At 56.8% G+C, this 68884-nt stretch overlaps 3 long non-coding RNA genes across 3 annotated transcripts; all 3 read left to right on the top strand.

The window, feature by feature from the left end:
* The first annotated feature begins 33403 nt into the window (after positions 1 to 33403).
* Positions 33404 to 42047, top strand: LOC142077305 (uncharacterized). The gene is made up of 3 exons (XR_012671712.1): positions 33404 to 33670; positions 33789 to 33904; positions 41562 to 42047. It is a non-coding gene; the product is annotated as an uncharacterized LOC142077305 (long non-coding RNA).
* A 10972-nt stretch (positions 42048 to 53019) lies between these two features.
* Positions 53020 to 55278, top strand: LOC142077304 (uncharacterized). The gene is made up of 4 exons (XR_012671711.1): positions 53020 to 53746; positions 54203 to 54306; positions 55105 to 55160; positions 55245 to 55278. It is a non-coding gene; the product is annotated as an uncharacterized LOC142077304 (long non-coding RNA).
* An 11374-nt stretch (positions 55279 to 66652) lies between these two features.
* Positions 66653 to 68336, top strand: LOC142077303 (uncharacterized). The gene is made up of 3 exons (XR_012671710.1): positions 66653 to 66897; positions 67709 to 67824; positions 67941 to 68336. It is a non-coding gene; the product is annotated as an uncharacterized LOC142077303 (long non-coding RNA).
* Positions 68337 to 68884: the final 548 nt, after the last annotated feature.

Here is a 68884-nt window from a genome sequence, read left to right as displayed (position 1 = left end):
TGGCGGTGTGGGGTGGTGGGGGTGCTGTGTGCTGGGCATGTCCGGGAGGTGGGTGTTGGGCAGTGGGAGTGTTGGGTGCTAGGTACTGGGGTGCTGGGGCCGGTATTGCTAGGTACTCTGCATAACTGAGTGCAGGGTATGTCTTGGTGCTGGATGCCTCTGCTGGAGCTACTGGGTGCTGGGTTGTGGGCATATGCGGTGCTTCATGGTGGGCATATGCGGTGCTTCATGCTGGGCATATGCGGTGCTGGGTGGCTGTGCTGGGGTTGCTGGGTGCTGTGCTCTGGGGATGCTGGATTCCTGGCACGTGCGTGGGCTGTGTGCTGGGCCCTGGTTGTGCCGGGTATGTGTGGGTGCTGGGTGTTGGGCAGTGTGGGTGCTGTGTGGTGGGCCCTGGACACGACCGGATGCAGGGTGCTGAGCACCGGGGTGTTGGGTGCTTGGCAGGACTGGGTGCTGAGTGCTAGGCACTGGGGTTGATGGCTGCTGGGAGCTAGAGGTGCTGGCTGTGGGCATTTCCAGTTGCTGGTCATGACCGGGTGCTGGGTCTTGTGGGTGCTGGGTGTGCCCGGTGCTGGGCATGTCCGGATGCTGTGTGCTCGGCACTTGTTGTTCTGGGTGGTGGGCAGTGAGGGTGCTGGGCGCTGGGGATGCTGGGCAATGCGGTGCTGGGCAGTGGGGCTGCCGGGTGCTGGGCATGTCCAGGGGCTGTGTGTTGGCGGTGGGTGTGCTAGGTTGTGCGCATGTCTGGGAATGAGTGCTGGGCCCTGGGGGTGCTGGGTGGAGGGTACGATGGGTGCATGTCGTGGTTTAACCCCAGCCTACAAAAAAACCCCACGCAGCCGCTTGCTCTCCCCCCCCCCACCCCGTGGGATGGGGGAGAGAATCGGGAGGGCACAAGTAGGAAAACTCCCGGGTTGAGATAAAAACAGTTTAATGGTTGAAATAAAACGAAGTAGAACAGTAATAATAACAATGAGAACAACAACAACAACAGGCGATACAAAGCAGGCAATGCACAATGCAACTGCTCACCGCTGCCGACCGCGTGTCATGGACTGGGGCGGGGGGGGGGGGGGGGGGAGAGTCGTTTCCCTCCCCCGCCCCCTCCCATGTTTTATACTGAGCAGGATGTCACATGCTATAGAATACCCCATTGGCCAGCTAGGTCAACTACCCCGGCTGTACTCCCCCCCCCCCGCCACCCCCCACCCCCCCCCGAGCTTCCTGTGGGAGGCCGAAAAGAGAGAACAAAAGTCTCCCGGTGCAAGCACCGCCCAGCAACAGCCAAAGCATTAAGGGGCCATCAACGCTCCTCTCACACCAAACCCAAAAGCCAGCACACCCCCCAAGCTACTGGGAAGAAAGTTAACTCTGTCCCAGCCGGAAGCAGGACAGTGCTGAGTGCTGTGTATGTCCGGGTGCTGGGCATGTCTGGGTGTGGGGTACTGCGCACTGGGGGTGCTGGGTGTGAGACGTGTGGGGGTGCTGGATGGTGGGTGTTTGGTGTGCTGAGTACAGAGCACTGGGGGTCATGGGTGTGAGACGTGTGGGGGTGATGGATGGTGGGTGTTGGGTATGCTGGTTGCTGGGCACTGGGGATGCTGGGTGTGAGACGTGTGGGCGTGCTGGATGGTAGGTGTTTGGTGTGCTGAGTACAGAGCACTGGGGGTGGTGGATGCTGAGCGCTGCGGGTGCTGGGTGCTGGGCATGTCCGGGTGCTATGTGCTGATCACTGGAGATGTTGGGGGCTGGTTTGCTGGGATCTGGGCAGTGGTATGTTGAGTGCTGGGCATGTTTGGGTGCTGGCCATGTCTGGGTGCTGGGTACTGGGCGCTGGCTGTGTGGGGCAGTGGGGGTGCTGTGTGCTGGGCACGTCCGGGAGGTGGGTGTTGGGCAGTGGGAGTGTTGGGTGCTAGGTACTGGGGTGCTGGGCCCGGTATTGCTAGGTACTCTGCATAACTGAGTGCAGGGTATGTCTTGGTGCTGGATGCTGGGTACTGGAGGTACTGGGTGCTGGGTGTTGGGCATATGCGGTGCTAGGTGCTGGGCATATGCGGTGCTGGGTGGCTGTGCTGGGGTTGCTGGGTGCTGTGCTGTGAGGGTGCTGGATTCCTGACATGTGCGTATGCTGTGTGCTGGGCCCTGGTTGTGCCGGGTATGTGTGAGTGCTGGGTGTTGGGCAGTGTGGGTGCTGTGTGGCAGGGCCTGGGCATGTCTGGGCGCTGGGCGGTCGGGATGCTGGGCGGTGGGCAGCAGAGAAGCTGCCTGCTGGGCATGTCTGAGTGCTGGGCATGTGTGGGTGCTGGGTACTGGGCAGTGGGGGTGGTGGGCGGTGCTGGTGCTGTGTGCTGGGCATGTCTGGGTGCTGGGCATGTGTGGGTGCTGGGTACTGGGCAGTGGGGGTGGTGGCGGTGGTGGTGCTGTGTGCTGGGCATGTTGGGCTGCTGGGTTTTGGGCGGTGGGTGTGCTGGGTGTGTGCGTGTGTTGGTTTCTGGGCGCTGGGGGTGCTGGGTGTTGTGCACTGGGGTTGCTGGGTGCTGGGCATGTCCGGGTGGCGGGCACGGCTGGGTGCTGGGCCCTGAGGTTGCTGCGTGCTGGGCACTGGGCTTGCTGGTGCTGCTGGTGCGGGTGCTGGGGGCTAGGTGTTGTCCGAAAAGCGGATTCGTGCCCGGCGTGGAAGGAACTGTTGGAGTGACCATGGGTCGGAATAGGAGCGCGTTCCCGGAGTAATGAGGAGTCCCAATGTGGGTATGGTCATTCTCCTTTATTTCAAGATATTGTGCTACTTTTATAAGCTAGCCACAGTAACACGCGCACCTCCGAATCCTCTATTGGTTTACAGTCAGCAAGCACACGAATCTTAACATACACAGATTGGTCAAAAGCAGGTGTCCACGCGAACGCTTCCTGCGCCTGCATTCCATTACATAATCTACTGATATTTACATTCCTTAGCCTGTTTTTCCTACTCTACTATCACTTCAGAGACTCTAAAACTACAATTGCTCTTTAGCAGCCTTCTACTATTACTAACAAATCCTCAGTGCTTGGAATGTTCATAGGATGACCGTTATTTAATAAAAATCCCTCCACAAGGAACCAATTCCACACGCTCAGGAGAGAGATTGTTTTATTCAGGCCTGGGTGCTCGGTGGACTTGCCACAAATGAAGCACACCAGGTCTAATCACCTTTCTGTTTGTATCCATGCTTCTCATACATATTTTCAGTTTCTCTTTTACATATTCCTTACATTTCCGAGAACCGATTATAATATTACATCATCCTAGACACATGCGCACTAAAACCTTTAGGGTCTCCTTGAGGGTCTCGGGTGGTCTGTGGTGGTCGGCGGGGTCGTGAACTCTTTGTGAACCTGTTCCTTTCTTTCCTTATAAGGTCGAGGTTTGTCTCCGAGCCACATCTGGACTACCTTTGTTTACGGTTCTCGTTTCCAAGGTTACTCTTCACTAGAGTCTAACACTGCTTCCAGGAGACACGATTTAGACTACAATTCTACACACTTGCAAACACCACACCTGCTAGTTCCCTAACTTCTAAGCCACAAGTCTTCATTGTGTAGAATTACAGAAGCGAGCCGAGGTACTGGGGCTACTGGTTGCTGGGCCCTGGGAGTGCTGGATACCATGCATAATTGGGTGCAGGGTATGTCTTGCTGGTGGATGCTGGGCACTGGGGCTGCTGGGCATGTCTCGATGCTGTGTGTTGGCGGTGGGTGTGCTGGGTTGTGCGCATGTCCGGGAATTCGTGCTGGGCCCTGGGAGTGCTGGGTGTGGGGAGCTAGGGGTGCTGGCTGTGGGCATTTCCAGGTACTGGTCATGACCAGTGCTGGTTGTTGGGTCTTGTGGGTGCTGGGCGTGTGCAGGTGCTGGGCACGTCCGGATGCTGTGTGCTCGGCACTTGGGGTTCTGGGTGGTGGGCAGTGAGGGTGCACACCAAACACCCACCATCCAGCACGCCCACAAGTCTCACACCCAGCACCCGCAGTGGCAGGAACCAGCATACCCAACACCCAGCTTCCAGCACACCCACTGCCCAGGACCTGCATACGCTGCATTGAACCCAGCACCCCCAGCACCCGGTAACCGATAGCCCCAGCGCCCAGCACGCCAGGGTCCAGCAACCAACACACGCACACGCCCAGCACCTAGCACCCCCACCGCCCAAAACCCAGCACCCCGACGTGCCCAGCACACAGCAGCCCCAGGGACCACCACCCCCAGCGCCAAGCACCCAGCACCACCATTGCTCAGCACCTGGACATGCCCAGCACCTAGCACCACCCTCCCCCAGTGCCCAACACCCAGCACCCACACATACCCAGCACAACCAGGGCCCAGCACACAGTACACGCACATGCCAGGAATCCAGCACCCTCACAGCACAGCACCCAGCAACCCCAGCACAGCCACCCAGCACCGCATATGCCCAACACCCAGCACTGCATATGCCCAGCACCCGGTACCTCCAGCACCAAGCATCCAGCACCAAGACATACCCTGCACTCAGTTATGTATAGTAGCCAGCAATGCCAAGGCCCAGCACCCCCAGTACCTAGCACCCAGCACTCCCACTGCCCAGCACCCCGACATGCCCAGCACACAGCACCCGCACCGCCCCGCACTGCCAGTTCCCAGTACCCAGCACCCAGACATGCCCAGCACCCAGACAAACATGCCCAGCGCCCAACACACCAGAACACAGCAAACCAGCCCCCAAGAACCCCAGTGATCAGCACATAGCACCTGGACATGCCCAGCACCTGCAGCACTCAGCACCCCAAACACCCACCATACAACACCCCCACAGGTCTCACACACTTCCGCCCAGTGCCCGGAAACCAGCATACCCAACACTCAGCATCCAGCACCCCCACCCCCCAGCACCCAGTGCCCAGCACGCTGCACTTAGACATGGCCAGCACCCGGACATGCTCAGCACCCAGCAACACAGGGGCACAGAACCCAGCAGCCCCAGCGCCCAGAAACCAACCACCCCAGCGTCCAGCACCCAGTACACCCAGGGCCCGGCAACCAACACCCGCACATGCCCAGCACCCCCACCACCCAGCACAGGGACATGCCCAGCACCCAGCACACCCAAAGACCATCACCCCCAGCGCCAAGCACCCAGCACCGCCATTGCCTAGCACCCGGACATGCCCAGCACCCAGCACCACCACCGCCCACCACTGCCAGCGCACAGTACCCAGCACCCAGACATGCCCAGCACTCAGACATGCCTAGCAGGCAGCTTCCCTGCTCCCCATCGCCCAGAACCTCCAGTGCCCATCACCCAGCACCCAGACATGCCCAGCGCCCACCACACAGCACCCACACTGCCCAACACCCACACATACCCAGCACAACCAGGGAAGAGCACACAGCACACGCACGTGCCAAGAAACAAGCACCCCCAGAGCACAGAACCCAGCAACTCCAGAGCACAGGCCCAGCACCGGATATGCCCAGCACCCATTACCTCCAGCACCAAGAGATACCCTGCACTCAGTTATGCATAGTACCCAGCAACACCAGGGCCCCGCAACCGCACCAGCCAGCACCCAGCAACCCGAGTGCCCAGCCCCCATCAACCTCAGGGCCCAGCCCCCAGCACCCGCACATTCCCAGCACCCAGCAACCCCACTGCCCAACCCACCCCCCGGACATGCCCAGCACACAGCACCCCCAGGGACCACCACCCCCAGCGCCCAGTACCCAGCACCTGGACATGCCCAGCACCCAAACATGCCCAGCACGCTACACACCAGAACACAGCAAACCAGCCCCCAACATCCCCAGTGATCAGCACGTAGCACCCGGACATGCCCAGCACGCCCAGCGCCCTGCACCCAGTACACCAAACACCCACCACCATACAGGTCTCGCAGCCAGCACCTCCCCAGTGCCCAGAAACCAGCATACCCAACACCCCCACAGCCCAAGAACCCGTTTACCCAGCATCCAGACATGCCCGGCACTCGGACATACACAGCACCCCCAGGGCCCAGCACTAACTCCTGGACAGGCGCACAACCCAGCACCCCAACCGCCAACAAACAGCACCTGGACATGCCCACCACTCAGCAGCCCCAGTGCCCAGCACCCAGCACCGCAACAGCCAGCATCCCCAGCGTCCAGCACCCTCACCGCCGACCACCCAGAACCCCAAGTGCCGAGCACACAGCATCCGCACATGCCCAGCACCTGGAGAAGCCCAGCACCTGGTCATGTCCAGCAACTGAAATGCCCAAAGCCAGCACCCCTAGCTCCCAGCAGCCAGTACCCCCAGTGCCCAGCATCAGTCATGCCAAGGACGAGGACATGCCCAGCACCCAACACCCCAGTGGCCAACACCCAATACCCCCAGCACCCAGCAGCAAGACATACCCTGCACCCGCTTATGCATAGTACCCAGCACTCCCAGGGCCCAGCAACCAGCACCCACAGGACTTAGCACCCAGCAACCCCAGTGCCCAGCACCCAATACCCCCAGCTCCCAGTAGCCCCAGAACCCACCATCCAGCAGCAAGACATACCCTGCACCCGCTTATGCATAGTACCCAGCACTCCCAGCCCCCAGCAGTCGCGCTGCCCAGCACCCAGCAACCCCAGTGCCCAGCACCCACTAACCCCAGTGCCCAGCATCCCCAGCGCACAGCATCCGGCATATGGACATACCCAGCACACGGACATACCCACTAGCCAGCACCCCTAGTGCCCAGCACCCAAAACTCCCTCCATCCATCACCCAGACATGCCCAGTGCTCAGCGCCCCCAACAGCCAGGATCAGAAAATGCCCAGCAACAAGCACTCCCATGCCTACCACCGCCAGTGCCCAATAACCAGCACACAGACAATGCCCACCAGCCAGCATCCAGAACCCAGCGCCAAGCACTCAGTACACAGGCATGCCCAGCACCCTGATATGCATAGTCCCCAGCACCCCCACTGCCCAGCAGTCCCAGTGCCCCGGACCCATCACTTGGACATGCTCAGCACCCAGAGATGTCCAGCACCCCGCATGCCCAGTGCCTAGAACCCAGTACCCCCAATGACCAGCACCCAGCGCAGCCAGTGCCCAGCACTGCCTGTAGCCCGCATCCACCACCCGGGCACGATCATCGCCTGTCCATTCCCAGCACCAAATCCTCCCAGTGCCCAGCACAGGGACATGGCGAGCACCCAGATATGCCCAACACCCAGCAACCGCAGCACCCAGACCTGTCCAGAACCCACTACACTCAGGGCCTAGCACACAGTACCCCCACGACCCAGCACCGACACATGCCCAGCACCAAGCACTGCCAAAGATCCCAAGGGGTGCTAGGTGTGCTGGATGTTGCGCATTTGCGGTGCTGGAGATGGCTGGGTGCTGGGCAGCTGAGAAGGGGCTGTAAAGGGAAGGTGAGCACTGCGAACATATTTCAGTCCTGGCAAAACGTGTGTGGGAGCTCGACGGGGCGCTTGTCTGCTTTGCAGTTGGGCTGCGGCAAGGTTGACGGTTGAGTGCTACGGCAAGCGCCTAGCCCCGGTGGTGGTGGGGACCTCAAAGGGCTGCCGGGGCAGGCGAGTGCAACGAACGCCAGTCATCTTGGTTCCCTCTGTGTTGGAGCGCCATCTGGTGGGTAGACGTTTCAGAGCCTGGCTCTGCTGAAGGTAAGATGTAGGTTGATGTTTAGGTGGGAGACCAAAGAGAAGGGAGCAGGGGTTGGTGGGGCTGAGGAGGGGCTGACAAGAGATCGTGAGGGCCAGCATCAGCCTTCATTCCTGGCCACGTCTGCCCCAGAGCCCCATGTGGTGGATGGCCGCTTCGGAGCTTGGCCCTGATGAGGAGAAGGGATATGTCGAGGATAACTGGGGGAACAGACACAGAGCGCCGGTGTTGGTGGGGCTGCCTAGGGACTGCAAAAGGAAGGCGAGGTCCGGCATCAGGCTTGATTCCTGGCTATCTCAATGCCAAGCCCCATGTGGAGTGTGGCCGCTTCGAAGCTTTGCCCTGATGAGGGTCAGGGCTAGGTTGAGGTTAGGTGGGAGAACAGGCACAGAGCCCCGGTGTTGGTGGGGCTGAGAAGGAGCTGCCAAGAGATCGTGAGGGCCAGCATCAACCTTGGTTCCAGGCTACTTCAGTAGCTAAGCCCCACGTGGGGAGTGGTCGCTTCGGAGCTTGGCTCCGATGAGGGTAAGGGATAGGTCGATGTAACGTGAAGCAGAGACACAGAGCCCCGGTGTTGGTGAGCCTGAGAAGGAGCTGCCAAGAGCCCGTGAGGGCCAGCATCAGCCTTGGTTCTTGGCTACTTCAGTGCCTAGCTCCATGTGGCCGGTGGCCACTTCGGAGCTTGGCCCTGATGAGGGTCTCGGCTAGGTTGAGGTTAGGAGGGAGAACAGGCACAGAGCCCCGGTGTGGTGGACTTGCCTAGGGACTGCAAATGGAAGGTGAGGGCCAGCACCACCCTTGATTCCTGGCTATCTCAGTGCCAAGCCCCATGTGGAGTGTGGCCGCTGCGGCGCTTTGCCCTGATGAGGGTAAGGGATCTGTCGAGGCTAAGTGGGAGAACAGCTACAGAGCCCCGGTATTGGTGGGACTGAGAAGGGGCTGCAAAGAGATCGTGAGGGCCAGCATCAACCTTGATTCCAGGCTACTTCAGTACCTGAGCCCCATGTTGAGGGTGGCCTCTTCGGAGCTTGGCTCCGATGAGGGTAAGGGATAGGTCGCTGTTAGGTGCGAGCAGAGACACAGAGCCCCGGTATTGGTGGGGCTGAGACGGGGCTGCCCTTCAGTGCCTGAGCCCCATGTTGAGGGTGGCCTCTTCGGAGCTTGGCTCCGATGAGGGGAAGGGATATGTCGAGGATAAGGTGGAGAACAGAGACAGAGCCCCGGTTTTGGTGGGGCTACCAAGGGAAGGTGAGGGCCAGCATCAAGCTGGATTTCTGGTTACCTTAGTGCCAAGCTCCACGTGGAGGGTGGCGCTTCGGAGCTTGGCCCTGATGAGGGTCAGGGCTCGGTTGAGGTTAGGTGGGAGAACAGGCACAGAGCCCCGGTGTTGGTGGGGCTGAGAAGGGGCTGCCAAGGGACCGTGAGGGCCAGCATCAGCCTTGATTCCTGGCTACTTCAGTGCCAAGCCCCATGTGGCCGGTGGCCGCTGCGGCGCTTTGCCCTGATGTGAGTAAGGGATCTGTCGAGGCTAAGTGGGAGAACAGATACAGAGCCCTGGTATTGGTGGGGCTGAGAAGGGGCTGCAAAGAGATCGTGAGGGCCAGCATCAACCTTGATTCCAGGCTACTTCAGTACCTAAGCCCCACGTGGGGAGTGGTCTCTTCGGAGCTTGGCTCCGATGAGGGGAAGGGATAGGTCGCTGTTAGGTGCGAGCAGAGACACAGAGCCCCGGTATTGGTGGGGCTGAGACGGGGCTGCCCTTCAGTGCCTGAGCCCCATGTTGAGGGTGGCCTCTTCGGAGCTTGGCTCCGATGAGGGGAAGGGATATGTCGAGGATAAGGTGGAGAACAGAGACAGAGCCCCGGTTTTGGTGGGGCTACCAAGGGAAGGTGAGGGCCAGCATCAAGCTGGATTTCTGGTTACCTCAGTGCCAAGCTCCACGTGGAGGGTGGCGCTTCGGAGCTTGGCCCTGATGAGGGTCAGGGCTCGGTTGAGGTTAGGTGGGAGAACAGGCACAGAGCCCCGGTGTTGGTGGGGCTGAGAAGGGCCTGCCAAGGGACCGTGAGAGCCAGCACCAGCCTTTCTTCCTGGCTACTTCAGTGCCTAGCTCCATGTGGCCGGTGGCCACTTCGGAGCTTGGCCCTGATGAGGGTCTCGGCTAGGTTGAGGTTAGGAGGGAGAACAGGCACAGAGCCCCGGTGTTGGTGGGGCTGAGAAGGGGCTGCCAAGGGACCGTGAGGGCCAGCATCAACCTTGATTCCAGGCTACTTCAGTACCTAAGCCCCGCGTGGGGAGTGGTCTCTTCGGAGCTTGGCTCCGATGAGGGTAAGGGAGAGGTCGCTCTTAGGTGCGAGCAGAGACACAGAGCCCCGAATTGGTGGGGCTGAGACGGGGCTGCCCTTCAGTGCCTGAGCCCCATGTTGAGGGTGGCCTCTTCGGAGCTTGGCTCCGATGAGGGGAAGGGATATGTCGAGGATAAGGTGGAGAACAGAGACAGAGCCCCGGTTTTGGTGGGGCTACCAAGGGAAGGTGAGGGCCAGCATCAAGCTGGATTTCTGGTTACTTTAGTGCCAAGCTCCACGTGGAGGGTGGCGCTTCGGAGCTTGGCCCTGATGAGGGTCAGGGCTCGGTTGAGGTTAGGTGGGAGAACAGGCACAGAGCCCCGGTGTTGGTGGGGCTGAGAAGGGGCTGCCAAGGGACCGTGAGGGCCAGCATCAGCCTTGATTCCTGGCTACTTCAGTGCCAAGCCCCATGTGGCCGGTGGCCGCTGCGGCGCTTTGCCCTGATGTGAGTAAGGGATCTGTCGAGGCTAAGTGGGAGAACAGCTACAGAGCCCTGGTATTGGTGGGGCTGAGAAGGGGCTGCAAAGAGATCGTGAGGGCCAGCATCAACCTTGATTCCAGGCTACTTCAGTACCTAAGCCCCACGTGGGGAGTGGTCTCTTCGGAGCTTGGCTCCGATGAGGGTAAGGGATAGGTCGCTGTTAGGTGCGAGCAGAGACACAGAGCCCCGAATTGGTGGGGCTGAGACGGGGCTGCCCTTCAGTGCCTGAGCCCCATGTTGAGGGTGGCCTCTTCGGAGCTTGGCTCCGATGAGGGGAAGGGATATGTCGAGGATAAGGTGGAGAACAGAGACAGAGCCCCGGTTTTGGTGGGGCTACCAAGGGAAGGTGAGGGCCAGCATCAAGCTGGATTTCTGCTTACCTTAGTGCCAAGCTCCACGTGGAGGGTGGCCGCTTCGGAGCTTGGCCCTGATGAGGGTCAGGGCTCGGTTGAGGTTAGGTGGGAGAACAGGCACAGATCCCCGGTGTTGGTGGGGCTGAGAAGGGCCTGCCAAGGGACCGTGAGAGCCAGCATCAGCCTTTCTTCCTGGCTACTTCAGTGCCTAGCTCCATGTGGCCGGTGGCCACTTCGGAGCTTGGCCCTGATGAGGGTCTCGGCTAGGTTGAGGTTAGGAGGGAGAACAGGCACAGAGCCCCGGTGTTGGTGGGGCTGAGAAGGGGCTGCCAAGGGACCGTGAGGGCCAGCATCAGCCTTGATTCCTGGCTACTTCAGTGCCAAGCCCCATGTGGCCGGTGGCCGCTGCGGCGCTTTGCCCTGATGTGAGTAAGGGATCTGTCGAGGCTAAGTGGGAGAACAGATACAGAGCCCCGGTATTGGTGGGGCTGAGAAGGGGCTGCAAAGAGATCGTGAGGGCCAGCATCAACCTTGATTCCAGGCTACTTCAGTACCTAAGCCCCACGTGGGGAGTGGTCACTTCGGAGCTTGGCTCCGATGAGGGTAAGGGATAGGTCGCTGTTAGGTGCGAGCAGAGACACAGAGCCCCGAATTGGTGGGGCTGAGACGGGGCTGCCCTTCAGTGCCTGAGCCCCATGTTGAGGGTGGCCTCTTCGGAGCTTGGCTCCGATGAGGGGAAGGGATATGTCGAGGATAAGGTGGAGAACAGAGACAGAGCCCCGGTTTTGGTGGGGCTACCAAGGGAAGGTGAGGGCCAGCATCAAGCTGGATTTCTGGTTACCTTAGTGCCAAGCTCCACGTGGAGGGTGGCGCTTCGGAGCTTGGCCCTGATGAGGGTCAGGGCTCGGTTGAGGTTAGGTGGGAGAACAGGCACAGATCCCCGGTGTTGGTGGGGCTGAGAAGGGCCTGCCAAGGGACCGTGAGGGCCAGCATCAGCCTTGATTCCTGGCTACTTCAGTGCCAAGCCCTATGTGGCCGGTGGCCACTTCGGAGCTTGGCCCTGATGAGGGTCTCGGCTAGGTTGAGGTTAGGAGGGAGAACAGGCACAGAGCCCCGGTGTTGGTGGGGCTGAGAAGGGGCTGCCAAGGGACCGTGAGGGCCAGCATCAGCCTTGATTCCTGGCTACTTCAGTGCCAAGCCCCATGTGGCCGGTGGCCGCTGCGGCGCTTTGCCCTGATGTGAGTAAGGGATCTGTCGAGGCTAAGTGGGAGAACAGCTACAGAGCCCTGGTATTGGTGGGGCTGAGAAGGGGCTGCAAAGAGATCGTGAGGGCCAGCATCAACCTTGATTCCAGGCTACTTCAGTACCTAAGCCCCACGTGGGGAGTGGTCTCTTCGGAGCTTGGCTCCGATGAGGGTAAGGGATAGGTCGCTGTTAGGTGCGAGCAGAGACACAGAGCCCCGAATTGGTGGGGCTGAGACGGGGCTGCCCTTCAGTGCCTGAGCCCCATGTTGAGGGTGGCCTCTTCGGAGCTTGGCTCCGATGAGGGGAAGGGATATGTCGAGGATAAGGTGGAGAACAGAGACAGAGCCCCGGTTTTGGTGGGGCTACCAAGGGAAGGTGAGGGCCAGCATCAAGCTGGATTTCTGGTTACCTTAGTGCCAAGCTCCACGTGGAGGGTGGCACTTCGGAGCTTGGCCCTGATGAGGGTCAGGGCTCGGTTGAGGTTAGGTGGGAGAACAGGCACAGAGCCCCGGTGTTGGTGGGGCTGAGAAGGGCCTGCCAAGGGACCGTGAGGGCCAGCATCAGCCTTGATTCCTGGCTACTTCAGTGCCAAGCCCCATGTGGCCGGTGGCCGCTGCGGCGCTTTGCCCTGATGTGAGTAAGGGATCTGTCGAGGCTAAGTGGGAGAACAGATACAGAGCCCCGGTATTGGTGGGGCTGAGAAGGGGCTGCAAAGAGATCGTGAGGGCCAGCATCAACCTTGATTCCAGGCTACTTCAGTACCTAAGCCCCACGTGGGGAGTGGTCGCTTCGGAGCTTGGCTCCGATGAGGGTAAGGGATAGGTCGCTGTTAGGTGCAAGCAGAGACACAGAGCCCCGAATTGGTGGGGCTGAGACGGGGCTGCCCTTCAGTGCCTGAGCCCCATGTTGAGGGTGGCCTCTTCGGAGCTTGGCTCCGATGAGGGGAAGGGATATGTCGAGGATAAGGTGGAGAACAGAGACAGAGCCCCGGTTTTGGTGGGGCTACCAAGGGAAGGTGAGGGCCAGCATCAAGCTGGATTTCTGCTTACCTTAGTGCCAAGCTCCACGTGGAGGGTGGCCGCTTCGGAGCTTGGCCCTGATGAGGGTCAGGGCTCGGTTGAGGTTAGGTGGGAGAACAGGCACAGAGCCCCGGTGTTGGTGGGGCTGAGAAGGGCCTGCCAAGGGACCGTGAGAGCCAGCATCAGCCTTTCTTCCTGGCTACTTCAGTGCCTAGCTCCATGTGGCCGGTGGCCACTTCGGAGCTTGGCCCTGATGAGGGTCTCGGCTAGGTTGAGGTTAGGAGGGAGAACAGGCACAGAGCCCCGGTGTTGGTGGGGCTGAGAAGGGGCTGCCAAGGGACCGTGAGGGCCAGCATCAGCCTTGATTCCTGGCTACTTCAGTGCCAAGCCCCATGTGGCCGGTGGCCGCTGCGGCGCTTTGCCCTGATGTGAGTAAGGGATCTGTCGAGGCTAAGTGGGAGAACAGATACAGAGCCCCGGTATTGGTGGGGCTGAGAAGGGGCTGCAAAGAGATCGTGAGGGCCAGCATCAACCTTGATTCCAGGCTACTTCAGTACCTAAGCCCCACGTGGGGAGTGGTCACTTCGGAGCTTGGCTCCGATGAGGGTAAGGGATAGGTCGCTGTTAGGTGCGAGCAGAGACACAGAGCCCCGAATTGGTGGGGCTGAGACGGGGCTGCCCTTCAGTGCCTGAGCCCCATGTTGAGGGTGGCCTCTTCGGAGCTTGGCTCCGATGAGGGGAAGGGATATGTCGAGGATAAGGTGGAGAACAGAGACAGAGCCCCGGTTTTGGTGGGGCTACCAAGGGAAGGTGAGGGCCAGCATCAAGCTGGATTTCTGGTTACCTTAGTGCCAAGCTCCACGTGGAGGGTGGCGCTTCGGAGCTTGGCCCTGATGAGGGTCAGGGCTCGGTTGAGGTTAGGTGGGAGAACAGGCACAGATCCCCGGTGTTGGTGGGGCTGAGAAGGGCCTGCCAAGGGACCGTGAGGGCCAGCATCAGCCTTGATTCCTGGCTACTTCAGTGCCAAGCCCTATGTGGCCGGTGGCCACTTCGGAGCTTGGCCCTGATGAGGGTCTCGGCTAGGTTGAGGTTAGGAGGGAGAACAGGCACAGAGCCCCGGTGTTGGTGGGGCTGAGAAGGGGCTGCCAAGGGACCGTGAGGGCCAGCATCAGCCTTGATTCCTGGCTACTTCAGTGCCAAGCCCCATGTGGCCGGTGGCCGCTGCGGCGCTTTGCCCTGATGTGAGTAAGGGATCTGTCGAGGCTAAGTGGGAGAACAGCTACAGAGCCCTGGTATTGGTGGGGCTGAGAAGGGGCTGCAAAGAGATCGTGAGGGCCAGCATCAACCTTGATTCCAGGCTACTTCAGTACCTAAGCCCCACGTGGGGAGTGGTCTCTTCGGAGCTTGGCTCCGATGAGGGTAAGGGATAGGTCGCTGTTAGGTGCGAGCAGAGACACAGAGCCCCGAATTGGTGGGGCTGAGACGGGGCTGCCCTTCAGTGCCTGAGCCCCATGTTGAGGGTGGCCTCTTCGGAGCTTGGCTCCGATGAGGGGAAGGGATATGTCGAGGATAAGGTGGAGAACAGAGACAGAGCCCCGGTTTTGGTGGGGCTACCAAGGGAAGGTGAGGGCCAGCATCAAGCTGGATTTCTGCTTACCTTAGTGCCAAGCTCCATGTGGAGGGTGGCACTTCGGAGCTTGGCCCTGATGAGGGTCAGGGCTCGGTTGAGGTTAGGTGGGAGAACAGGCACAGAGCCCCGGTGTTGGTGGGGCTGAGAAGGGCCTGCCAAGGGACCGTGAGGGCCAGCATCAGCCTTGATTCCTGGCTACTTCAGTGCCAAGCCCCATGTGGCCGGTGGCCGCTGCGGCGCTTTGCCCTGATGTGAGTAAGGGATCTGTCGAGGCTAAGTGGGAGAACAGATACAGAGCCCCGGTATTGGTGGGGCTGAGAAGGGGCTGCAAAGAGATCGTGAGGGCCAGCATCAACCTTGATTCCAGGCTACTTCAGTACCTAAGCCCCACGTGGGGAGTGGTCGCTTCGGAGCTTGGCTCCGATGAGGGTAAGGGATAGGTCGCTGTTAGGTGCAAGCAGAGACACAGAGCCCCGAATTGGTGGGGCTGAGACGGGGCTGCCCTTCAGTGCCTGAGCCCCATGTTGAGGGTGGCCTCTTCGGAGCTTGGCTCCGATGAGGGGAAGGGATATGTCGAGGATAAGGTGGAGAACAGAGACAGAGCCCCGGTTTTGGTGGGGCTACCAAGGGAAGGTGAGGGCCAGCATCAAGCTGGATTTCTGCTTACCTTAGTGCCAAGCTCCATGTGGAGGGTGGCCGCTTCGGAGCTTGGCCCTGATGAGGGTCAGGGCTCGGTTGAGGTTAGGTGGGAGAACAGGCACAGAGCCCCGGTGTTGGTGGGGCTGAGAAGGGCCTGCCAAGGGACCGTGAGAGCCAGCATCAGCCTTTGTTCCTGGCTACTTTAGTGCCTAGCTCCATGTGGCCGGTGGCCACTTCGGAGCTTGGCCCTGATGAGGGTCTCGGCTAGGTTGAGGTTAGGAGGGAGAACAGGCACAGAGCCCCGGTGTTGGTGGGCTTGCCTAGGGACTGCAAATGGAAGGTGAGGCCCAGCACCACCCTTGATTCCTGGCTATCTCAGTGCCAAGCCCCATGTGGAGTGTGGCCGCTGCGGCGCTTTGCCCTGATGTGAGTAAGGGATCTGTCGAGGCTAAGTGGGAGAACAGATAGAGAGCCCCGGTATTGGTGGGGCTGAGAAGGGGCTGCAAAGAGATCGTGAGGGCCAGCATCAACCTTGATTCCAGGCTTCTTCAGTACCTAAGCCCCACGTGGGGAGTGGTCGCTTCGGAGCTTGGCTCCGATGAGGGTAAGGGATAGGTCGCTGTTAGGTGCGAGCAGAGACACAGAGCCCCGGTATTGGTGGGGCTGAGACGGGGCTGCCCTTCAGTGCCTGAGCCCTGTGTTGAAGGTGGCCTCTTCGGGGCTTGGCTCCGATGAGGGTCTGGACTATGTTGAGGTAAGGTGGGAGAACAGGCACAGAGCCCCGGTGTTGGTGGGGCTGAGAAGGGGCTGCATAGTGATCGTGAGGACAAGCAGCTACCTTGGTTCTTGGCTGCCTCAGTGCCTAAGCACCACATGAAGAGTGGTCGCTTCGGAGCTTGGCTCCGATGAGGCTAAGGGATAGGTCGCTGTTAGGTGCGAGCACAGACACAGAGTCCCGGTATTGGTGGGGCCGACAAGAGACCGTGAGGGCCAGCATCAACCTTTGTTCCTGGCTACTTCTGTGCCAAGCCCCATGGGGAGGGTGGCCGCTTCGGAGGTGGCCCTGATGAGGGTCAGGGCTAGGTTGATGTTAGGCGGGATAACAGACAGAGAGCCACGGTATTGGTGGGGCTGCCAAGGAAGGTGAGGGCCAGCATCAACCTTGATTCTTGGCTACCTCAGTGCCAAGATCCACGTGGAGAGTGGTCGCTTCGGAGCTTGGCTCCGATGAGGGTCAGGGATAGGTCGATGTTAGGTGCGAGCGGAGACACAGAGCCCTGGTGTTGGTGGGCCTGAGAAGGAGCTGCCAAGAGCCCGTGAGGGCCAGCCTCAGCCTTGCTTCCTGCCTACTTCAGTGCCAAGCCCCATGTGGTCGGTGGCCACTTCGGAGCTTGGCCCTGATGAGGGTCAGGGCTAGGTTGAGGTTAGGTGGGAGAACAGGCCATGGTGTTGGTGGGGCTGACTTGGGATTACAAATGGAAGGTGAGGGCCACCACCAACCTTGGTTCCTGGCTATCTCACTGCCTGAGCCCCATGTGGAGGGTGGCCTCTTCGGAGCTTGGCTCCAATGAGGGTAAGGGATATGTCGAGGATAAGGTGGAGAACAGAGACAGAGCCCCGGTTTTGGTGGGGCTACCAAGGGAAGGTGGGGGCCAGCATCAAGATGCATTTCTGGTTACCTTAGTGCCAAGCTCCACGTGGAGGGTGGCCGCTTCGGAGCTTGGCCCTGATGAGGGTCTGGGCTAGGTTGAGGTAAGGTGGGAGAACAGAGACAGAGCCCCGGCATTGGTGCGGCTGAGAAGGGGCTGCGAAGTGATCGTGAGAGCCAGCATCAACCTTGTTTCCTGGCTACTTCAGTGCCAAGCCCCATGTGGAGGTTGGCCGCTTCGGAGGTGGCCCTGGTGAGGGTCAGGGATATGTCGAGGATAAGTGGGAGAACAGCGACAGAGCCCCGGTGTTGGTGGGGCTGAGAAGGGGCTGCCAAGGGACCATGAGGGACAGCATCCGCCTTGGTTCCTAGCTACTTCAGTGCCTAGCTCCATGTGGTGGGTGGCCACTTCGGAGCTTGGCCCTGATGAGGGTAAGGGATAGGTCGCTGTTAGGTGCGAGCAGAGGTACAGTGTCACGATGTTGATGGGGCTGAGAAGTGGCTTCCAAGAGATCGTGAGGGCCAGCATCGTCCTTGATTCCTGGCTATTTCTGTGCCTGAGCCGGAGGAGGTGGGTGGCCGTTTCGGAGCTTGCCTCTGAAGAGGATAAGGGATAGTTTGAGGTTCTGCGTAGATAACGAGATCCTTCTGCATTAGTTAACGCCACCCACCGCATGGACCCACCACGGGACCCTTCCCGGTCCCACCACCCCTCTCCCTTATTCTCAAACCTAAATATCAACCTTTGCCTTACCATCTCTCGAGCCCATTTCGTAAACGGCTTCCCACCAGAGGGCGCTCCAACACAGAAAGAACCAGGATTGAAAGCTGTTTCTGGCTCTTGCCTTTCGTGGCAGCCCTTTCCGAGGGAGCTGCTCTCGCTCTACCACCCAACCAGCAACCTTACCACAGCCCAACTGCAAAGCAGTCGATCCCCTCTTCGGGCTCCCATAAACTAACAGGCAGGACTGAAAGATGTTGGTGGCTCTCACCTTCCCTTGAGAGACCCTTCTCAGCTGCCCAACACCCAGCCAGCTCCAGCACCCCAAATGTGCCATATCCACCACACCTAGCACTCCTTGCTACACATTGGTGGTGCCTGGTGCTAGGCATGTTCCGTTGCTGAGTCGTGGGTTGTTGGGCACTGCGGGGACTGGCTTCTTGTCATGTCCTGGTGCTGGGGCTGCTGGGTGCTGTGTGCTGGGCTCCAGGGCTGCTGGGCATGTCGAGGTGCTGTGCATTGGTGGTGCGTGTGCTGGGTTGTGTGCATGTGTGGGAATCAGTGCTGGGCCCTGGCAGTGCTGGGTGGAGGGTATGATGGGTGCATGTGTTGGTTTAACCCCAGCCTGCAAATAAACACCACGCAGCCACCGGCTCACCTCCCCCCCCCACCCCGTGGGATTGGGGAGAGAATCGGGAGGGCACAAGTAGGAAAGCTCCCGGGTTGAGATAAAACAGTTTAATGATTGAAATAAAACGAAGTAGAACAGTAATAATAACAATGAGAACAACAACAACAACAGACGATACAAAGCAGGCAATGCACAATGCAACTGCTCACCGCTGCCGACCGTGTGTCGTGAACGGGGGGGGGGGGGGAGAGCCCCCTCCCCCGCCCCCTCCCATTTTTTATACTGAGCAGGATGTCACATGCTATAGAATACCCCATTGGCCAGCTGGGTCAACTACGCCGGCTGTGCTCCCCATCCCCCCGCCACCCCCCCCCCCCCCCCGAGCTTCCTGTGGGAGGCCGAAAAGAGAGAACAAAAGTCTCCCGGTGCAAGCACCGTCCAGCAACAGCCAAAGCATTAAGGGGCCATCAACGCTCCTCTCACACCAAACCCAAAAGCCAGCACACCCTCCCAAGCTACTGGGAAGAAAGTTAACTCTGTCCCAGCCGGAAGCAGGACAGTGCAGTGCACTGGAGTTCTGAGTGCTGGGTCCTAGGGGTACTGTGTATGTTCGGGTGCTGGGCATATCCGCGTGCGGGTACTGGGCAGTTGGGGGGGTGGTGGTACTGGATGCTGGGCATTGGGTATGCTGGTTTCTGGGCACTGTGGGTGGTGGGTGCTGAGCGCAGCGTGTGCTGGGTGCTATGTGCAGATCACTGGGGATGGTAGGGGCTGGTTTGCTGCTTTCTGGTGTGTTGGGCGCTGGGCATGTTTGGGTGCTGGGCATGTCTGGGTGCTGGGCACGGGCAGTGGGGGTGCTGGGTACGTCCGGGTGGTGGGTATTGGGCGGTGGGAGTGCTGGGTGCTAAGTACTGGGGATGCTGGGCCCTGGCATTGCTTGGTACTATGCATAACTGAGTGCAGGGTATGTCTTGGTGCTGGCCATATGCGGTGCTGGCCATATCCGGTGCTAGGTGTGTGCTCTGGGTTTGCTGGGTGCTGTGCTGCGAGGGTGCTGGATTCCTGGCATGTGCGTGTGCTGTGCCCTGGTTGTGCTGGGTATGTGTGGGTGCTGGGTGTTGGGCAGTATGGGTGCTGTGTGGTGGGCGCTGGGCATGTCCCGGTGCTGGGTGATGGGCACTGGAGGTCCTGGGCGATGGGGAGCAGGGAAGCTGCCTGGTAGGAATGTCTCCGTGCTGGGCATATCCGGGTGCTTGGTACTGTGCACTGGTGGTGGTGGTACTGGGTGCTGGGCATGTCCGGGTGCTAGGCAATGGCGGTGCTGGGTGCTTGGCGCTGGGCGTGATATTCTTTGGGTGTGCTGGGTGGTGGGGGTGCTGGGCATGTGCGGGTGTTGGTTGCTGGGCCCTGGGTGTACTGGGTGCTGGACACTGGGGTGGTTGGTTTCTGGGCACTGGGGCTTCTGGGTTCTGTGGACTGGGGTTGCTGGGTGCTGGGCATGTCTGGGTGCTGGGCAATGGCTGGCTGCTGGGTTCTGGGCCCTGAGGTTGCTGGGTGCTGGGCACCGGCCTTGCTGGGTGCTGGCTGGTGTGGGTGCTGGGGGCTAAGTGCTGGTTGCTGGGCCCTGGGAGTGCTGGGTATTATGCATAAGCAGGTGCAGGGTACCTCTTGCTGCTTGGTGCTTGGGCTACTGGGTGCTGGGCACTGGGGCGGCTGGGCATGTCCAGGGGCAGTGTGTTGGCGGTGGGTGTGCTAGGTTGTGCGCATGTCTGGGAATGAGCGCTGGGCCATGGGGGTGCTGGGTGGAGGGTATGATGGGTGCATGTCATGGTTTAACCTGGCATGTGTGTGTGCTGGGCCCTGGTTGTGCTGGGTATGTGTGGGTGCTGGGTATTGGGCAGTGTGGGTGCTGGGTGGTCGGGGTGCTGGGCGGTCGCGATGCTGGGCGGTGGGCAGCAGGGAAGCTGCCTGCTGGGCACATCTGGGTGCTGGGCATGTCCAGGTGCTGGGCAGTGGTAGTGCTGGGTGCGTGGTGCTGGGGGTGGTGGTCCCTGGTGGTGCTGCATGCTGGGCATGTCCGGGTGCTGGGTGGTTGGAGTGTTGGGTGCATGCGAATGTTGGTTTCTGAGCCCTGGGAGTGCTGGGCACTGGGGCTGTTGGTTTCTGGGCGCTGGGGCTTCTGGGTTGTGTGCACTGGGGTTGCTGGGTGCTGGGCATGTCTGTGTGCTGGGCAATGGCTGGCTGCTGGGTTCTGGGCCCTGAGGTTGCTGGGTACCGGCCTTGCTGGGTGCTGGCTGGTGTGGGTGCTGGAGGCTAAGTACTCGGGGCAATGGTTGCTGGGCCCTGGGAGTGCTGGGTACCATGCATAAGCGGGTGCAGGGTATCTCTTGCTGCTGGGTGCTGGGGATGCTGGGTGCTGGGGGTGCTGGGCAGTGGGGCTGCTGGGTGCTGGGCATGTCCAGGGGCTGTGTGTTGGCGGTGGGTGTGCTAGGTTGTGCGCATGTCTGGGAATGAGTGCTGGGCCCTGGGTGTGCTGGGTGGAGGGTATGATGGGTGCATGTAGTGGTTTAACCCCAGCCTGCAAAAAACCCCACGCAGCCGCTGGCTCTCCTCCCCCCCCCCACCCCGTGGGATGGGGGAGAGAATCGGGAGGGCACAAGTAGGAAAACTCCTGGGTTGAGATAAAAACAGTTTAATGGTTGAAATAAAACGAAGTAGAACAGTAATAATAACAATGAGAACAACAACAACAACAGACGATACAAAGCAGGCAATGCAGAATGCAACTGCTCACCGCTGCCGACCGCGTGTCATGGACTGGGGCGGGGGGGGGGGGGAGAGTCGTTTCCTCCCCCCGCCCCCTCCCATTTTTTATACTGAGCAGGATGTCACATGCTATAGAATACCCCATTGGCCAGCTAGGTCAACTACCCCGGCTGTGCTCCCCCCCCCCCCGCCACCCCCCACCCCCCCCGAGCTTCCTGTGGGAGGCCGAAAAGAGAGAACAAAAGTCTCCCGGTGCAAGCACCGTCCAGCAACAGCCAAAGCATTAAGGGGCCATCAACGCTCCTCTCACACCAAACCCAAAAGCCAGCACACCCCCCAAGCTACTGGGAAGAAAGTTAACTCTGTCCCAGCCGGAAGCAGGACAGTGCTGAGTGCTGTGTATGTCCGGGTGCTGGGCATGTCTGGGTGCGGGGTACTGCGCACTGGGGGTGCTGGGTGTGAGACGTGTGGGGGTGCTGGATGGTGGGTGTTTGGTGTGCTGAGTACAGAGCACTGGGGATGGTGGCTGCTGAGCGCTGTGGGTACTATGCGTAAGCGGGTGCAGGGTATCTCTTGCTGCTGGGTGCTGGGGCTACTGGGTGCTGGGGATATTGTGTGCTGGGCACAGGCGTGCTTGGTGCTGGGCATGTCCAGGTGCTTGGCATGACCGGGTGCTGGGCGCTGGGGATGCTGCGGTGCTGGCTGCTGGGCCCTGGGGGTGCTGGGTGCTGAGCGCTGCGGGTGCTGGGCATTCCGGGTGCTATGTGCTGATCACTGGCGATGTTGGGGGCTGGTTTGCTGGGATCTGGGCAGTGGTGTGTTGAGTGCTGGGCATGTTTGGGTGCTGGGCATTTCTGGGTGCTGCATACTGGGCGCTGGCGGTGTGGGGTGGTGGGGGTGCTGTGTGCTGGGCATGTCCGGGTGGTGGGTGTTGGGCAGTGGGAGTGTTGGGTGCTAGGTACTGGGGTGCTGGGCCCGGTATTGCTGGGTACTCTGCATAACTGAGTGCAGGGTAGGTCTTTGTGCTGGATGCCTGGTGCTGGAGGTACTGGGTGCTGGGTTGTGGGCATATGCAGTTCTTCATGCTGGGCATATGCGGTGCTGGGTGGCTGTGCTGGGGTTGCTGGGTGCTGTGCTCTGGGGATGCTGGATTCCTGGCACGTGCGTGGGCTGTGCGCTGGGCCCTGGTTGTGCCGGGTATGTGTGGGTGCTGGGTGTTGGGCAGTGTGGGTGCTGTGTGGTGGGCCCTGGACACGACCGGGTGCAGGGTGCTGAGCACCGGGGTGTTGGGTGCTTGGCACGACTGGGGTTGGTGGCTGCTGGGAGCTAGAGGTGCTGGCTGTGGGCATTTCCAGTTGCTGGTCATGACCGGGTGCTGGGTCTTGTGGGTGCTGGGTGTGCCCCGGTGCTGGGCATGTCCGGATGCTGTGTGCTCGGCACTTGTTGTTCTGGGTGGTGGGCAGTGAGGGTGCTGGGCGCTGGGGATGCTGGGCAATGCGGTGCTGGGCAGTGGGGCTGCTGGGTGCTGGGCATGTCCAGGGGCTGTGTGTTGGCGGTGGGTGTGCTAGGTTGTGCGCATGTCTGGGAATGAGTGCTGGGCCCTGGGGGTGCTGGGTGGAGGGTATGATGGGTGCATGTCGTGGTTTAACCCCAGCCTGCAAAAAAATCCCACGCAGCCGCTGGCTCTCCTCCCCCCCCACCCCGTGGGATGGGGGAGAGAATCGGGAGGGCACAAGTAGGAAAACTCCTGGGTTGAGATAAAAACAGTTTAATGGTTGAAATAAAACGAAGTAGAACAGTAATAATAACAATGAGAGCAACAACAACAACAGACGATACAAAGCAGGCAATGCAGAATGCAACTGCTCACCGCTGCCGACCGCGTGTCATGAACTGGGGCGGGGGGAGGGGGTCTCGTTTCCCCCCCCCGCCCCCTCCCATTTTTTATACTGAGCAGGATGTCACATGCTATAGAATACCCCATTGGCCAGCTAGGTCAACTACCCCGGCTGTGCTCCCCACCCTCCCCGCCACCCCCCACCCCCCCCGAGCTTCCTGTGGGACGCCAAAAAGAGAGAACAAAAGTCTTCCGGTGCAAGCACCGCCCAGCAACAGCCAAAGCATTAAGGGGCCATCAACGCTCCTCTCACACCAAACCCAAAAGCCAGCACACCCCCCAAGCTACTGGGAAAAAAGTTAACTCTGTCCCAGCCGGAAGCAGGACAGTGCTGAGTGCTGTGTATGTCCGGGTGCTGGGCATGTCTGGGTGCGGGGTACTGCGCACTGGGGGTGCTGGGTGTGAGACGTGTGGGGGTGCTGGATGGTGGGTGTTTGGTGTGCTGAGTACAGAGCACTGGGGATGGTGGCTGCTGAGCGCTGTGGGTACTATGCGTAAGCGGGTGCAGGGTATCTCTTGCTGCTGGGTGCTGGGGCTACTGGGTGCTGGGGATATTGTGTGCTGGGCACAGGCGTGCTTGGTGCTGGGCATGTCCAGGTGCTTGGCATGACCGGGTGCTGGGCGCTGGGGATGCTGCGGTGCTGGCTGCTGGGCCCTGGGGGTGCTGGGTGCTGAGCGCTGCGGGTGCTGGGCATTCCGGGTGCTATGTGCTGATCACTGGCGATGTTGGGGGCTGGTTTGCTGGGATCTGGGCAGTGGTGTGTTGAGTGCTGGGCATGTTTGGGTGCTGGGCATTTCTGGGTGCTGCATACTGGGCGCTGGCGGTGTGGAGTGGTGGGGGTGCTGTGTGCTGGGCATGTCCGGGTGGTGGGTGTTGGGCAGTGGGAGTGTTGGGTGCTAGGTACTGGGGTGCTGGGCCCGGTATTGCTAGGTACTCTGCATAACTGAGTGCAGGGTAGGTCTTTGTGCTGGATGCCTGGTGCTGGAGGTACTGGGTGCTGGGTTGTGGGCATATGCAGTTCTTCATGCTGGGCATATGCGGTGCTGGGTGGCTGTGCTGGGGTTGCTGGGTGCTGTGCTCTGGGGATGCTGGATTCCTGGCACGTGCGTGGGCTGTGCGCTGGGCCCTGGTTGTGCCGGGTATGTGTGGGTGCTGGGTGTTGGGCAGTGTGGGTGCTGTGTGGTGGGCCCTGGACACGACCGGGTGCAGGGTGCTGAGCACCGGGGTGTTGGGTGCTTGGCACGACTGGGGTTGGTGGCTGCTGGGAGCTAGAGGTGCTGGCTGTGGGCATTTCCAGTTGCTGGTCATGACCGGGTGCTGGGTCTTGTGGGTGCTGGGTGTGCCCCGGTGCTGGGCATGTCCGGATGCTGTGTGCTCGGCACTTGTTGTTCTGGGTGGTGGGCAGTGAGGGTGCTGGGCGCTGGGGATGCTGGGCAATGCGGTGCTGGGCAGTGGGGCTGCTGGGTGCTGGGCATGTCCAGGGGCTGTGTGTTGGCGGTGGGTGTGCTAGGTTGTGTGCATGTCTGGGAATGAGTGCTGGGCCCTGGGGGTGCTGGGTGGAGGGTATGATGGGTGCATGTCGTGGTTTAACCCCAGCCTGCAAAAAAATCCCACGCAGCCGCTGGCTCTCCTCCCCCCCCCACCCCGTGGGATGGGGGAGAGAATCGGGAGGGCACAAGTAGGAAAACTCCTGGGTTGAGATAAAAACAGTTTAATGGTTGAAATAAAACGAAGTAGAACAGTAATAATAACAATGAGAGCAACAACAACAACAGACGATACAAAGCAGGCAATGCAGAATGCAACTGCTCACCGCTGCCGACCGCGTGTCATGAACTGGGGCGGGGGGAGGGGGTGTCGTTTCCCCCCCCCGCCCCCTCCCATTTTTTATACTGAGCAGGATGTCACATGCTATAGAATACCCCATTGGCCAGCTAGGTCAACTACCCCGGCTGTGCTCCCCACCCTCCCCGCCACCCCCCACCCCCCCCGAGCTTCCTGTGGGACGCCAAAAAGAGAGAACAAAAGTCTTCCAGTGCAAGCACCGCCCAGCAACAGCCAAAGCATTAAGGGGCCATCAACGCTCCTCTCACACCAAACCCAAAAGCCAGCACACCCCCCAAGCTACTGGGAAAAAAGTTAACTCTGTCCCAGCCGGAAGCAGGACAGTGCTGAGTGCTGTGTATGTCCGGGTGCTGGGCATGTCTGGGTGCGGGGTACTGCGCACTGGGGGTGCTGGGTGGTGGGGGAGCTGGATGGTGGGTGTTTGGTGTGCTGAGTACAGAGCACTGGGGGTGCTGGGTGTGAGACGTGTGGGGGTGATGGATGGTGGGTGTTGGGTATGCTGGTTGCTGGGCACTGGGGATGCTGGGTGTGAGACGTGTGGGGGTGCTGGATGGTAGGTGTTTGGTGTGCTGAGTACAGAGCACTGGGGGTGGTGGATGCTGAGCGCTGCAGGTGCTGGGTGCTGGGCATGTCCGGGTGCTATGTGCTGATCACTGGAGATGTTGGGGGCTGGTTTGCTGGGATCTGGGCAGTGGTGTGTTGAGTGCTGGGCATGTTTGGGTGCTGGCCATGTCTGGGTGCTGGGTACTGGGCGCTGGCTGTGTGGGGCAGTGGGGGTGCTGTGTGCTGGGCACGTCCGGGAGGTGGGTGTTGGGCAGTGGCAGTGTTGGGTGCTAGGTACTGGGGTGCTGGGCCCTGGTATTGCTGGCTACTATACATAACTGAGTGCAGGGTATGTCTTGGTGCTGGATGCTGGGTACTGGAGGTACTGGGTGCTGGGTGTTGAGCATATGCGGTGCTAGGTGCTGGGCATATGCGGTGCTGGGTGGCTGTGCTGGGGTTGCTGGGTGCTGTGCTGTGAGGATTCCTGACATGTGCGTGTGCTGTGTGCTGGGCCCTGGTTGTGCCGGGTATGTGTGAGTGCTGGGTGTTGGGCAGTGTGGGTGCTGTGTGGCGGGGCCTGGGCATGTCTGGGTGCTGGGTGGTCGGGATGCTGGGCGGTGGGCAGCAGAAAAGCTGCCTGCTGGGCATGTCTGAGTGCTGGGCATGTGTGGGTGCTGGGTACTGGGCAGTGGGGGTGGTGGGCGGTGGTGGTGCTGTGTGCTGGGCATGTCTGGGTGCTGGGCATGTGTGGGTGCTGGGTACTGGGCAGTGGGGGTGGTGGCGGTGGTGGTGCTGTGTGCTGGGCATGTTGGGCTGCTGGGTTTTGGGCGGTGGGCGTGCTGGGTGTGTGCGTGTGTTGGTTTCTGGGCGCTGGGGGTGCTGGGTGTTGTGCACTGGGGTTGCTGGGTGCTGGGCATGTCCGGGTGGCGGGCACGGCTGGGTGCTGGGCCCTGAGGTTGCTGCGTGCTGGGCACTGGGCTTGCTGGTGCTGCTGGTGCGGGTGCTGGGGGCTAGGTGTTGTCCGAAAAGTGGATTCGTGCCCGGCGTGGAAGGAACCAATTCCACACGCTCAGGAGAGAGATTGTTTTATTCAGGCCTGGGTGCTCGGTGGACTTGCCACAAATGAAGCACACCAGGTCTAATCACACAACAAAAGGAGGGCCCACAGGCCAGAGCCTGTGGAACTAAACTAGAGCCCGAGGAACAAAACCAGAGCCCGAGGAACAAAACCAGAGCCCGAGGAAGAAAAGCAGGGCCCGAGGAAGAAAAGCAGGGCCCGAGGAAGAAAAGGAGGGCCCGAGGAACAAAACGAGAGCCCGAGGGAAAAAACCAGAGCCCGAGGAACAAAACCAGAGCCCGAGGAAGAAAACCAGAGTCCGAGGAAGAAAACCAGAGCCCGAGGAAGAAAACCAGGGACCGAGGAACAAAAGGAGGACCCGAGGAATAAAACCAGAGCCTGTGGAACTAAACTAGAGCTCGAGGAACAAAACCAGAGCCCGAGGAACAAAACCAGAGCCCGAGGAAGAAAAGCAGGGCCCGAGGAAGAAAAGCACGGCCTGAGGAACAAAACGAGAGCCCGAGGGAAAAAACCAGAGCCCGAGGAACAAAACCAGAGCCCGAGTAGAAAAACCAGAGCTGGAGGAACAGAACCAGAGCCCGAGGAACAGAACCAGAGCCCGAGGAACAAAACCAGAGCTCGAGGAAGAAAACTAGAGCCCGAGGAACAAAACCAGAGACTGAGGAATAAATGGAGGGTCCGAGGAACAAAACTAGACCCTTGGAACCAAACCAGTGCCCGAGGAGCTAAAGCAGAGCTGGAAGAACAAAACCAGAGCCCGAGGAACAAAACTAGCCCTCGAGGAAGAAAACCAGAGCTCGAGGAAGACAACGAGAGCTAGAGGAGCAAAATCACAGCTTTCTGCCGCGCTCCTTGCTGCCACCGTGCGACCAAAATTCGGTACTGCAGCTCGGGCGCCGCGGATGCGCGGTGGCGCTCTCTGCCGCGCTCCTTGCTGCCACTGTGCGACCAAAGTTCGGTACTGCAGCTCGGGATTCGGGCATGCGCGGTGGCGCGCTTTGCCGTACTCGCTGCTGCCACCATGCGACCAAAATTCGGTAGTGAAGCTCTGGAGCCGCGCATGCGCGGTGGCGCGCTTTGCCGCTCTCCTTGCTGCCACCGTGCGACCGAAATTCGGTACTGCAGCTCGGGATTTGCGCGTGCGCGGTGGCGCGCTTTGCCGTGCTCCCTGCTGCCACCGTGCGACCAAAATTCGGTACTGCGGCGCGAATGCCGCGCATGCGCAGTGGCGCGCTTTGCTGCGCTCCCTGCTGCCACCGAGCGAACAAAATTCGGTACTGCAGTTCGGGAGCCGCGCATGCGCGGTAGCGTCCCTGTGATGCACGCTAGCCTCTACCCGTAACAGCAATGCCCTGCTGCGGTGTCTGCGGGGTGTTTCCCCACGCGCTCGTTGCTGCTCCTCGGTAAGGAAATACCGCTGTCGCCAGACGTATGCAAAGTGCAGCACTGCAGCGCCACTGCCGCCCCTGGGCAAGCGCTGTCCGGCGGGTGCTCGCTGCTGCTGTCGTCTCGTAGCCGAAGCCAGATACTGCAGCGTCGGCACCGCACAGGTGAGCGGCGGGCTGCCGGGAGCCGGGCGGAGGGGCCGCGCCGGGTCGGAGCCGGCGCCGCCGGGAGCCGCGCGGAGTGGCCGCGCCGGGTCGGAGCCGGCGCCGCCGGGAGCCGCGCGGAGGGGGCCGCGCCGGGTCGGAGCCGGCGCCGCGGGGAGCCGCGCGGATGGGGCCGCGCCGTGTCGGAGCCGGCGCCGCGGGGAGCCGCGCGGAGGGGGCCGCGCCGTGTCGGAGACGGCGCCGCGGGGAGCCGCGCGGAGGGGGCCGCGCCGGGTCGGAGCCGGCGCCGCGGGGAGCCGCGCGGAGGGGGCCGCGGCGGGTCGGAGCCGGCGCCGCGGGGAGCCGCGCGGAGGGGGCCGCTCCGGGTCGGAGCCGGCGCCGCGGGGAGCCGCGCGGAGGGGGCCGCTCCGGGTCGGAGCCGGCGCCGCGGGGAGCCGCGCGGAGGGGGCCGCTCCGGGTCGGAGCCGGCGCCGCCGGGAGCCGCGCGGAGGGGGCCGCTCCGGGTCGCAGCGGGCGCCGCCGGGAGCCGCGCGGACGGGGCCGCGCCGGGTCGCAGCGGGCGCCGCCGGGAGCCGCGCGGACGGGCCGCGCCGGGTCGGAGCCGGCGCCGCCGGGAGCCGCGCGGACGGGCCGCGCCGGGTCGGAGCCGGCGCCGCGGGCAGCCGCGCGGAGGGGGCCGCGGCGGGTCGGAGCCGGCGCCGCGGGGAGCCGCGCGGAGGGGGCCGCGCCGGGTCGGAGCCGGCGCCGCGGGGAACCGCGGGGAGCCGCGCGGAGGGGGCCGCGCCGGGTCGCAGCGGGCGCCGCGGGGAGCCGCGCGGAGGGGGCCGCTCCGGGTCGGAGCCGGCGCCGCCGGGAGCCGCGCGGAGGGGGCCGCGGCGGGTCGGAGCCGGCGCCGCCGGGAGCCGCGCGGACGGGTCGCGCCGGGTCGGAGCCGGCGCCGCCGGGAGCCGCGCGGAGGGGGCCGCGGCGGGTCGGAGCCGGCGCCGCCGGGAGCCGCGCGGACGGGCCGCGCCGGGTCGGAGCCGGCGCCGCCGGGAGCCGCGCGGAGGGGGCCGCGCCGGGTCGGAGCCGGCGCCGCGGGGAGCCGCGCGGAGGGGGCCGCGGCGGGTCGGAGCCGGCGCCGCCGGGAGCCGCGCGGAGGGGGCCGCGCCGGGTCGGAGCCGGCGCCGCGGGGAGCCGCGCGGAGGGGGCCGCTCCGGGTCGCAGCGGGCGCCGCCGGGAGCCGCGCGGAGGGGGCCGAGCCGGGTCGCAGCGGGCGCCGCGGGGAGCCGCGCGGAGGGGGCCGCTCCGGGTCGGAGCCGGCGCCGCCGGGAGCCGCGCGGAGGGGGCCGCGGCGGGTCGGAGCCGGCGCCGCCGGGAGCCGCGCGGACGGGTCGCGCCGGGTCGGAGCCGGCGCCGCCGGGAGCCGCGCGGAGGGGGCCGCGCCGGGTCGGAGCCGGCGCCGCCGGGAGCCGCGCGGACGGGCCGCGCCGGGTCGGAGCCGGCGCCGCCGGGAGCCGCGCGGAGGGGGCCGCGCCGGGTCGGAGCCGGCGCCGCGGGGAGCCGCGCGGAGGGGGCCGCGGCGGGTCGGAGCCGGCGCCGCCGGGAGCCGCGCGGAGGGGGCCGCGCCGGGTCGGAGCCGGCGCCGCGGGGAGCCGCGCGGAGGGGGCCGCTCCGGGTCGCAGCGGGCGCCGCCGGGAGCCGCGCGGAGGGGGCCGCTCCGGGTCGCAGCGGGCGCCGCCGGGAGCCGCGCGGACGGGCCGCGCCGGGTCGGAGCCGGCGCCGCGGGGAGCCGCGCGGACGGGCCGCGCCGGGTCGGAGCCGGCGCCGCCGGGAGCCGCGCGGACGGGCCGCGCCGGGTCGGAGCCGGCGCCGCGGGGAGCCGCGCGGAGGGGGCCGCTCCGGGTCGGAGCCGGCGCCGCCGGGAGCCGCGCGGAGGGGGCCGCTCCGGGTCGGAGCCGGCGCCGCCGGGAGCCGCGCGGACGGGCCGCGGCGGGTCGGAGCCGGCGCCGCCGGGAGCCGCGCGGAGGGGGCCGCGGCGGGTCGGAGCCGGCGCCGCCGGGAGCCGCGCGGAGGGGGCCGCGGCGGGTCGGAGCCGGCGCCGCCGGGAGCCGCGCGGACGGGCCGCGCCGGGTCGGAGCCGGCGCCGCCGGGAGCCGCGCGGACGGGCCGCGCCGGGTCGGAGCCGGCGCCGCCGGGAGCCGCGCGGAGGGGGCCGCGCCGGGTCGGAGCCGGCGCCGCGGGGAGCCGCGCGGAGGGGGCCGCGGCGGGTCGGAGCCGGCGCCGCCGGGAGCCGCGCGGAGGGGGCCGCGCCGGGTCGGAGCCGGCGCCGCCGGGAGCCGCGCGGACGGGCCGCGCCGGGTCGGAGCCGGCGCCGCCGGGAGCCGCGCGGAGGGGGCCGCGGCGGGTCGGAGCCGGCGCCGCGGGGAGCCGCGCGGATGGGGCCGCGGCGGGTCGGAGCCGGCGCCGCCGGGAGCCGCGCGGACGGGCCGCGCCGGGTCGGAGCCGGCGCCGCCGGGAGCCGCGCGGAGGGGGCCGCGCCGTGTCGGAGCCGGCGCCGCGGGGAGCCGCGCGGAGGGGGCCGCGCCGGGTCGGAGCCGGCGCCGCGGGGAGCCGCGCGGAGGGGGCCGCTCCGGGTCGCAGCGGGCGCCGCCGGGAGCCGCGCGGAGGGGGCCGCTCCGGGTCGCAGCGGGCGCCGCCGGGAGCCGCGCGGACGGGCCGCGCCGGGTCGGAGCCGGCGCCGCGGGGAGCCGCGCGGACGGGCCGCGCCGGGTCGGAGCCGGCGCCGCCGGGAGCCGCGCGGACGGGCCGCGCCGGGTCGGAGCCGGCGCCGCGGGGAGCCGCGCGGAGGGGGCCGCTCCGGGTCGGAGCCGGCGCCGCCGGGAGCCGCGCGGAGGGGGCCGCGGCGGGTCGGAGCCGGCGCCGCCGGGAGCCGCGCGGACGGACCGCGCCGGGTCGGAGCCGGCGCCGCGGGGAGCCGCGCGGAGGGGGCCGCGGCGGGTCGGAGCCGGCGCCGCCGGGAGCCGCGCGGAGGGGGCCGCGGCGGGTCGGAGCCGGCGCCGCCGGGAGCCGCGCGGACGGGCCGCGGCGGGTCGGAGCCGGCGCCGCCGGGAGCCGCGCGGAGGGGGCCGCGGCGGGTCGGAGCCGGCGCCGCGGGGAGCCGCGCGGATGGGGCCGCGGCGGGTCGGAGCCGGCGCCGCCGGGAGCCGCGCGGACGGGCCGCGGCGGGTCGGAGCCGGCGCCGCCGGGAGCCGCGCGGAGGGGGCCGCGGCGGGTCGGAGCCGGCGCCGCGGGGAGCCGCGCGGATGGGGCCGCGGCGGGTCGGAGCCGGCGCCGCCGGGAGCCGCGCGGAGGGGGCCGCGCCGGGTCGGAGCCGGCGCCGCGGGGAGCCGCGGGGAGCCGCGCGGAGGGGGCCGCGCCGGGTCGCAGCGGGCTCCGCCGGGAGCCGCGCGGAGGGGGCCGCGCCGGGTCGCAGCGGGCTCCGCCGGGAGCCGCGCGGAGGGGGCCGCGCCGGGTCGGAGCCGGCGCCGCCGGGAGCCGCGCGGACGGGCCGCGCCGGGTCGGAGCCGGCGCCGCCGGGAGCCGCGCGGAGGGGGCCGCTCCGGGTCGCAGCGGGCGCCGCCGGGAGCCGCGCGGAGGGGGCCGCTCCGGGTCGCAGCGGGCGCCGCCGGGAGCCGCGCGGACGGGCCGCGCCGGGTCGGAGCCGGCGCCGCGGGGAGCCGCGCGGACGGGCCGCGCCGGGTCGGAGCCGGCGCCGCCGGGAGCCGCGCGGACGGGCCGCGCCGGGTCGGAGCCGGCGCCGCGGGGAGCCGCGCGGAGGGGGCCGCTCCGGGTCGGAGCCGGCGCCGCCGGGAGCCGCGCGGAGGGGGCCGCGGCGGGTCGGAGCCGGCGCCGCCGGGAGCCGCGCGGACGGGCCGCGCCGGGTCGGAGCCGGCGCCGCGGGGAGCCGCGCGGAGGGGGCCGCGGCGGGTCGGAGCCGGCGCCGCCGGGAGCCGCGCGGAGGGGGCCGCGGCGGGTCGGAGCCGGCGCCGCGGGGAGCCGCGCGGACGGGCCGCGCCGGGTCGGAGCCGGCGCCGCCGGGAGCCGCGCGGAGGGGGCCGCGGCGGGTCGGAGCCGGCGCCGCGGGGAGCCGCGCGGATGGGGCCGCGGCGGGTCGGAGCCGGCGCCGCCGGGAGCCGCGCGGACGGGCCGCGCCGGGTCGGAGCCGGCGCCGCCGGGAGCCGCGCGGAGGGGGCCGCGGCGGGTCGGAGCCGGCGCCGCGGGGAGCCGCGCGGATGGGGCCGCGGCGGGTCGGAGCCGGAGCCGCCGGGAGCCGCGCGGAGGGGGCCGCGCCGGGTCGGAGCCGGCGCCGCGGGGAGCCGCGGGGAGCCGCGCGGAGGGGGCCGCGCCGGGTCGCAGCGGGCTCCGCCGGGAGCCGCGCGGAGGGGGCCGCGCCGGGTCGCAGCGGGCTCCGCCGGGAGCCGCGCGGAGGGGGCCGAGCCGGGTCGCAGCGGGCGCCGCGGGGAGCTGCGCGGAGGGGGCCGCGGCGGGTCGGAGCCGGCGCCGCCGGGAGCCGCGCGGAGGGGGCCGCGCCGGGTCGGAGCCGGCGCCGCGGGGGGCCGCGCCTGGTCGGAGCCGGCGCCGCGGGGAGCCGCGCGGAGGGGGCCGCGGCGGGTCGGAGCCGGCGCCGCCGGGAGCCGCGCGGAGGGGGCCGCGGCGGGTCGGAGCCGGCGCCGCCGGGAGCCGCGCGGACGGGCCGCGCCGGGTCGGAGCCGGCGCCGCCGGGAGCCGCGCGGAGGGGGCCGCGGCGGGTCGGAGCCGGCGCCGCCGGGAGCCGCGCGGAGGGGGCCGCGCCGGGTCGGAGCCGGCGCCGCGGGGAGCCGCGGGGAGCCGCGCGGAGGGGGCCGCGCCGGGTTGCAGCGGGCTCCGCCGGGAGCCGCGCGGAGGGGGCCGCGCCGGGTCGCAGCGGGCTCCGCCGGGAGCCGCGCGGAGGGGGCCGCGCCGGGTCGCAGCGGGCGCCGCGGGGAGCCGCGCGGAGGGGGCCGCGGCGGGTCGGAGCCGGCGCCGCCGGGAGCCGCGCGGAGGGGGCCGCGCCGGGTCGGAGCCGGCGCCGCGGGGGGCCGCGCCGGGTCGGAGCCGGCGCCGCGGGGAGCCGCGCGGAGGGGGCCGCGCCGTGTCGGAGCCGACGCCGCGGGGAGCCGCGCGGAGGGGGCCGCGGCGGGTCGGAGCCGGCGCCGCGGGGAGCCGCGCGGAGGGGGCTGCGCCGTGTTTGCCAGTGCGTGCCGGCAGGTGCAGTTCTTGCGGACTCGGCTGCCGGGCTGCTCTTAGGCGTGTGCGACGAGGTGTAGTCCTTCCTACCGCCGCGGCCCCCGCGGCACGGCACGTGGTCTAGTTTTGTTGCCGGTTTCGTGTGTTTTCCTGCGGGCTTCCAGCTGCTCCTTGAAAAGCGGTGTTACCGGCTGTGGACAGGAGCTGCCGCGGCTGAAGCTGGAGATGCCATAGAAACGTAAAGAAGAAGAAATCGAAGGCCATCTGGCTGGCAGCTGTCTCCTGCTGCAGGCAAGAAAGAGCCTGCCTCTCCGGCTGAGGAAGGATCCTTCTTTGTAGTGCACAGCAGGCCAGGCTGCCAACACGGACCGCAGGGTTTGTATGCATCACCAACAGCGCGGTACGGCCACGAGCCATTGCATGAGTGAGCAAGGATACTTGTCTAGGAAGCCTTATCTCGTAAGAGCTGTGAGACACCCATATATTCTCTTAGGTGGAGGACAGCCAAGCGACCAGAGTTGCAGAAGAGGAAGGGAGGAGAGAAGGAGAAAGAAGCGTCTGAACTGTCAAAGTCTCCTGGCAGCACCAAGAGCGAGAGCTGCGGTGGGGGTGAGTCCCGGGCCCTCGAGGCCCTGTCTCCCCTCTTGTGCATCCTGGGCCCTCCCTGCCTCTCTCCTGGCCCCCTCTCTTTCACATGCTCTTGTGAGGTTTTTTTTCTTTTTTGTCTCTTCCCCTGTACCTCTCCTCTTCTCTCTATTTTTGTGTCCTGCTCCCTCTCCCTTTTTTTTTTTTCATTCTCTGTCTCTGTCCTGTAGGCATCACTGCGTTGCTTTTCCATCTCTTTGTCCTGATCTGCATCCGTCTTGTTTTCCCCAACAATTTCTTTGGCCTGTTCCCTTGCATTCTTTTCCTCTCCGCGCCTGTACATGCCGCGCCGTGTCCCTGCCTTCCTCTCTCTCTTTCTCTTTCCATCTCTTTCTCTATCCCTTTGTCTTGCTTACTATCACTGTTTTTTTTCATTGTGTATCTCACTGTCCCAGTCCTTCTTCCTGTTTGTCTCTTACTCTCTCTGACCCTTTGTGCTGCTCCCTGCCTCTTTTTTTTTTTTTTGTTCTCCATCTCTCTGCAGGGCTCCTAATACCTCTTTTTCTTTCTCTAACCCCCTGTGCTTCTCATGGTCTCTGTCTTTCTCTCTCTTGTTATTATTCTTGTCTGTTGCTCTGTCTTGCTTTCTGTCCTGTTGTTTCTTGCTATATCCCTTTGTCCCACTCCCTACCCATATTCATATTCCTCTCTGTCCTGTTGACCATCCCAGATTTTTTCCTCCATCCTCATCACGCTGCTGCCCTGACTTTTCTTTTTCTGCCCTGCTCCCCGTTGCTCTTTCTGTCTCTTCTCGTCTGTCTTTGCTGCTTTTTTCTCCATCTCTGTGCAGATCCCTGTCCCTTTTGTTTCTTGCTGTCCCTCTGCCCTGCTTCCTCTCACTATCTTTTCTGTCTTTCTCTCTCTGTCCCATGCCCTCTCCCATCCTTTCTTACTGTATCCTCCTGTCCAGCTAGCTCTCCATTCTTTCCTTGCTCTCTTCCTCAGTATTTTTTCTTTCTCTGTAGCTCTCTCCCACTGCCCATCATAGTTGGTTTTTTCCTCCAATGCTGTTCTACTCTCTGTCCCTTTTTTCTCTCTCTGTCATTCTGTCATGCCCCGTGTGTATTTTTTAATTCCTCCGTCTCTATCCTGCAGCCCATCACTATTTTTTCATCTTCCATCTCTTTGCCCTGCTCCCTGTCCTTGTTTCTCTTTCCCTTTGTTCTGCCTCCCCATCCTTTTTTCCTTTCTTGTTCCATCTCCCTGTCCTGCTTCCTGTCCCCCCCCCGTTTCTTTGTCCTTCTCCTTGCCTTTCCCCCCGTTTCTCTGCCCTGTTCCCTCTTTGTTTTTTTTGTTCTCTGTCACTCTATCCTGCTCCCTGTCACTGTTTTTTCTCACTCCATTTCTGTCCTGCAGCCCAGTGCAGTTTTTTTCTTCTCCTTTCCTGTCTCCTGCTGCCCATTGTAGGCTTTTTCCCCTCCATCTCTGTCCTGCTCCCTGTCTCTTATTTTTGGCTGCCTTTCACTTTGTCCTGCCTCCCTGTCCCTTTTTTCTCTCTCTGTATCACCTTGTCTTGCTCCCTGTCCCTGTCTTTCTCTGACAATCAGTGTCCTGCTCCTTGTCCTTCTTTCTCCCCTCTATCCCCCATCCTTCTTGCTGTCTTTCTTTTTTCTCTTTCTATCCTTCTGCTCCAATGCTTCTTTCTCCACCTCTGTCCTGCTCCCTGCCCCTTGTTTCCTCTCACTCTTCCTCTGTCCTGCTTCGTGTCCCCGTTTTTTCTGCCTTTATTTCTCTGTCCTGCTGCCTGTCCAGTTGCTTCTTGCTATACCTCCCCGTTCAGCCAGCTCTCCCTTTTTCCTTTCTCTCCTGCTCTGTCCTGCTCCCTGGCCCTTTTTTCTCTTCCTCTGTCTCTGTCCTCTAGCCCATTGCTGTTTTTTTTCCCCCTTCTTGCTCTCTTTGTACAGATCTGACCCTCTCTTTATTTCTCAATCCCTTTGTCCTGTTCCCTGTCCTTTTTCTCTCTTTGTTTGTATGTCCTGTGCCCTGTCACCATCTGTGTCGCTCCTTTGTTCTTCCTCTCCTCCCCCCGCCCCGTCTCTCTATCCCTCTGTCCTGCTCACCGACCCTACATTTTCTTGCTTCATCTCTCGGCAGGGCTCCTTGTCCCTGTTTTTCTTGATTTCGCTGCCTCTCTGACCTTTTCTTTCGACCTTTCTTTCTCTCTCTGCTCCTCGGTCTTCTCTCTTGTCTTATTTTTCTCTTTCTAGCCCCCTGTCCTGCTCCCCATCACTGTATTTTCTTTCTCCATTTCTCTGCCCTGCTCCCCATTCCTCTCTTTCTTTCTCCATCCTGCTGTGCTGCTCCTCATCCTTCCTTCCCTCTCTCCCTCCCTCTTTCTCTGTTGTTATCCTTGCGTCCCTTGTTGTCTCTCCACCCCTCTGTCCTGCTCCCCATCCCTAATTTTCCTTTGCCATTTCTCTGTCCTGCTTTTGGTCCCTGTTTTTCCTCTGGCTCCATCTCCCTGTCATTCTCCCTGTTGCTCTTGCTTCCTCTCTATTCCAGTGTCCTTCTCCCCATCCCTCTCTTTTTCTCTGTATCCCATTTTCTTGCTCCCTGTCCCTCGCTTGTTTCCTGTATCCCTCTCTCCTTCCTCCTGTACTCCTTTCCCCCTGCCCCCGCCTCTGGCCTGGTGCTTGTCACGGGTTTTTCTTTCTCCCACTCTCTGTCCGGGTTCTGTCACTCTCTCTCTGTCCCTCTGTCCTTCCTCCAGCCTGTATTTTCCTCTCTCTACCCCTGTGCCCCTAATGGTTCTTTCTCCATCTTTCAGTCCTGCTCCCTGCCCGTTTTTTTGGTCTCACTGTCCATCTGTCCTGCTTCCTCTCCCTGGTTATTCTGCCTTTATCCCTCTGTCCCGCTGCCTGTCTCCTTGTTTCTAGTTATATCCCCCTGTCCAGCTAGCTGTCCTTTTTTTCCTTTCTCTCTTCCCTCCTCTGGCCCTAGTTTTTCTTCCTCCATCTCTGTCCAGCAGCCCATCATTGTTTTCTTTCCTTTTCCATCTCTTTGTCTTTATCTGCATCTGGTTCCCCCCACCCTGCCCTGAGTCCCTCTGTGCTGTTCCTTGTCCTGCTTTTTGTCTCTCCATGTCCCATGCTCTATCCCCATCTTTCTCTCTCTCTCTCCCTCCTTCCTTTTCCCTCTTTCTTTTTCTCTGCATCCTTTTGTCCTGTTGCTCATCAATATTTTTTCCTTCCATTCCTCTGTCCTGCTCCCTGTCCCTTAGTTCTCTGTCAATCCCTCTGTCCTGTTGCCTACAATTATTTTTGCTGTCTGCATCCTGCTGCCCTGCTTCCTATTCATTTCTTTTGGCTCTGTCATCCTGTCCGGCTCCCCAGCAGCATCTTTTCTTCCTCCAGCTCTCTGATCTGCTCCCTGCCCCCTTCTTTTTCTCTCTGTCATTCCTTCCACTTCCCTGGACCTCTTTCTCTGCAATCTTGTGTTCTGCTCCCCGTCCCTCTCCATTTATATCCCACTGTCCTGGTCCCCGTCCCTCTCTTTGCCTCTCTATCCCTCTGTCCCTGTTCTCGTTCCTGTTTTTAGTTTCTCCATCTCTCTGTCCTGCTGCCCATCTCTGTGCAGTTCCCTTTCTGTTTTTTTTTCTTCTCTTGGTTATTCTGCTTTTCTTCCTGTCCCTATTTTTTTTTCTCTCTATCCCTTTGTCCTGCTTTTTAAATTTTCTATGTGTCACCCTATTCTTATTTTCTCATTTTTCTTCTCTTTCCTTTAATGATGCCAGTATTTCAGCTTTCTTTCTGTGTAAACTTTTACGCAGTTCACTGTCTTTATTTCTTCATTTTTTTCTTCTCTGTTCTGTACCCTGATTATTTTATTAAATTTCTTTCTATGTCTACTCTTATCAAACTCACTATCTCTATTTTTTATTTTTTTCCTCTATCATGTACTCTGCTGTTTTAGAAATTTACTTTCTATTTTTCTGTCTTTTTTACTCTATCCTTATTTTTTAATTTTTTCTTCTCTTTCCTTAGTGATGTCGATTTTTAAGCTTTCTTTCTATGTCTCCTTTTATGTGGTTCATTTTATTTTTTAATTCTTTCTTGTCTGTCCTGTATTGTATTGCTTTTTAATTTTTCTTGCTACGTTTCTCTTTATCTAGTCCTTGTTTGTACTTTTTCCTCTGTCCTGTTGTCGCTTTGTAAATATTCTTCCCATGTCTACTTTTATCAAGATGTCTATCCCTACTTTTTATTTATTGTTTGTTTGTTCTGTATCTTGTTGCTTTTACATTCTTTCTATTTTTACTTTTATCCAGTTCAGGTCACTGTCTATATTTTTAATTCATTTTGTCTGTCCTGTATATTGTCGCTTTTCAATTTTTTTTTCTTTTTAAAATTCTGCTTGCTTTTCCTATTTTTTAACTTCTTCCTTTAATTTCTTAATCCTGTTCCTTTTATGATACTATTTCTCTGTCTGCTTTTATCTGGTTCCTGTCCCTGTTTTTAGTTCTTCCTTGTCTGTTCTCACTGTCATGTTGCTTTTGAAATTTGCTTTCCATGTGTCCATTTATTTAGTTTGTTTTTCCTATCTTCTAATTTTTTCCTCTCTTAATGCCTTCAATTTTGAATTTTTGTTTCTATGTGTACTTTTATCTAGTTTTCTGTCCCTATTTTTAATTTTTTTCCTGTCTGTTCTGTACCCCATCGCTTTTGAAATTTTCTTTCTATGTCTACTTTTATCAAGTTGTCTATTGCTACTTTTTAATTCTTTCCTGTCTGTCGTATGCTCTGTTGTTTTTAAAATTTTTATTTAATGTCTACTTTTATCAAGTTAACTGTGTTAATTTTTTAATTTGTTCTTATCTGTCCTGTAGCCTGTCACTTTGTAAATTTTCTTTTTATGCCTTTTATTTTTTTCCTCTTCTCTCAGTTCATCCCAAGGCTTTAGAGGGTCTCCTCGGCACGCTTTTATCGCTGGAGCGTAATTTGTACCCCTCTCGGTTTGTCAGAACATCTCCTCGGGGCGTCCCTCTTCCTCAGAGCAGTCTTTTTGTCCTCTCCTCCATCTCGCTTGCCTCCAATGGGTCAGCGTCTCCCTCACGACATCTGTACTCTGTTCAGACCTTTGTGCCCTCGAGCCGCCTTCTGTCTCTCTGGCCACCTCAGCACCCCTCTATTGCTGTCACGATGCTTCCTGTGAGCGTCCTTGTGTTCCATGCACCAACCTTTAGTTCTGCAGCAGGCTTTGTATCTTTCTTATTCAGAGACAACTCTTCCTCAGGCTTTCATTTTGTCCCAGAGCACTCTTACCTTCCCTCCGCCATGTCGGATGCCTCCGTTTGGTCCCCAGTCCCCTGAGGACATCTGTACTCTGTTCAGATCCCCTCCCGACTACCTCACTGTGTCAGCAATCCTTTGTTTGTCTCTATGTCCATGTTCCCCTCGCCCCCCAGAGCCCTCTCGTTCCTGTCATGACACCTCCCAAGACCGTCCTCATGCCCCATGGCACCCTTTGAGCTGTGCAGCCCTCTTGGTGTCTCTCTTATTCAGACAAAACCCTTCCTCAGGCTTTCTCTGTTCCCCAGAGCGCTCTCACCTTATTCACTGCTATCTAGGATGTCTCCATTCAGTCGCTCATCCCCTGAGGACATCTGTACGTTGCTGGAACACCTTCTTGAGTTTTGCATTGTGTCCCAGAGCCACCTTCTGTCCCTCTTTCACTCTCAGCACCCTTTTCCCGTCATCATGCCTCCTGAGACTGTCCTTGTGCCCCACAGCTGTGTTTTGGCTCTGTAGCGCACTTTGCAACCTTCTTGCTCCCTGAGAACCTTTCCTGATGCCATCTGTCATCTCCAGAACACTCAGGTTGTCCTCTATGCTAGCTAGGATACCTCTGTTCAGTCCCTGATCCCTGAGGACAGCTGTAGTCTGTTCAGGTCCCCTCTGGACTTCTTCATCATGTCCTCGAGCTTTCTTTTGTCTGTCCCTCTCAGAACCCTCTGCTACCATCATGATGCCTCCCGAGGTCCAAGATGTTCCACTTTTAGCTCCGTAAGGCCCCTTTGGACTATTTTTGTCGCAATTACGCCCAAGATCTCTGTTCCCAAAAATGAGCATTCTCTTTCTTCTCTATGCCATCTAGGGTGCCTCTTGAGACCTTCCTTGCGCTTCACAGCATTTTGGTAGGGCTTTACCTCCCTTTCAATCTCTCTTATCCCTCCGAGCCTTTCATGACCCCTCCGCTCCCGGTCACTGTGGCTCCTGAAGCCTTCTTTGTGTCCCACAGCCCTGTTTTAGCTCTGTAGCCACCTTTGATCCCCTCTTATTACCTCCAAACCTTGTCCTCGAGTTTGTTTGTGCCTTGGAGCGTTCTTATCATCCTGTCTGCCATCCAGGGTGCCTCCATTTGGTCCCCGGCCTCCTGAGGACATCTGTACTCTGTTCAAATCCCCTCCAGACTTCCTCCTTGTGTTCCTGAGCCGCCTTTGGTCTCTCTGGCCCAATCAGGACCCTTCTAATGGTGTCATGATGCTTATTGATGCCTTTGAGGTTGCCCTTAGTATACTTTTAGCTTTGTAGTGGACCTTGCACCCCTCTTGTTCCCTCAGAAGACTTCTTGAGTCCATATCTGTGACCCAGCCCAGTCATTTGGTCCACTCTTCCCTCTAGCTGTGCCTCTTTTGTTCTCTGGCCCTCTGATGACGTTTACTTGGTTCAAATTCCCTCTGGATTTAATCAGCATGTCCCCAATCCTTTTTCTGTCTCTCTGGCTGCCTCGTGACATTTTTTCTCCTGGTTATGATGCCTCTTGAGACCTCCTTTGTGCTCCACATCCATCTTGTAGCACTTTGAGCCGTAGAGCACTCATTGGTTCCTCTACACTATCTAGGATTCCTGTGTTCAGTCCCCGGCCACCCTAGACCATCTGTATTCTGCTCAGATGATCACCCGAGTTCCTTCTTGTCATCCCCAAGCCTATCCGTCAGCCCCCCTCAACACCCCGCTTCTCACAGTCACGATGCCTCCTGAGACCTTGTTTTCCACAGCACCTTGTAGCACTTTATCTCCCTTTCCATCTTTCTTGTTCCGTCAGAGCCTCCCGTCTTTCTTTGCTACACAGTGCTCCTTTATCTTTCTCTCTGCCATCGAGGGTCAGCTTGTGCCTGCCTGCCAGCGTCATTCAGACTAGGTATTAGGAAGAAATGTTTTACGGTGAGGGCGGTGAGATACTGGCGCAGGTTGCCCAGAGAGGTGGTGGATGCCCCATCCCTGGACACGTTCAAGGTCAGGCTGGATGGGGCTCTGAGCAACCTGGTCCAGGTGAGTGTGTCCCTACTTACGGCTAGGGGTTGGACTAGATGAGCTTTAGAGGTCCCTTCCCACCCAAACCCTTCTGTGATTCCAGGAATTGTTTCCTTGGTCCTTCTCTTCTTTGTCCTGCTCCCATCTGCTGGATTCAGTGAGTTCTGTGTTTGCAGCGTTAGATTTATCAGAACGTTCAGGCTGGGTCAGCTCCTGCAGCCTGAGGCTCCAGCTCCTTCAGCTGCTGGCGCAGAGCTGCTCCTGCGGAATGAGGCTCTGCAGAGAGAACAACACAGTGAATCAGACTTCTTTATAACAATCCCAGTCCCCATTGCACGGGGGTCCTTGCACATCTGCACCTGTTGCAGGGGGGGTCCACGCACATTGTGGGAGCCACGTAGGAACTGGAGGTGGCCTTGAGGCGGTACACTGTGGCGGTATCAGACACCAGCTGTTTTGCTCCTGAACCCAAGGCTACTGCTGAGAAAAATAACCACCGCCATTGCATGAGGGTCCTGCACAACCACCATCATTGCACGAGGGTCCTGCACAACCACCACTGTCGCACGAGGGTCCTGCACAATCACCACCATGGCACAGAGGTCCCTGCACAGCCACCCGCGCTGCATGAAACACCGTGCATGTGTGCTTCTGGGGCGGGGACTACAACTCCCCGTGTGCCCCGCGTGGGCAGCCTGGTGGAGCCGTGTGCTGATTGGCTGCGGAGGCTATTTCAACGGGGCTCGCGGCAGGGTCTGCAGCCAGGCAGCAGCGGCGGCATCGGCATCCTCATCCTCATCCTCATCATCAATCATCGTGGTGGTGGTGGTAGTGAGTCTGAGGGGCCATGGGCATGGGGGGCCGAGGAGTGGGGCAGGCGGGGGGGGATTTGCAGGCCCCAGGGAAGGGGACTGGGGGGGCTCCAGGCTGGGGAGGGGCTGTGAGCATCTGGGGAGTTTGGCCTGGGGGGGGGCTGCAGAGCCCCGGAGGGGCCGAGAGGTGGTACTGGGGGGGGGCTGTGCACGGGGGAAAAATCAGTGAAGTCTAAAGGAACACATCAAGTTGTCTTTGGAGTTTAATAAACTTGGCTGTGGTAGGATTCAGGCTGTCTGTGTCTGGTGATGCTGGCTGTCTAATCCAAAGCGGTCTAATTTCGCTTTATTTGCGAAATAAAAATGGTTCTAACCTTACGAATAGCTGGTAATTTTAACTCAACGTGAGGCATTAAGAACTTCCCTCCCTCTCTCTGTAAGGCCAGAAGGAAGGAAGCCTTTTTCTATTTTGTGTACCGCTACAGATGGAGGTTCATCAGAGCTCAGTAGGGAGATAGTATAGCTTAACTACACTATATGTGTGTATGCAAAGATTGGAACAAATCTTTTATACTTCTGTTTTGTGTATTTCGGTACGCTTTTTCATTATCACTGATTTTCTTTGTTACACTATATAAAGCAACAGCTCAAAGAACTCATCTAAAGCCTGAGCATTAAACATGAATTAAATAGGAAAAAAAAGACTTGAAATATATTTTGAGAAAATAAGATTAGAGGTAAACCAAGAAAAGAACAAGGTTTATTGGAGAGAAACGGAATTGGTAATCCTATGCACTAGGGAAGGAAGGTGAGAAGTACAAAGGAAGAGGTAATGAGAGTGTGGAAAATGGCTTGTTTAGGTAGGGAAAGATCCAGGTTGTGGGCAGAGGTGGCAAATGAGAGATTAGAGGGTAAAATAAGCCACTTACTGGATCAAATGTTGAGGAATCTGGTTCAGTACAAAGGGGTGAAAATCTAGGCTGCTTGGGAAAGTATTAGTATTGAAAAGTGATAATTGCAGTTGAAAAGGAAGACAGTGAGGCTTGCGCAAGAGCGGGGAAGAAGGATAAAAATGAATCTGAAAAAGCAAAGTAAACCCCAGGATTTAGTGAAGTGGAAATCTGCTATGCAATGGAAGCCTCTTATTTAATCCAGGAGGGGATGATTATAACACAAATGAATAATCAATTGGTTTCAACTTTCCTCACGTGGCATGTCTCAGACTCTTTCCTAGAGGACAGCGGCAGGGAGGTCACAGTTGCGATTACATGAAATGGATTTGGAGCACTTACCACTTTCACCTGCTGCCAGGTATGCTCCAAGGGGTAAACTTTCAAAACCACAGCCAGAAGATGTGCGTACAAAAGCTTGGGGTTTGTTTGGATGAGATTAGATTTGGGATGCTTCTTTCTCTCACTGAGTTTGCATCTCTAAGTGGGACAGACCTCCTATTCTTCCTCAGAGATAGGTATTTATTTATTTTTTTTTATATATATATGTGTGTGTGTATTTGGATAGCGGTAGGGAATTTTTATGCAGCCAGTCTGATTTTTTTTTCCTTGAGTAGGAAATTCTGGTGCAAGAATAATTTTAGTTGCTAGTAATAGAAGAGTTTGGAACAATTTTGACATTTTCTCACATGCAATTCAGTGAAGCAATAATGAACAGTTAGTCCAACACTAATAAAATGTATTTAAATCACTCTCTGATTGATTGGAGGAATTATCATTGAATGAGTTATTCATGAGCTATTTTTCAGGCATAGATTAATGTGAAATGTATTCACACTTTATTTGAAGCAATATAGGAAAATTCATCTATGATTGCAATTAATAATTTGAGTGTGGGTAGGCACTGTTCGTGATGATTATTGCTTCCTACAATGCCTAAGATATGAAGAAGAGTAAGTCAGATACAGTGACCTGAAATGAAAATGTTTGCTTATGCTGCAGGGCTGAGCTCTTCCAAGAGAGAAAAAACATTGAGTCCCTTTAGAAATGTTCTACAGCATTTTTATTCCAGTGCCCGAAATTGATGATGCTGTTGGGTGAATGCATCTGCTGCTTTGAATATTCTGAGGATAAGGGCAAAGACAGTTCAAAGTTCCCAACAGCAAATACTATTTTCTCATTTTGCTTCATGAAAAATGCATTTGTTTCAAGAGAATAGTTTCCTGAACAGTTTCTCAGATTTCTTTTCACTGCCTGAGGACTGAATTCTTGTGACTTCTGCATTTTATTTAAATTTGGCCCTTGTTGATAAAGTGAACCATGGAAGTGAAATGAAATCTGTGTATCCTGGCTGGATCAAGGTTAGATACATTTTTCAAAAGTCTGTGCTAGTCTGTCAGAAGTTCTTGGTTTCAGTCCCACGTTATACGGGCCATTACACAGTACACCAGACTAGAGGACCTGGTCTGGACATCACAGAAGAGTGCATACACCTGCGGGAAGCGCACGTGAGCCTCGGGTGCCTGGGTCCCCTCCCCAGATGCCTGGGTCCCCCTGATTCCTGGGTTCCTCCTTATGGGGCTTCCCCGGATGCCTGGGTCCCTTCCCCGGACTCCTGGGGCCTCTACTGGATGCCTGGGTCCCTTATGTGGGAGGGTGGGGGGGTCCCGGGCGTCTGGGTCCCTTGGCTGAGGTGCTCCCCTCCCCCGCAGCGGGTGCAACAACTGCAACGAGTGGTTCCAAGGCGACTGCGTCAACATCACTGAGAAGACGGCCAAGGCCATTCGGGAGTGGTACTGCCTGCGGGGCCGGGGTGAGCCTAGGTGCTGGGGTCCCTTTTTTGGGGGGGTCCCTGGACACCTGGGTCCCTTTTTGGGGGGTCCCAGATGCCTGGGTCCCTCTTGGGGAGGGGTTTTGAGGGGCCTGGGTTGATCTTGAGAAGGAGAAATAGGGGGTCTGGGATACCTGAGTGGCTTCTATGGGGATGCCTGGGTCCCCTTTTGGCGGGGAGGGGTGGGTGTTGGGATCCCTTCTTGGGGGACCGGGGGGCCTGGGAGCCTGGGTCCCCTTTCAGGGGGTTGGGGGGGCTCTGGTTGAGATTGAGGGGGGAGAAATAGGGGTCCCGGACGCCTGGGTCCCTTTCTGGGGGTGTGTGCCCGGATGCCCGGACTCCTTGGTGAGGGGGATCCCAGAACCAGAGGGGTGACAGGGTGGGGGCAGGGGTTTCTCCCAGATGCCTGGGTCTCCCTGTGACCCCCTTCTCCCCCAGAGAGGGGCCCCATGCTGGACATCTGTTACTGGCACAAGAAATGACAGGAGAAGGAGCAGGAACACAAGAACATCAAGACCCAGGAGCTGGTGCTGGAGCAAGGACGGGTGGCCAAGGTGGGACCCAGGCATCCAGGGAGGTGTTGGGTTGGTGTGAGTGGGGAGCTGGATGCTTGGGTCCCCTCCCAGGTCCTAAATCCCTTGGAATAGCCCCCAAATGCTCCAAATTCTGGGCTGGGGACTCCAAATCCATTCAGAATTACCACAAAATGGCCCTAGATCTGCTCTGCAGATCCCAAATCCCCCCAGAATTGCCCCAAAATGCCCCAAATTCTGTGCTGGGGTACCCAAATCCCCCCAGGATTGCCCACAAATGTCCCTAATTTGCTCTGGGAACACCAATTCCCCCCAGAATTGCCCCAAAATGCCCAAAATTCTGATGCATGGACCCCAAATCCTCCCAGGATTGCCCCAAAATGCCTCAAATCCCCCCAGAATTGCCCCATAAAGCCCAAAATTCTGGTCTGGGGACACCAAATCCCCTGAGAATGTCCCTAAAATGCTCCTAAATGCACCCCAGAAGCCACAAATCCCCTTGGAATTGCCCCAAATTCCCCCCAAATGGACCTCGGGGGCTCTAAATCCCCCCATAAATACCCCCAACATGCACTCCAGGGACCCCAAATCCACTCAGAATTGCCCCAAAATACCCCAAAATGGACTCCAGGGGCCCTAAATCCCTCAGAATTGCCAAAAAATGCCCCTAATTTGTGATGGGGACATAAAGTCCCCCTAGAATCGCTCCAAAATGCTCAAAATTCTGATCCAGGGACCCCAAATTCCGCCAGAATTGCCCCCAAATGCCTTAAATCCCCCCAGAATTGCTCCAAAATCCCCCCAAATGAACTTCAGGGACTCTAAATCCCCCTGGAATCACCCCAACGGGATCCCAGGACTCCAAATCCCCCCAGAATTGCCCCGAAATACTCCAAAATTGACTCCAGGTGCCCTAAATCCCCCCAGAATTGCCCCCAGATGCGCATAACTTGCCCTGGGGACCCCAAATTCCCTTGGAACGGCCCCACAATGCCCCAGATTCTCCAGAATCACCTCAAATTCCTCCAAAATGCCCCAGATTCTGTTCCAGGGGCCCTAAATCTCCCCAGAATTGCTCCTAATTGCAGCCCAGGGAAGCCAAATCCCACCAGAAGAACCCCAAAATGTGTCCTAGGGACTCCAAAGCCCCCCAGAATTGCCCCCAAATGCCCCTAATTTGCCCTGGGGATATCAATTCCCCCCAGAATTGCCCCCAAATACCTCAAATTCCTCCAAAATTGCCCCTCAAAAGCCCCAAATTCAAGTCTGGGGCCCCCAAATCCCCCCCGAATGGCCCTAAAATGCTCCTAAGTGCGTCCCCGAGGCCCTAAATGCCCCAATATCTGTTCCAGGGACCCCAAATCCTGCCAGAATTGCCCCAGAATGCCCCAAATTCTGTGCTAGGGTCCCCAAATCATCCCAGAATATTCCCAAAATGCCCCAAATACTGTGCTGGGGACCCCAAATCCCCCTAGAATTGCCCCTAAATGCCCCAAATTCTGCCTTGGGACCCCATATCCCTCCAGAATTGTCCCTAATTGCAGCCCAGGGACTCCAAATCCCACCAGATTTGCCCCACGTATCTCCAAATTCTGCTCTGGGGACCCCAAATCCCCTCCTGAATTGTCCCAAAATGGCTCTAATTTGCCTTGGGACCCCTAAGCCCCCCCCCGAATTACCCTAAAATGCCCCAAATCCTGGTCCAGGGCCCCCAGGTCACCCTGCAATATCCCCATGTCACAACATGGTGCCTACTGGTGTGTTATTAGTGTGTCAAGGTGTGATTATAGCATGTTGGGCTGTGATTTTGGTGTTGAGGCATGTTTTCTGGATGTTAGGGTGTTTTGAGGCTGGTTTTATCATGTTGGGGCATACGTTTACCATGTCAAGGCGTGTTTTTAGTGTGTCAGAGTCGTGTTTTAATTATGTCAAAGCATATTTTTGCATGTCAAGGCATGTTTTTGTGCAGAGGCATGTTTTTAGCTTGAAAAGGTGTGTTTTAAGCTCACTGAAGCATGTTTTAGCATGTAAAGATGTTTTAAACACATCAAAGCATGCTTTTAGCATGTAAATGCATGTTTTTAGCATGTGGAGGCATGCTTTAGCATGTAAAGGCATGTTTTAAGTGCATCAAGGCATGTATTTAACATGTAAAGGCCTATTTTAAGCATGTCAGGCTATGTTTTTAGTTTGGAAACGTGTTTTCGGCACATTGAGGCGTGTTTCAGCATGTAAAAGCATTTTTACAGTGCACCGAGGCATGTTTTAGCATGTAAACATGTCTTAAGTATGTACAGGCATGTTTTAAGTGCATTGATTCATGTTTTAACAAGTGAAGGCATGTTGTAAGTGTGTCAAGGCATGTTTTTAATGTGTAGACACATTTTAAGCATATCAAGGCATGTTTTGGCCTGTAAAGACATACTTCAAGTGCATTGAGATGCAGAAATGTGTGTTTTAAGCGCATTGAGGTATGTTTTTGTGTGTTGAAGTGTGTTTTTCTGGTGCTGAGGCATGTTTTTGGCGTGTCCCCAGCACAGCCATGGCTCAGCGACCCCGAGGATGCCCCATTCCTTGACCCTGTCTTGCACAAATGTGCCGTCAAGGTCAAGCACGTCAAATCTTTTTGTTCCCGCGGGCTCTGTTTTTTTCCTGCGGGCTCTGGTTTTTCTCCCGCGGGCCCTGTTTTTCTCCCGCGGGCCCTGGTTTTGTTCCTGGGGCCCTGGTTTTGTTCCTCGGGCTCTGTTTTTTCTCCCGCGGGCTCTGTTTTTTCTCCCGCGGGCTCTGTTTTTTCTCCCGCGGGCTCTGGTTGTCTCCCGCGGAAACCTGGTTCTGTTCCACGGAAGCCTGGTTCTGTTCCACGGAAGCCTGGTTCTGTTCCTGGGGCCCTGCTTTTCTCCCACGGGCCCTGCTTTTCTTCCGTGGGCCCTGGTTCTGTTCCACGGAAGCCTGGTTCTGTTCTACGGAAGCCTGGTTTTGTTCCTGGGGCCCTGGTTTTGTTCCTGGGGCCCTGGTTTTGTTCCTGGGGCCCTGGTTTTCTCCTGCGGGCTCTGGTTTTCTCCTGCGGGCTCTGGTTTTCTCCCGCGGGCTCTGGTTTTGTCCCTGGGGTTCTGGTTTTCTTCCTCGGTCTCTGGTTTTGTTCCTCGGGCCCTGCTTTTCTCCCGCGGACTCTGCTTTTCTCCCGCGGACTCTGGTTTTGTTCTGCGGGCCCTGTTTTTTTTCCTGGGATCTGGTTTTCTTCCTCGGATCTGGTTTTCTCCCGCGGGCTCTGGTTTTCTCCCGCGGGCTCTGGTTTTCTCCCGCGGGCTCTGGTTTTCTCCCGCGGGCTCTGGTTTTGTTCCGCGGGCCCTGGTTTTGTTCCTCGGGCCCTGGTTTTGTTCCATGGGCTCTGGTTTTGTTGCTCAGGCCCTGTTTTTTTTCATCTGTCCCTGGTTTTGTTCCGCGTGCTCTGGATTTGTTCCTTGGACTGTGGTTCAACTGCTGGGCCTCTGTTGCACTTCTCGAGGTCTGGTTGCCCTGCTCGGGCTCTGGTTGCTCTGCTCGGGCTCTTGTTCTGCTCCTGGGTGTCTATTCCACTGCTGGGGCTTTGGCTCCGCTGCTGGGGCTCTGGCTCCGCATCTCGGGCTCTGGTTGCAGTGCTCGGGCTCTGATTCCGCTGCTTGGCCTCTGGTTGCGCTGGTCAGGCTCTGGTTGCGCTCCTGGGGCTCTATTTCCGCTGCTCGGGCTCTGGTTGCACTGCCTGGGCTCTGGTTGTGCTCTTCAGGCTATGGTTCTGCTCCTGAGGCTATGTTTCCGCTCTTAGGCCTCTGGTTCCACTTCTGGCGCTCTGGTTCCGCTGCTCGGGCTCTGGTTTTTTGCCTGGGTTCTAGTTCTACTCCTGGGGCTCTGGTTCCGCTCCTGGGGCTCTGGTTTTGATCCTCGGGTCCTGGTTCTGGTGCTTGGGCTCTGGTCCCGCTCCTGGGTCTCTGATTGCACTGCTCGGGCTCTGGTTCCATCCCTTGGGCTCGGGTTCTGCTTCTCGGGCTCTGGTTTTAATCCTCGAGCTCTGGTTCCACTCCTGGGACGCTAATTCCGCTCCTGGGGCTCTGGTTTTGCTTCTTGGGCTCTGGTTCCACTCCTCGGGCTCTGATTCTGCTCCTGTGGCACTCCTGGTGGTCTTGGTGTGCTTCTCAGTGTTCTTCTTGTACTCCTGGGGGTCTTTGGGTTCCCATTAGTTGTTTCTTGGGGTCTTCTAGGTGTCTCCGGCTACCCTTGGACTGCTCCTGGGGTGATCGTGGGGGTCTCTGGGTGCCCATAGGATGCTCTGTGGGTCTTGGTGTGGTCCTGGGAGTCTTTAGGCAACTATGGGGTGCTCCTGGGGCTCTTGGGATGCTCCTGGGGGTCTCTGGGTGCCCACAGGATGCTTCTGGGGGTCTTGGGATGCTGCTGGATGTTCTTGTTGTGCTCCTGGTGGTTTCTGGGTGCCCATGGGGTGTTCCTGGGGGTCTTTGGTTGTTCTAGGCATGTCTAGGTAGCCTTGGGGTGCCCCTGGGATGCTCCTGGGAGGTCTTGGGGTGCTGCTGGGGGATCTTTGGGGTGTCTTCGGGTCTCCTAAGGGGCTCCTGGCTGTCCTTGGGGTGCTCGTGGGGCGCTCTGGTTGCGCGCCGGGGGCACTCCTGGTGGTCTTGGTGTGCTTCTTGGGGTTCTTATTGTGCTTCTGGGGGTCTCTGGGTGCCCATGGGTTGTTCCTTGGGGTCTTGGGGCGTTCTAGGTGTTTCTGGGTACCCTTAGAATGCTCCTAAGGTGTTCCTGGAGGTCTCTGTGTGCCCATACGATTCTTTGGGAGACTTGGGGTGCTCCTGGGTGTCTCTGAGTGCCCACAAGATGTTCCTCGTGTTCTTGCGTTGCTCTTAGGGTGCTCTTGGGGGACTCCTGGGGGTTCTGGATGCCCACAGGATGCTCCTGAGGGTCTTGGGGTGCTTCTGGGAGTTCTTCGTGCTCCTGGGAGTGTCTAGGTGCTCCTGGGGTGTTCCGGGGGGCCTTGGGGTACTCCTGGGGTTCTCCAGGTGCCCATGGGGTGTTTCCGGGGGTCTTGGGGAGCTTCTGGGAGTTCTTCGTGCTCCTGGGAGTGTGTAGGTGCTCTTGGGGTGTTTCCGGGGGGTCTTGGGGTACTCCTGGGGTTCTCTAGGTGCCCAGGGGGTGTTTCCGGGGGTCTTGGGGTGCTTCTGGGCATTCCTGTTGTGCTCCTGGGGGTCTCTGGGTGCTCATGGGGTGTTCCTGGGGGTCTTGGGTTGTTCTACGTGGCTCTGGGTAGTCTTGGGTTGCCCCTGGGGTGCTCCTGCGTGCCATCTGGGTGTTTCTGGGGATTTCTGGGTGCCCCTGGCGTGCTCCTAGGCGGCTTGGGGTGCTCCTGGGCGTCTCTGGGTGCCCACAGGATGCTTCTAGGGTTCCTAGGGTGCTCCTGGAGGTCTCTGGGTGCCCACAGGATGCTCCAGGGGGTCTTGGGGTGCTCCTGGGCATTTTAGGGGTACCTGGGGTCTCTGAGTGCCCACAGGATGCTCCTGGAGATCTTGTGGTGCTCCTGGGGGTCTTGGGGTGTTCTAGGTGTCTCTGGGTATCCTTAGGGTTCCTCTGGGGTGTCTTTGGGGAGTCCTTGTGTCTCCTGAGTGCCCTTGGGCTGGCTCCTGGTGGTCTCTGAGTGCCTGTGGGATGCTTCTAGAGTCTTTGGTTGCTCCTGGGGGTCTCTGGATGCCCATGGGGTGCTCCTGGGGGGTCTTTGGGGAGTCCTTGTGTCTCTTGAGTGCCCTCGTGGATCCCCTGGGGATCTCTGGGTGCTCATGGGGTGCTTCTGGTGTTTTTGGGGTGCTCCTGGGTGTCCTGGGTGCCCACAGGATGCTCCTGAGGGTCTTGGGGTGCTTCTGGGGGTTCTTGGTTTGCTCCAGGGCGTCTCTAGGTGCCCCTGGGGGGTCTCTGAATTCTTGGTGATTTACATCAAATAATTTGCTTTGCATCTAGAGATATTTTTGAGAAGGGGTTCTTACAGGATCTAATTCTGCTTTGTCGTTCAGTCCTATCCAGAATACAGGTATGTTGAAAGTTAGGTAGCATGCATGGTGTTGCTAGAAATTAAGTCTAACCCCATAGCATTCTGGGTTTTTCAGAGGAAACCAAAGCACATAATTCTTAATAATGATATTTTTATTGCATTGAATGATCTACTTTCCTGCATAGCTTAGTATGACATCTATCTTTTTCTATCTGCGCCCCAGAAAAATTAAGTTTAAGTCCCTACCTGGTCACATTGCTGATGCAATAGATGCAGTTGTAGTAAAAGAGCAGGTATGGTCGTTTGCTGTAAGGGGGGCTTCCTCTGTTTGGTGCTTTGTATGCTGTAAACTTCAGGCAGGTGAGAAAACTCCCTGCTGCTCCTCTGGCTGCCTTTATCCCTTCTGGTGGTTCGCTCCTCCCCCTTGCCAGGTGATTGTGGGAAGGGTGGTGGGCGGGGCCTGGGGTATATGAGGTACAGCCTCTCCTCAGGCAGCTCATTCTGCTGCTGGGCTTCTCTGGAGGTGGTGGTCTGCTGTTCCTTCAGCTGATTGCCACTTTTGAGGTAGCTTTTGCGCTAAGCTATTTGGGTAGTCATCTTTTGATATTTAGAGAAGCAGAGGTGTCTGTTTAAGCTAAGGGCTTCAGGACAAGTCAAGGTTCAGCTACATGTGTAGAAGAAAGTACACTTGTATGTGTTGGGGTTTTTTTTCCAGGTCAGTAGGTTTGTATTTGGTGTTCAGAGGTGGAAAGATGGTTTAATAATATGGTTTTGGTTTTTATTTTATTCCAGGTGCATTGTATTGTTTTAGAATTCCTGACTTTATTGAAGATGGAACCTTGTTTTTCACCAGCTTTGCTGTATGTTGCAGAAGCTGTTGACATCGTCTCTGGATAGGAGCAATGGTGAGAGTATTTAGCAGGGGTTGAGGTGAGCATCTTGTATGCATCTGCATATGGAGTTCTAGCATTGTTCAAGAAAGTAGCAGGGACATAAGACATAGTGTCTTTCAGCGTATGGAACGGCTTATGGCCTTTCCCAATCGCCCACAGAGTATCATGTTGTCTCTAGAACCAATGCAGCTTGCGGCCAGCCCCTCGTAGATTATAAGCGTCAGGACTTCACTTATTTTGTGGGGCTGTAGCAGAGGTCAGAGTCTGTGGGAAGATGGAAGACAGGAGGTGCTTGCAGAAGACTGGGCATAGCTGGGAAGAGCAGCTCCCGAGGAGCGGCTGACACAGGGGGTTCAGGGGTGCAAATACAGAGCAGGAGCTGTCAGGAAGGAGTGGAGTTCCTTCCCTGACAGTTGAGGAGAAGAGAAGGGGTTTCTAAAATTCTGGGACCAGGGGATGGTTGGGAAAGGGAGGTGTGTTCACGAGCCTTACTGAGGTGGGTTTTGCAGTTGGATTTGGGTGTTGATGAGGTCTGTTCTGTTTTAGTCTGTCTGCAGCTGATGGGAGATACAACAAAGTCACGGGAGATGCAGAGTAAACCATCCGAGCCTCCGCATTACAACACAGAGGGCTGAACGTCAGAGAAGTCTCATCTCGGAAAGCATTAGGTATGTTAAGGTACATCAAAATATATCCTCCAGAACTCTGAGGTCTTTACTTCTGTACCTTTTACTTACTTATTTTTTGCATCCTTCTGGATGTCACAGTCATTGTTACTTTGTGGTATTGGCTAGGCATTTATTTTCAGCACAGGCTTGCGTTGCTGTCTTCCCTAGAATTTCTTGGAGATGTGTGCTGTTTGTGCTCATAACAATCTCCAGACAAGGGTGTTTCCTTTACTGCAGTCCTGGACACACAAGCTTTTTTTGTTTTCCCAGTTGTGCCTTTTTCCTCAAGCATCCAATGAAGTTTGCTCTAGTGTCAGTCGTCAGTTCTCTTGTTCTTGTTTTAGTATCAGTTTCTGTAGCGAAAGGGTGTCCATTTTAGATCTCTGAGTCACCACATCACACCGTCGTGGTTTTTCCATTGGCCGACTGCTGCTGTAATTCCCTAAAGGGCTTTATAGGTAATTGGGCTCAAGCTGTTTTTGTGGCAGACATCTTGTCCTCACGGCTTCATCTGTCTAGCAGTCTTGGTTGCTATGTGGTACAATGTCCTGTCTTTTTGAGCTTCATGGGTTTTTAATATTTTCTGTTTTTTTAGTTAGAATTTTTTTTGTAGGACTTCTTTTGTTTATTCCTGCAGGTTAAGTCAGGTCATTTTTTGACATGCAGGTCCCTGTGACTGTCTTTGCTCTTCTTTTTTTGCCAGATATCATCACCAGTGTTTTCGCTCAATGGGAGTGGCAGAGAGGGGTGTGGCATGCCGGGGCACCCGGGGAGGTAGAGTCGGGCTTCCTCCCGTCTTTACAGGGCTGACCCTGAGGAAGCCGGTACGTGGGTGGGTAGTGTGAGTATATATTATGTGGGTGCACTAATCCCTTTCGGAGCGTGTCAGAGGGTAAGGATTTTGTTCTGTTTGATGTAATGTTGTTCTGTTCTGTCTATTTGTTGAAGATTTGAGTTTTGTGTGGGAGGAAGCCAGCTGTCTGACTGGTTTTGGGGTAAGGTGGGGTACGCAGGGTTTTAGGTCATATCTTATTTGCCAGATGTTTTTAACTAATTGTATGATTTTCTTAGCGACTCATGAAGGGGTTTGTGGCACCCCGATGGTGGACACTGTCGCTGACAGGCAAAGCAGGGCCATAGCAGAGTTTTCCATTTATGGGGATGGCCTCAGCCATCTCCTGCACAAACTTCTATAACGTAGCGATCGGGATAGTTTTCTTTTGATTTCTTGAAGAACAAGAGGATGATGGAGCATGTTCAAAGAGCATAATTATTTTCTCTTCCTTTGGCAGTACAGGCACCCAAGGGTCAGCCCACATTCAAGGAACAGCTCGAGGATATTGGTGTCGACCATCAGCAGAGGAAGCAAGCTTTTTTCGGAGGCCAAGGTGATGAAGCAGAGTCCTTATTTTCACTGTTTGATTTTCATCATGGGGCTGAGGGGGGCTGGGACATGTATAACAGGGTCCTGGACTGGGGAGCTGTCTATTAGATGGGAGGCTGTGAGATATCGTGTATACCACTGGACAGGTGTTAGAACCCAGTGCTTGGGTCAGACCAACCTGGCAGAACCATCCCGCCACCTGAAGTAATGCGTACTTCTGTATTGAGATTTTAATAGCTCGGTCCGCATCACCTTTGGCTTTTCCTCATCGAGCTCATATTTTTGCAAGAAGCATCTCTCATCAAGCATTTGGCTCTGAGCGGTCTCTATTAGACTTTTGGTGCCTGTCTTCATTAGATTTTGTGACCATCAAGTCATATTTGGCATCTGTCTGCACTCAGCTCTCCTGTAACTACTATGCAGTTTTGGTTTAAGACTTTATAGTGGAATGTTATCTAGTAGTAGCATTCTGTCTGCAAGTAGCTTCTGGCAGCCCAATCTACTGTCCCGTATATGTCAGTGTTCTCATTTGAGCATGCTGTCTACTGAGGGGTTCTCCATGCTGTAGCTCACAGAGTTATTTATCCATAAAGGAAGAGTCTGTCTTACACCAGCCACGGTCATTTGCTATCCGTACTTCTTTAGGCATTTGGCCAATCGGTCTTTATTTATATTTGAGTCATCTGGCAGTAACTGTAATTTTTGTATGTTGGTGGGTGGTTTGAGTTATTCTTGCAGTTAAGTAACGGGTCTAGGATAAGCAGGATATTAAAGTGAGGCATGCGTTATTTGCTTTGTTGCTTTGATTTTTGCAGGTGACGCACATAGCGTCCGAGGAGCAAAGCGGCACCTCGACAAGTGGTCTGAGAAGGTGAGGCGAGCGTCAGCCCAGTCGGTGTCCGAGAGGAAAGTATCCTGCGGCAGCTCCATGAAGCTTTTGTCTTTGGTTTTGTAGGTGCCGTGCAGGCCACCTTTGGAACTGGATGAGCGTTTGAGGTGAGCTGGGTAGTAGAAAGGAGGAGCACAGGACCGGTGATTTCGCACAAGTGCAATGGTAATTTTGTCTCTTGGTATCTTAGGTGCCACAAATAACAGCGGCCGCAGCCTCGGACTCTGCCATCGACGTGGAGCAGGTGAGCGGAACAACACGGCGCTTCTGAGGATGAGGTTGTTGTGGAAGAGGTTGGCGTCTACTGTCATGATGCTTACTGCTGGTGTTGCGGGTATTTCTTTTCTGCAGATGATGAAGAGGAACCTGGTAACTGCAGGAAAGTATCAGCCAGATGAGTTGTTTTTTGTCAAGGATAGATTCAGACCTCCCAGTTCTCTGAAAGCTAAGTTGAGGGACTGGCACTGGGGAGGGGGCAGGGGCCAAGGTTGGCAATTGCAGGAATGGGGATTTAAATTTCCTGTAGGGCAAAGGGCTGTCCAGGAACAGTCTCCTTTGGGCAGGTAAAGGGAGCGGGTTACTCTTCAGCATGACACCAGCATGTGCCGGGCAGGGCAGTTCTAGCCTGTTGTGTAGTTTGTGTGGTCTGTCTTCTGTGTCTTAGATCGTCCTCAGGTCTCGAGCGCTATTCCTAGGGCCTCGAATGCCTGTACTTACCGCCGTAGCGCCGATCGGGTGCTTGTTTTCTTGCGTTCCTAGCTTAAAGCGTGGATCGCTCTCGCATCCTGGATTTTTCCAGATGGTCATCTTTTGCAGCGTTCTTCCTGGCTGTGTGAGCACCTCTACTGTACAGTTGTCCATTTTTGCTGACTGGGATCATTTCCCTCCATCCTTACCTTTCTTAGGTCTCGAAGCCAGGCTTATTGTGTGTACGTCTTCTCAGTTTTGAGAGTAACTTCTTGTCATGGGTCACGACGTTCTACTCTTTCTCTGGGGTTGCCGTAGAGCCTCCTCACGTCACTGTGACATGGGTAGTCTTGCCTGACAACATCTTCTGTCTGGGTGTCATTCTTCTCGCCGAGAGTTTTCTCTTACCTTTGAGGTGTGTTGTTTGTAACGTTCCGTGTAGTGTCGGTCTGTGTGTGTGTGCGTTTGGCTTGGAGCCGCCCTGCCCGTGGGTGTAGAGTCAGGGGTAGTTAGAACAGCGATAAGAGTCTACAGTTAATATGTTGATATGCCTAGACTATCGAGGCAAAGGTTGTGCAGTCATCTTGACTGAGTAGCTGTCAGCAGCAGGTGAGGAAAGCAATTTCTGTAGTGTTTTGCAGGTGCAGAGGGGATGACTGGAGCTGTGTGGGAGAGTGAGCTATAGTGGTAGTTGAGCAGATGGAACCTCCAAGGTGTTAAGGCTTGTATGCATAGGGCTTAATGTTTGATTTATATCTTTCATTTAATGGCAGGCTGTAGTTTGATTCTAGATGGTATTCCTAACAGGAAACAAGTCCTCTGGAATTGTTAAGCTATCACTGTGCATCTGGGTTACTTGTTTGATGATATTGGTTTTGCAGATGCAGAGGGACAAGCTGCACACCCAAGGGTGATGGAAGAGCGGAGCGCTGTAACGAGGTGGGTTGGCGTGTGGTTTTAGGAGGAAGATGTGACTGGTGGCTATATGACCACATTATAGTAAAGTTTTTTTTTTAATTGGAAGGTGCGAAGTGAGGAGCAACATGGGATATAGGCACCGGAGCTTACTTGGGCAAGGTGAGCAGCGGTTGGTGAGCTGAAGTAGCAGTTATTCTTCAGGTGTTCTATTCCTGATGTAATTATAAGCAATCTGTGTTGTTTGCATCTTGCATGCGGTGCACAAACCTCAGGGTGGCAACCCAAGCTGACAGAGGCTGGATGGGCGAGCTGTCCAGGTAAAGGAGCGGAAGACACAGAGATCGGCATGGGCTGTGGTTTCCAGCAGTATCTCGGCGCGTGCCTTCTAGCTTGTGTTTTTGCAGGCGCCGCACACGGGCTCGGAGGGGCGACACCGTGTGCTGACGAGCAGTCCGAGAAGGCGAGGTGGTTGTGGGCCGGGCTGGTGTCTAATAGCAAAGTATTATATGGCAAGTCAGCGAAGTGTTTCTCTCTGGTTTTGCAGGTTCTGTGGGGGCTGCCTTTGGAACTGGCTGAGCGTTTGAGGTGAGCTGGGTAATAGAGAGGAGGAGCATGGGGCTGGTGATTTCTGGCAAGTGCAACGGTAATTTTGTGTCTTTTGGTACCCTAGGCATCATAAGCGACGACAGCCGCATCGTCTGACTCTGGAATCAGCACAGAGCAGGTGAGTGGAATGCCACATGTATCTGAGGTGGCGGGTGTTGTGGGAAGGTTGATGTTGGCCGACGTGATGCTGACTGACGGCACTGTTGTGCATGCATTGATTTTTGTTTGTTTGGTTTTTTTTTTCAGATACTGAAGAGGAACCTGGTGACTGCAGGATTAATCCAGTGGGATGATTGTGGTTTTCCGTGTTGAGGACGGATCGATACTCCTGGCCGTCTGAAAGCTAAGTTGGGCCACCGGCGCTGGGTGAGGGAGGGGACTGGGTTGGGAATTGCATGAAGGGGTTTTAAGGACAGTGTAGGGCAGAGAGCTGTCCAGGAACAGTCTGCTTCAGGCAGTTAAAGGGAGACGGCTACTCTTCAGCATGACACTAGCGTGGGCCAGGCAGGGCAGTTCCAGCCTGTGTCTGTTGTTGTGTAGTTTGTGTGGTCTGTCTTCTGCGCCTTAGGCCTTCTTCGGGTCTTGGTGTCCATGTTACTCTTTGCACTCGAGGAGCACGGCATGTGCCTGGGCACCATCCCGAGCGTCTCGAATGCCTGTACTCATCAGCATAGTGACAATCAGGTGCCTGTTTTCTTGCATTACTAGCTTAAAGCGCGGATTCGTCTCCCATCTGGGAAGTTTCCCGATGGTCCTCTTCTGTGGCATCCTACCCAGCTGCTTGAGCGGCTCTGCTCTCTAGCCATCCACTTTTTTTGCGAACTGGGATTTCTTCCCCGCATCCTTACGCTCTTAGGTCTTGAGGCCAGGCTTCTTGCACATACATCTTATCAGTTTTGAGAGCAACTTTTTGTCACGGGCCACGACGTTATACTCTTTCTCTGGGGTTGCCATAGAGCCTCCTCACATCACCGTCATGGTCCTGCGGGTCGTCTCGCCTGATGGCGTCTTCTGTCCGGGTGTTGTCATTCTTGCCAAGAGTTTTCTCTGGCCTTTGAGGCATGTTGTCTGTAGCATTCCGTGTACTGTCGGTCTGTGCGTGTGTGCATTTGGCTTGGAGCCGCCCTGCCCGTGGGTGTAGAGTCAGGGGTAGGTGGAATGGCGACAAGAGTCTATGGTTAATATGTAGATATGCCTAGACTGTTGAGGCCAAGGTTGTGCAGTCATCTCAGATCAAGTAGCCATCGGCAGGCTGCTTGGTCAGCTTTTTCAATAGCTTTTGAATGGGGATGAGCAGGGTTGTGTCGGAGGGGCTGTTCAGGGGTAGTGAAACAGATTGAATCTCAAAGGTGTTGTATGTGTGGGGCTTCAACGTTGTCGGTTGGGTTTGGTTTTTTTTTTAACGGCAGGATGTATGTTTGTTTGGATTCTAGATGGTGTTCTTAACAGGAAACAGGTCCTCTGGAATTGTTAAGCTATTGCTCTGCAACCCTGTGACTCGTTTGATCATTATGTTTTTAGCAGATGCAGAGGGACGAGCTGCGCACCACAGGGCGACAGAGGAGAGCGGAGCAGAGTGCTGTAACTAGATGGGTTGGTGTGTGGTATTAGAGGGAAGATGTGACTGGTGGCTATATGATTACATTACAGTGGTGTTTTTTTTTAATTTGAAGGGACAAAGTGAAGAGCAATGTGGGATATAGGCACCGGAGCTGACTTGGGTAAGGTGAGCGGGTGAGTGGTGATTGGTGGGCTGAATTAGCGGTTATTTTTCAGGTGTTGTATTGCTGGTGAAGTTATAAGCAATGCATGTTGTTTGGGTCTACAGGTGGTGCACAAACATCAACGTGGCAACCAAAGCTGACAGAGGCCAGGTGGGAGGGCTGTCAAGGTAAAGGAGTGTGAGACACGAATTGGTGTGGGCAGGCTGCAGTTTCGGGCAGTATCTCAGCATGTGCCTTTTTGCTTGGGTTTCTGCAGGTGCTGCATGCAGACTTGGAGGGGTGCTGCTGCTGTGTGCTGACAAGGGGCCTGAGAAGGTGAGGCAATTGTGAGCCGGGTTGGCATCTCGTAGCAAAGTATTACATAGCAACTCTGTGAATCTTCTCCGTGATGCTTCTCCCTGATCTTGCAGATGCTGAGCGGGCTGCCTTTGGAACTGGATGAGCGTTTGAGGTGAGCTGAGTAGCAGAAAAGAGGAGCACAGCACAGGTGCTTTCGTGTCTCTTGGTACCATATGCGCCACAAGCGATGACAGCTGCAGCCTCTGATACTAGAATCAGTGTGGAGCAGGTGAGCGGAATGCCACAGCATGTCTGAGGTGAGGGATGTTGGGGGAAAGGTCCATGTTGACTGATGTGATGCTGACTGATGGCATTGTTGTGCATGCATTGGTGTTTGGTTTTTGCAGGTGATGAAGAGGAACCTGGCGACTGCAGGATTAATCCAGTGGGCTGACTGGTTTTTCATGTTGAGGATGGATTCCGTCTCCTGGCCATCTGAAAGCTAAGTTTTGAGGCACTGGTTCTGGAGAGGAATCAGGGGGAGCTAGTGGATAAGGCTTAGTGGACAAGGTTGGCAATTGCATGAAGGGGTTTTAAAGGTAGTGTAGGGCAGGGGGCTGTCCAGGAACAGGCTGCTTTGGGCAGATAAAGGGAGCTGGCCACTCTTCACTATGATGCTGGGCAGGGCAGTTCCAGCCTGTCTGTTGTGTAGCTTGTGTGGTCTGTCTTCTGTGTCTTAGGCCTTCCTCAGGTCTCGATGTCCTCCTTGCTCTTTGCGCTTGAGGGGCATGGGTGCCATCCCTAAGGCCTTGAATGCCTTCACTCATCAGCATAGCACCTGATAGGCACTTCTTTTCTTGCATTACAAGCTGAAAGTGTGGATCAGTCTCGTGTCTCAAACTTTCCGGATGGTCATCTTTTGCAGCATCCTTCCTGGCTGCGTGAGCAGCTCTGCTCTCCAGCTGTCCATTTTCACGGACTGGGATTTCTTCCCTGCATCCTTAGGTTCTTAGGCCTTGAGGCCAGGCTTCTTGCACATCCATCCTCTCAGTTTTGAGAGTATCTTCTTGTCACGGGCCGTGAGGTTCTACTCCTTTTTCTGGGGTTGCCACAGAGCCTCCTCACGTCACCGTTATGGTCCCACAGGTTGTCTTGCCCGACAGTATCTTCTATCTGGGTGTCATTCTTCTTGCCAAGAGTTTTCTCTCCTCTGAGGTGCATTTTTTGTAGGGTTCCATGTAGTGTTGGTCTGTGCGTGTGTGTGTGTGGCTTGGAGCTGCTCTGCCTGGGGGTGTAGAGTCGGGGGTAGGTGGAATAGCCATAAGAGTCTATGGTTAATATGTTGATATGCCTAGACTGTTGAGGCAAAGGCTGTACAGTCATCTCAGACTCAGTAGCTGTTGGCAGGCTGCGTGGACAGCTCTTTTGATAACGTTTTATGGGGATGAGCTGAGCCATGTGTGAGGTGCTGTGCAGGGTTAGTGAAGGAAATTGAATCTCAAAGGCATTAAGGCTTGCATGTGTATGACTTAATGTTTGAGTTATAAAATTTGTTTAATGGCAGGAAGTATAGTTGGATTCTAGATAGTATTCCTGCATGGAAACAAGTCTTCTGCAATTGTTAAGCTATCGCTCGGCATCCGAGTGACTCATTCAATATTGTTTTTGCAGATGTAGAGGGATGAGCAGAGCACTAAAAGAAGGAGGATTGATGGGTGGTATTAGAGGGAAGATGTGACTGGTGGCTATATGACTACACTACTGTATTTTTTTTTTATTTGAAGGTGCAAAGGGAGGAGGACCATGGGATATGGGCACTGGAGCTGACTCGGCCAAGGTGGGCGGTGATTGGTGAGCTGAAGGAGCGGTTATGCTTCAGGTGTTGATTGCTGGTGAAGTTATAAGCAACCCATGTTCTTTGGGTCTTACAGGTGGTGCACAAACCTCAATGTTGCAACCCAAAATGATAGAGGCTGGACAGCTGAGTGGCCAAGGTCAATGAGAGGGTGATAGGAAACACTGTGGGCAGGCTGCAGTTTCAGGCAGTATCTCAGCATGTGCCTTTTCGCTTGGGTTTCTGCAGGTGCCGCACGCAGGCTTGGAGGGACGCCACCGCCACATGCTGACAAAGGGGTCCGAGAAGGTGAGGCAGTTGTGAGCCAGGTTGGCGTCTAAAGTATTAGATGGCAACTCAGCAAAGTGTTTCTCTGTGGTTTTGCAGGTGCCGTGTGGGCTGCCTTTGGAATTGGATGAGCATTTGAGGTGAGCTGGGGGGTAGAGAGGAGGAGCATGGGACTGGTGATTTCTCACAAACGCAATGTTAACTTTGTGTGTCTTGGTATCTTAGGTGTCACAAGTAATGGCGGCTGCAGCGTCCCACTCTGGAATCGGCGTGGAACAGGCAAGTGCAATGCCAGGGCTCTTGTGAGGATGAGGGTGTTGTGGAAGAGAGTGGCGTCTACTGTCATGATGCTTACTGCTGGTGTGTGTGTTGGTTGGTGTTTTTTTTTCCAGATCCTGAAGAGGAACCTGGTGACTGCAGGAAAATATCAGCTAGCCAATGTGTTTTTTGTCAAGGATGGATTCAGACCTCCCGGCCCTCTGAAAGCTGAGTTGAGGGACGATGGCTGGGGAGGGGGCAGGGAGACAAGATTGGCAACGGCAGAAAGGTGCATTTAAAGTTAGTTAGGGCAAAGGGCTGTCCAGGGACAGTCCCCCTTGGGCAGATAAAGGGAGCAGGTTACTTATCAGCATGATGTTAGCCGTGAGCCGGGCAGGGCAGTTCCAGCCTGTGTCTGTTGTTGTGCAGTTTGTGTGGTCTGTCTTCTGTGTCTTAGGCCTTCCTCGAGTCTCGATGTCCTCTTTGTGCTCGAGGAGCACAGCACATGCCTCAGGCGCCATCCCTAGGATCTTGAACGCCTGTACTCGTTGGCATAGGGCCAATAGGGCGCTTTTTTTCTTGCATTACAAGCTGAAAGCGTGGATCGGTCTCGTGTCTCGAAGTTTCTGGACGGTCCTCTTTTGCGGCAACCTTCCCGGCTGCGTGAGCAGCTCTGCTCTCTAGACATCTATTTTTGCAGACTGGGATTGTTTCCCTGCATCCTTACGCTCTTAGGTCTAGAGGCCAGGCTTCTTGCGCATACATCTTCTCAGTTTTGAAAGCAGCTTCTTGTCATGGGTCATGACGTTCTACTCTTTCTCTGGTGTTGCCATAGAGCCTCGTCATGTCACAGCCCTGCAGGTCTTCTTGCCCGACGGCGTCTTCCGTTTAGGTGTCATTCTTCTTGCCGAGAGTTTTCCCTCCTCTTTGAGGCGCGTTGTTTGTAGTGTTCTGTATAGTGTTGGTCTGTGCATGTGTGTGTGGCTTGGAGCAGCCCTGCCTGGGAGTGTAGAGTCAGGGGGAGGTGGAATGGCGACAAGAGTCTATGGTTAATATGTTGATATGCCTAGACCGTTGAGGCAACGGTTGTACAGTCATCTCGGACTCAGTAGCTGTTGGCAGGCTGTGTGGACAGCTCTTGCAATGGTGTTTTATGGGGATGAGCCGAGCCGTGTGGGAGGGGCTGTTCAGGGGTAGTGAAGCAGATTGATTCTTAAATGGAAACAAGACTTTTGGAATTGTTAAGCTATTGCTCTGCAACCGGGTGACTTGTTTGATATTATTGTTTTTGCAGATACCTAGGAAGAAGCCATACACCAAAGAGTGACAGAGGAGGCGAGTGTAGCACCGTAAGAAGGTTGTGGTAAGGCTGCTTTCCATAATCTTTGAGAAGTTGCGGAGATTGGGTGATGTCCCAGAAGACTGGAAGAAGGCTAATGTCACGCCATCTACATGAACGGCATAAAGGAGGATCCAGGAAATTGTAGGCCCATCAGTCATACTTCAGTCCCTGGGAAAGCTGTGGATTGAATCCTCCTGTGTGGTACCACAAGTCCAATGAAGCACATGATTGGGAAAAGTCAGCATGGATTCACCAAGGGCAGATCATGCTTGACAAACCTGATTGCCTTCTATGACAAAGTGACCTGCTTGGTTGATGTGGGGCGAGCGGTGGACATGGTCCTGGATTTCTCCAAGGCTTTTGATATGGTTTCCCACAGCCTCCTAGAGAAAGTGATGTGTTACAGTCTAGACAAGCGGTCTGTTTGGTGGGTGGGGAACTTGCTGACAGGCAACCCCCAGAGGGTGGTAGTAAATAGCTCCTTTTCAAACTGGCAACCTGTCACAAGCGGGATCTCCCAGGGATCGATATTGGGCCCAACACTGTTAAATATCTTCATAAGTGATGTGGATGATGGGATCGAGCGTACCCTGATGAAGCTTGATGATGATACCAAACTGAGTGGGCAAGCGAACGCTTTGGAGCGGAGAGCCACTCTGCAGGAAGACTTGGATAGGCTGGAAGAATGGTCTAATGAGAACCTTATGAAGTTCAACAAAGTCAAAAGTTAGGTCCTGCACCTAGGAAAGCATATCCAGGAGTGCGGTACAGGCTGGGAACTATCCAGCTGGGGAGCAGCTGTGGAAAGGGACCCGGGGGTCCCGGTGGAGAACAAGCTAAATCTGAGCAAACGGTGTGCTGCTGCAGCAAAGAAGGCCAAGATGATGCTGGATTGCATCAACAAGGGCATCACCAGCAGAGATATAGAAGTCATCATCCCCCTCTACTCGGCGCTCACCAGGTCACACCTGGAATACTGTGTGTGGTGTTGGTCCCCATTATACAAAAAAAGATGTGAACAGGCTGGAGAGGGTCCAGAGAAGGGCCACAAATATGATCAAAAGACTGTGAACCCTGATACATGAGGAAAGGCTGAGAGACTTGTGTGTAGTCTTGAGAAAAGAAGGCTTAGGGGAGACCTCATCACCATGTTCCGGTAGGTAAATCGTGGTTACAGAGATGATGGAGACTCCCCTTTTACAAGGAGTCACATGGAAAAGATGAGTGGTAATGGGTACAAGTTACTCTTGAGGAGATTCCGATTGGACACAAGAGGAAAACTTTTCACAATGAGAACAATCAGCCATTGGGATAATCTCCCCAGGGAAGCGGCAGATGCCCCAACATCGGACACTTGTAAGATTTGGCCAGACGGGGTGCTGGGCTATCTCGTCTAGACCGTGCTTTTGCCAAGAAAGGCTGGACCGGATGATCCTTGAGGTCCCTTGCAACTTGGTATTCTGTGATTAAAGCGCGTCAGCTTGTGGCGTTGGAGGGAAGGTGAGTCTTGTTGGTTGTATGACTGCATAATGTTGTGGTTTTTTTTTTTCCCGAAGATGCAAAGCAATGAGGCAAGTGGGATATGGGCATGGGAGTTGACTCAGGCAAGTTGAGCAATGACTCGTGGGCTGAAGTAGCAGTTACTTTTCAGGTGTGTATTGTCGGTGAAGTTATAAGCTTTACCTGCTGTTTGGGCTTTACAGGTGGTACACAAGCTTCAACATGGCAGCCCCAAATGATGGGGGCTGGGTGTGCAGGTAAAGGCCAAGGTAAAGGTGGGGAAGATGAGAATTGCTGCAGGCAGGCTGTGCTTTTAGCTTGGGTTTTTCCACATGCCGCAGGTAGCCTCAGAGGGGCATAGCTGCCCACTGAGAAGCAGTCGGAGAAGGTGAGGAGGTTGTCGGCCGGGTCACCATTTAATAAGCAAGTATGACATGGCATCTCGGTTAACCATTTACCTTTTGGTTTTGCGGGAGCTGTGCTGGCGAGGAGGAGCGTGGGGCTGGTGATTTCGCCCAAGCGCAACGGTAACTTTGTGTCTCTTGACATCTTGGGTGCGACGAGTGACAGTTGCAGCATCTGACTTTGGAATTAGTGTGGAGCAGGTAAGCAGAGCACTATGGTGCTTTTGAGGAGGAGGCTAGTGTGATGCTGAATACTAGTACTCTTGTGGTTTGGTGGGTTTTTTTTGGTGTGGGTGTGGTTTTTCTTTTTTGCATATAAAGAGGAACCAGGTGAGTGCAGCAACATCCTAGTTAGTGTTTTGGGTTTGTTTTCTTTTTTTTTTTTAAGATGGACTGAGATCCCTGGCCCTCTGAAAACTAAGTTGAGGGACCAGGGCTGGGGAGGGAACAAGGTTGGGAATTGCAGGAAGGAGTTATGAAGTTAGCGTAGGGGAGAGAACTGTCCAGCAACAGTCCCTTTTGGGAAGGTGTAAAGGGAGCGGGTTATTCTTCAGCACGATGCTGGTGTGTGCCGGGCTTGGCAGTTCCAGCCTGCGTCTGTGGTGTTGTGTAGTTTCTGAGGACTCTCTTCTGTGTCTTCTACCATAGTTTTCTCAGGCCTTGATGTCTCCATAGCTCTTTAAGATCAGCAGGCGCCTCGGTAGCCCTCCCGAGGGTCTCAAATGCATTGTCTCATCAGCATAGTGCCTGTTGAGCCCTTCTTATCTTGCCATTGTAGCTTCAAGCATGGACATGCCTGGTCGTTGCATCATAGATGTTTCTGAGGGGTCATCTCTTGCGGCGGTGAGCCAGGTGGTGCCAGCAGCTCTGCTCTCAGGAGTTCTGTTTCCACAGTTGTCTTTAGAGGTTTCACCCCCGTGTCCTTAACGGTCTTAAAGCCCAGCTTCTCATGCATCCATCGTTCTGGGTTTGATGGTAGTTTTCTCTCATGGGCTGTGGCAGTTGCCTCTCTTTCCTGGGGCGCTATAGAGCATTTGTGCCATTGTGGCACCTTAGGGCTTCTGTGCTGGAGGCATCTTCCCTACGGCAGTCATTCTCGCTTGCGGTCTTCACGTGTCTCACGGTCACATTGTGGCGTCTGCGTGCAGTCTCTGTCTGTGTCAGGGTTGGAGCTGCGCTGCCTGGGAGCGTAGCAATAATAAATATATTATAGCTTTATGGTGATATGTTGATCTGGCCAGATTCTTTAGGCAAAGACTGTACAGTCCATCTCTGGGCAAGTAGCTCTAGAGAGCGGCCACAGTTACTTTCGTTGTGTTTTGTGGGTGCTAGAGGCTGCACTCTGGCCTCTTGGGAGTGGCAGTTTGCAAGGTAGTCGAGTGGACTGTATCTTGAATTTGCCTTAACTTGTCTATGTAGGGCTTAATATCTGGTGTGGTTTTTTTTCCATCTGCAGTTAGAAGGCATATGCAAAACAAGACAGGCTTTTAGTCATGTCAAGCTATCGGTCAGCATCCAGGTGACTTGCTTTACATGCTTTGATTAGCACAGGCTGTTTGGATGGAGGTTGTCTGGGATGTTTTTTTGTATAGCCAGTAGGTATTGCTAAGCAGGGTGTACAGTCCCTTTTGTAGTTTTTTGCAGGTGCCCCAGGGTGATTTGGATCCGTGGAGAAAATTCTCGAGCGCATCTTGCCAGAGCGTCCAAATTGAAGTGAAGAAGGAGCAGGCCCGGTGAATGTAGCGAAGCGTCTTCCTCGGCTTGCTGTTAAGAAGGCTGAAACTTTGGAGTTGTACGGAACGGCAACGTTGCTTTGAAGTGTGTGGCGAGACAGTTCCGGGGATGGGTCTAGAATGGGGGCAATATGCCATCGTGGCAGGTGGGTGGTGAAACAATGGTGTTTTGAGTGAGGGGTGAAGCAAGTGGTTGTTGAATGAGTGTTAGTTTTTCAATGTGCCTAATCTTGTATGTGTGAAGTATTTTATCGCAGGTTGTATTTAATGTTGAGAGTAGTATTTTTTTTTTAAATTATAATAAAAAAAAACCCCGGCTGGGGGATTTTTCTTTTTTTTTCCCCCCCAGCTGGGGTTTTTTTTCCCCCGGTCCCGGCCGCTCTGCAAGGTGACGTTCATCGCCAATGTCTGGGCAGATGTCAGGCTTGGGCCGGGGTTTTTGCAGGCAGGGTGATTTTTGAGGCCTCTGGGAATGCTGTTCCTGGGGAGCGGCGCAGACACGGGGTGATGTCCCATTGTGGCAGGCTGGTCGCAGAATGGATCGGCAAGAGTGAGGGGTAGCTTGTGTGGTAGCTGAATGAGCGGTGTGTTTTGAATGTATATAACCTTGTTTCATTATGTGGTGTTTTTTTATGTTTCTTTGCAGGTTGTGTGTGGAGTTGAGTGGTTTTTTTGTGTTCAGAGAGTTACAAAAAAAATTATATTAAAACCTAGACAAGGGATTTCCACACCACCCCTCCTGCCCCCCCGTCTAGGGGTGTGTATGTTGGGTGTGTGTGTTGTGTTCCCCCCCTGCCCCGGTCCCAGCAACTCTGTAAGGGAGTTGATTGCCAATGTTTGGGTGGAGGTTGGGCTCGGGCTGAAGTTTTTGCAGAGAGGGTGGTTTTTTCAAGGCCTCTGGGAACACCATTCCTGGGGAGCGCTGTCCTGGAATGTGGCATTTGCCTGTCATTGCAGGGAGGTATGTTGTGTAGCGAATGGTCATGGGAAGATGATTGATGATCTTGCAGTTGAAGGGTGTGGGGAATTTGGAGCAGGTTGTCAGTGTTGAAGAGGACCAGCTTGTGAAGCAGGTGGGCTAAACTTTATTGTTTACTGTTAGGATTGTAAATTCTTTTGAGGGGCTTTGTGGTTTCTGATGTAATGACACTTTATGATTTTTTTTTTTTATTTTTGTGCGTAAGCACAGAAGTAGGGGGCCCATTGAGATGAGCGGAGCTCGGTCACTTTCTGCCTAGGAATCCCAATTGTGGAGCCGATGTCGCCTCGAAGAGGCAAACAGAGATGTAAAGCAATAGACTGAGAATGTAATGGGAGGGAGAAATGTGGAAAAGACTACTAGGTATAGAATCACAGGCACTAAATACTTGCGCCGACTGTAAAGGTAATGATGAATTTTTAGAGGTCAAATGCATTTCAAAGAGTGAATTTCAAAGAGTGAGAAGTGAATAAATGTAATTGTGGCAAGTATTTGATCAACCTGAGAGTAATTTTTGTCTCTGTAGTACAAGTATATTGTAGAATTGAAATGTAAAAAATAATATGGGAAAATCTACTGGAATTAGCAATGGACCAATTTTAAATTGAAAATTATAAAAACAAAATACAGGCAGTAATGTATCCCTATTGGAATCACAGTAAAAACTGAAATAACAAATGAAAGTACAAAACTAAGTGGGTGTTGTTAATACCTATTAACCAAAATTGCCAATTGGAGGGTGGTGGTGGTGGTGGTGGTGAATTGTTACAGGCATTGACAGCTCTTGCTTGAGGACTATTATGGCAATAATGTTTGTATGTGATAATTTAAATGAGAATTAGTCATTAGAGGGAGAGTTGTCAATACCTATAGATAAATGTAGCTATTGACAGGTTAAAAGAAAGCATGTGCATTACTGGCTCCTAAGTATATTTAAACTATTAGTAATTGTGTAAAGTTTTTTAATTACTTTGAGTAGTTTTAAAGAAATGTAGAATACTACTTCGGCATAAATGATGTCCAATTGAAACACTGATCTTAGTAAGACACTAGCAGGCATGAATTGTATCTGAGTAGTATCATAAGGAAAATATCAAACTAGGCAGTAAAGATGGAATGGTAATATGGCTGTGTTCAATTACCTTAATTGCAGA

The sequence above is a fragment of the Calonectris borealis genome, unplaced genomic scaffold (genome assembly GCF_964195595.1).
Source record: "Calonectris borealis unplaced genomic scaffold, bCalBor7.hap1.2 HAP1_SCAFFOLD_202, whole genome shotgun sequence".
In the NCBI taxonomy this organism is placed as follows: Eukaryota; Metazoa; Chordata; class Aves; order Procellariiformes; family Procellariidae; genus Calonectris; species Calonectris borealis.
Note: the sequence above shows the minus strand (reverse complement) of the source record. Positions and strands in the feature narration are given on the sequence as shown.